Raw genomic sequence first — 72,089 nt, forward strand, 5'->3', positions numbered from 1 at the left:
TAACTTTTGACTGTGTTTTCTTCAACAGTTTTGTTGAGATATAACTTACATTGCATACAATTCACCTAATGAAAGTGAACAAGTCGGTATCTTTAGTATAGTCATAGGGCTGTGCAGCCTTCATTGCAATATAATTTTGTAATATTTTACTCTTCCCTCAAAGGACCCTCATACCCATTCCCCTGAAAGCTTTCAAGGCCTGTGCAACCACTAAATCTACTCTCTCTAAAGACATGTCTCTTCTGCAGATTTCACATAGATGAAATCATACAGTATGTGATCTGTCATGACAGGCTCCTTTCACTTAGCATGATGTTTTCAAAGTACACCCATGTTTTAGCATGTTATTTTTACTGCAGAATAGTATTTCTGTAGAAGGACACACCACACTTTATTCATTCATCAGTTGAGGGGCATTTGCATTGTTTCTACTTTTTGGCTATTATGAATAATGTTGCTATGAACACTGATGACCAAGTTTTTGTGTGGACACACGTTTTCATTTCTCTTGGGTGGATATCTAGCAGTGTAATTGCCAAGCCATATGGTAACTCTGCGTTTAACTTTATAAGAAACTGCCAGAATGTTTTGTATGGTGGGTGCTCTATTTTACATTCACACTAGCAATGTATGAATGTACCAGTCTCTTTGAATACTCATCAACACTTGTTATTGTCTGTCTTTTTTATTGTGGCCATCCTAGTGGGTGTGAAGTGGAATCTCACTATGGTTTTGAGTTGCATTTCCCTGACAGCTAATGATGTTGGGAATCTTTTCATAAGCTTATTGGCCATTTGTATAGCTTCTTTAGTGAAATGTCTACTTAAATACCTCATGCATTTTTAAATTGGGTTTTTTTTTTAATTGTTGGAAGGTTTCTTTATACATTCTGGATACAAGCCCCTTGTCAGAGACAGGCATACCACCTTATATTGTGCCTTACTTTATTGTGCTTCACAGGTGTTGTGCTTCTATACAAAATGAAGGCAAGACCATCCCGTCCACCAGCAGAAAGATTACAACCATCTGTATTTCAGTACTCAACTTCATTGCAGTGGTCTGGGTCTGAACCTGCACTATCTCTAAGGTATGCTTGCATATGACTTGGTAATATTTTCTCTCATTCCGTGATTTGTCATTTCAGTCTTTAATGGTATTGTTTGCAGCACAAAAGTTTTAAATTTTGATGAAGTTCCGTTTTTCTGTTTTTTCTTTTGTCACTGGTATTTTTGCTGTGTTTATTTTATGTTTTTGAGCTTTGAGTAGATGAAATAATACTCTTTATTTTTTTCAGTTCTTATGTTTAAATCTTTGATCAAGCTGGAGTTCCTTTTGGTATATGTATACATAGCCAAATTATTTCTTCCCAGAAAAAATATTTCTGGCAGAGCTTTAGTTATTATGATTTAGTTCAATTATAAAAGGCCCCCTTTTTACTACTGATTTGAGATAACATTTTTATACCTTCTATTCTTGATTGTATATTTTATGACTTTCTGTTTTGTTTCATTGCTGTGTCTGTTGATCACACACTGTTGGTAAGACTTTATGAGAGCAGGAGTTCTCACGCATTGTAGGTAGGTGTGTAAATCAATGTACCCTGTATAAGGGCAATTTGCTAACATCTACCACAATTAGAAGCACACTCTCTTTGGTCCAGCTACTCCCACTTCTGGGAATATTTCCTATAATAAAATTGCATATGAGCAAAATGACAAATGTACATTCACTGAAGCATTGAAGACAATGACAAAAGACTGGGAATGATCCAAATATATATTATTATTATTATTATTATATAAGTAAACTGTGGTATCACTAAAACTGAAATACCATATGACTATAATAAAGAATGAGGAACCTCTCTAAACTGATATGGAATGATCTTGAGGAATTGTTAAGTAAATAAAGCAGCATCTACAAAGTATGTACAATAAACTACACTTTGTTAAAAGGGAGGGGGTGTGGAGAGGATAAATATTCCCTGGCTGGTGTGGCTCAGTGAATTGAGCACTGGACTGCAACCCAAAGGGTTCATGGTTTGATGCCCAATCAGCACACATGCCTGGGTTGCAGGCTAGGTCCCCAGTTCGGGGCGTGTGAGAGGCAACCACACAGCGATGTTTCTCTCCCTTTATTTCTCCCTCCCTTCCCCTCTCTCTAAAAATAAATAAATAAAATCTATCAAAAAATTTTTGAAAGAAAAGTTATGTGGTGGTTATTTGGTGGGAATAAATTTATAAAACCTGTCCTGGAATTATCCAGCCATGTAATATGAAAACTAGAGACATTATTGAAGAAAATACATGAAACGTTGGACATAGAATAATGACGCCTCAGTCCCCTTCAAAGTAGGCACCTTGGGACCTCACACAGTTCTCCCAATTGCCATCAGCTGCCCTGTCCTATTTTCCTCATCAAATACCAGGGAGTACATGCTATCAACATGATTTATCTCTGGTTATATAACCTTGATCACTTGGTTTAACTTCCTGTTTTTTTGTGTGTCTTTTTTAATACAATGAAAAGTCACAATTTTGCTATTAGGCCACACATTGTGCTTCGACTCATTGTTTCTTCTGAGCTAATCAAAGGGTGTGAGGACACCCACCAGGCCACTGCACAAAATATGGAATGCTTCACAAATTTGCGTGTCATCCTTGCGCAGGGGCTGTGCTACTTTTCTCTGTATTGTTCCAATGTTAGTATATATGCTGCCCAAGCAAGCACTCCACAAGCTGATTTTAAAATTTATGTGGAAATACAAAGGGTCTAGAATAGCAGAAACAATTTTGAAAAGAACAAAGCTGAAGGATTTACATTACCTGACTTTAAGCTTTACTACAAAGCTATAGTAATCAAGACCGTGTGAAATTGTCATAAGGATAGACGAATCACTGCCATGGAAGGGAAAGTTTAGAAAAAGACCCACACTTACATGGCCAATCAATTTTAAACAAAGATATAAAAACAATTCAATGGGGAATTGTGTTTTCATCAAATGGTGTTAGAACAACTGGACAGCTGCTTAGAAAGCTGCCTAACATTGCCAAGTTTGTGAGTGGTAGGGACAGGATTCTAAGCTACACTTTCTGGCTAATATGTGTTATAAATTGTGAATATGAATTTATAATCACTACAAATAGGCCACAATATTTTTCTGAATCAAATTCAGTTTGAGGCCATACTTTTCAAAAACGTCAATGTCACAAGAGAAAAACAAAGACTGATAAAATGTGCCTTATTAAAGGAGATTAAGGACACAGGACACATAAATAAATGCATTGCATTATCCTGGACTGGATCCTGGATCACATAGACATACCAAAATTCCACAAAGGACATTATTATAATAATTGAAAAATGATATGGGCAGCATGTTAAATAATAGTTTTGTATAAATGTTAAATTCCCTGAATTTAAAAATCACAGTGGGGTTATGTAAGTCTTTTCTTACTCTTAGAAGATCCAGAATTATTTGGAGGTAAAGAGTCATGATGACTGCAACTTATTCTGAAATGATTTAACATTATTAACAACAATAATAAACATATGTCCAAGAAATCAAATGTGGAAAATTATTGACAATTGGTGACTCTAAATTAGAAGTATACAGGAGTTCATTGTATTATTCTTTCCACTTACCTGTTTGAAATTCTATTGTACAACAGAAATTTAAATATTAATTTAAAAACACTTTACTTTGATCCTAATTCCACTTACCACCATGATGACAAATTCAGTCTCAGTCATTTATGGGGGTGTTCTCCCCTCCCCCAGGGTTTTATATGGTACAAAACATTCAGGAAGGGCCCTCTAACTTTCAGCCCACATTGGTCACTAAAAGATCTACTGTATTGCAGAGCTGACAAGCCTCCATACCAGGGCTCAAGTATGTCTGCTGGCTGGGAGCCCTGGCACTGAGGGTCCAATCTCTCTGCACACACCATGTAGTCCTTCCCCTCCAAAGTCCTGTCACCTGCTCAGGTCCCTTTGAGGGAGCTTGTGGCATCACTACCACTGGAGGAATCCCACCTACTTTTCCCTTGGAAAGCCTGCTTTTGCTTTTGTGGTATTCTATATATATATCTTCCACTCCTCCTGCTGCTGAGAGGTTCTTCCAGGCTATCCTAAGAGGACTCAGTTTCCTAGAAGTGGAGGTAGAAAAAGAAATGCTGTGTAATTTTACTAATTCATTGCATGAGAGATAAAGATATGTCTAATATGCTTCAAAAAAAGTTTTTTTTTAAGTGTCTTAAAACAATGTTTTAGTACTTCTCACGATTCTGTGGGTGGACTTGAGCAATTCTGCTGAATTAGCTGTACTCACTCATGTGTTTGCATTCAGCTGACAAGTTGATTAAAGGGTGGGCTCAGCAGAGACAACATTTAAATAGCTGGCTCTTTAATCCCTGGCTTCTTTGGGGCATCATGATCTTGGGATAATGCCCTAAGATGGTGGAGATGGAAACTTCAAGGACTCTTGAGATCTAGACTTTGTAACTTGTGCAGCACTGCTCATGCTACAATCTACTGGTGAAAGTCACAAAGCAAGCCAAGAGTCAAGTTGAGGAAGAGACTCCATGTCTAGATGGTAGGGAATCTGCCCTTTTAACATAGCCTCTTCAGATGACTCATACACACCAGAGGTAAGTGTTACTTAACAAATATATGTTCAGAGCTGTTTCTCATTGCATTTGGTACAAATCTATTTCTATCACTTAAACTTATATACTGTATATGTAAGTGTTCTTGTTTATTTCAGAGGGTTTTTTGTGTATATCACCTTTCTATCCTTAGAGCTTATCACAATACTTGTGACCCAGTAAATGTTCAGTAAATATCTCTGAAACGAATGCAAATATTCGCATCTAGAGTTTGTGGAATATCCTAAGAATCATTTGGGCTTGCTGTCATAGTTTCATTCTAATTAGGTAGGAAAATGTGGAAAGTTATGATTTTTAGATACAGAGGGTTTCCTGAAACAGTAATATGCTTAGGTACTATAAGGAGATGGAACCACTGGAGCTCAGAATGGTGGCAGAGTTGTGAAATAGGAAGAATTTGAGGAGGGGCTTGAAAGGTGAGTAGGCATGGGAAGAAAGAGAGTATCTTAAATGGGTGGGCCTAGTATGACCACAGATGTGAGTTTACTCCCAGCAGGTTTAGGAGTCAGTGACTGGTGCACAAGGCTTATAAAAGGGAATGGTGTAAACTATTAGTCAAAGAAGTTTGGGGTGGATTGTGTAGAGCCTGGGAGAGTGATTTGATGAAAATACTTCACCACGATCAGTTTGTCACTTGTAACTGCAGTTAAAAATGATTAGCTCACAACACTGCACATGAACCAAACGTGGAATTCCAAAACGCTGGGGACCTCTAGCCCCCGACAGTTGAGGCAATCTCTACCTTAGAACACGTAGAAATGAAAATAGTGTAGATACGGCCTGATCACCAATGGGTTTATTTAAAGACCAATCTGCCCTCCAGGTTTATTGAGATATAACTGACATATAACAAAATCAGGTTCTTAGTAGCGGTAGAAACTTGGGATACTCCACACTCTATCCCTTATCACTGTCCCAAGCCTTCAGGGCGGCCACTACACCTTTTCTAACTACACTTTTTCTAACACCACCTTTTCCTTTATGTATTGATTACTACATGCCAAGAACTCTGCACAGACACTCTTAATCAGCCACATTTCTCTACAACGGTGATTTTCCACCTTTCATCTCATGACACCTATACTGATTACTACAATTCTGCAGCACACCAAATAAATAAATAAATAGTTTTTGCTGATCTGACAAAAATAATTTTGATTCGTTCACACCAGATGGCTATTGTTGTGTTGCCATTTAAAAAATATAGCAATCTAAGGGAAAAGAGGTCAGTGCCCCTAAGTAGTCAGCTCTTGTGTGTTCTAAAAATTATTGTGGCACACTGGTTGAAAATTAGTGCTCTGTAAGGTAAAAGTTTACATGCCCATTTTACTGGCGAGGAAACTGCCCCTTAGGCAGGATTCGCCAGGTCTCAGGCAAAGCAGCGACGTAAACCTCGGGCTGGAATACAGGCGCACAGGCGGTAGGAGAAACGAGCCTAGCGCGACTCACGAGGGGCCCACGGCGAAGGGAAGAGAAAGGGGAAAATGGAGACTCGGCCGCTTCTTTCTGGATTCTTCAGGTCTCCAGCCAGTGAAGGGGAAACCCCAACTTCGTGACACATGTCAACACGTCTCCACCGGGCGCCTTTCCAAAATCATGGTATCTAATTGGCGAGATTGAAGGGGATGGTCGATTCTCATTGGCTAGGTGGATCTCGAACCAGGCCTACGTCCTGAGGAAAAGGAGAGGAGTAGGCGGGACTTGAAACTGAATCCTTCGTCTCATTGGTTAAAAGAAAACGAACCAGGAACTATTCGGAAGCGTGATTGGCTGTTGCCAGGAGTCCTCCGACGGCCGTAGGGGTCGCGGTTACGGAAGCCAGGGAAGGCTGAGAGCAGGGTCTATCTCAAGGGATTAGCCACGAAAAGGTGGATAGTGGTGTGAAAGAGGCATCTCAGGCCTAATGGCGACTGTGGGAGCAAGCGGCAGCGATGGGAAGGGGCAAGGGGTGGAGACCCCCGTCACCTATTACCGTTTGGAGGAGGTAACGAAGCGCAACACGTCGAAGGAGACGTGGCTGGTGATCCACGGGCGAGTCTACGATGTCACCCGCTTCCTTAACGAGGTGGGGACCGGGAGGTGGGCAGCCCCTTGGAACTGCTGGGTGAGGGGTGGTGAGGCCCGGAAAGGCTGCGAGGGGTGTGTGTTAGGAGGGAAATGACGTCTGGGTGAGGGCGATTAAGCTCACGAAAGGGGACACAACTGAGAGGGAAGCCGGGGTGGGAGTCGGGGGTTATATATGCCTGCATTTTCAGCCAGCGCTAAATTCTGGTGCTTTAAATAATATCGTGTATTACTTATGTATTGAGCACTTACTGTGTGCTATGCTAAACACCAAGCTATTATGATCTCCTTTTACAGAAAAGGACAACTGAGGCTCAGAGAGACTGAGAACTCAAGATCACACACTTAACATCCCAGAGTCATTACAACCTAGTTTTGAGGGGCCCAACCCTCTGCTCTTTTCACCCTGTCTTCTGAAGTAATACTATTTTTTTCATTTTCTTGATACGAAGCTGAGATTCACCCCTACCCCATTATGCTGCGTTAATTTTTTTCTAATTTGAGTTCACCTTGAGGCCAGAGGGTCATAAGTTAACGTTTATTTGGCCGATGACTGAGGTTTTGTCATCCTTTAAATCTTCAAGGTGTTCTATTAGTGACCATGGTACAGCTGAGCAATTTTTTGTTTTCCATGTAAGGAAACAGGAGAGATGTTTAATTTGTTTAAACTAACTTTACTGAGGTGTAATTTGCATTCAATAGCGTCTGCTCATTGCCCGTTAGATGAATTTTGACACTGCATTCATACATGTGATCACAATCTCAATTAAGAGCATTTCCACCACTCTGAAAAGTTCCCACCTGCTCATTTGCAGTCATTCTTTCACCCCTAATCCTTGAGGCTTTGATATGTTTATATATGAACATTTATTATATATTATATATTGGTTTGTGCCATTTTATTTTGAGTAATATTGATAGGTTAATAACGTTGTGGTTATTTCCTTGGAAATATTTGTATAATGTAACCTTATTGTAACTGAGAAAAAAGTTCCTTTGTATTAGTTCTTTCTCTAAAGGAAATACTCATATACAAATACATAAAAAATAAAAAAAAATTTTTTTCTATTAATTTGGGGTCTGGGGAGAATTCTCTGCATCCTGATTCATAAATCTATGAAAAATTTTTAAAACATAAAATTTCCCCGAAACGCTGTTGTTTTTAATAAATCTTCCCAGTGGCCAAGAAGTTAATATCATGAAGTTTAGTCTCTTCTTGCATTTGTATGGTGTATGGCATTTTATGTTTTTAAAAGTACTTTTCTGTTATTTCACCCTCAATATAACTAGTTGAGAGTGCCTTGGATAGTAGTGATCCTTTTTTTTTTAGTAGGGTCACAAGAAACAGCATGTTAAAGCATAGTTCATAATAGGTAAGTAATAATATTTTTCATTGGTGGTTTTATCATCCCCAGATTTCTCAGGAACATTCAGTGCCTGTAGGGGAGATTAATTCAACCTTGAGTCATGGTTGCTAAGCTGGTTTACTCCATGCTGATGGAGCCAGAGACATCACAGGTGTGCCAAGGCTTCCCTTGAAACCTGAGCTGCAGATCTTTGTCTGCAGTTATCCATTTTACTTACCTGTTCTGTAGTTTCTGCCCTGTTTTCTTGTTCATTCCAAGCCTATTCATTCATTCACTCTCATTCACATATTTATTCAGTGCGTGCTACGTGCCAGGTACAGTTCTAGATGCTGAGGATACCATGATGGATAATTAAACACATGCCCTCATGGAGATTACAATCTATGGGAAGTGGACAATAATTAGAGTAAAAAAAAACGAAAATATATGCTATGTTAGGTAGTGGTAAGTGCTAAGAAGAAAAATAAAGCAGAGAAGAGGACTGTGGGTGTCTATGGGGTGAGGGTATGCAGATTATGCATTGAAATGTTAGGTATGCTGGCCAGAGATGGCTTTATAAAGAAGATGACTCGAGTAAAGGCCAGCAGAAGTTAAGGGAGCTAGCCATGTGGATATCTGCAGGAAGAGCATTTTTAGCAGAGGGAGCAAGTTCAAAGGCCCTGAGGTAGTAATATGTTCAGTATGCTTGAGGAACAGTGTGGAGGGTCATTGTGGCTGTATAGCAGTAGATGAGGACATCATGATCAGAGGATAGCAGATAGGATGGCAGATCAAGTTCTTAAAGAAACTGCAGGATTTAGAAAGGATTTTGACTTTTGTTCTGAGAAGGGAAACCACAGTGGAGCAAGGGAGTGACATGAGGTGACTTAATAGTTTAATAGCATCACTTTGACTGCACTGTTGAGAAGAAACTGAAGGAGGGCAAGGGCAGAATTGAGGAGCCCAGTGCAGTAAGGAGGCTGGGCAAGAGGTGGTGGGAAGTGTTGGATTTTGGATGGGTTGTGATGATGGAGCCTATAGGATTTCATGATGCACTGGATTTCAGGAGTGAGAGAAAAAAGAGTCAAGGATGACACCAAAGATTTTGGCCTGCAGGTCTGGAAGAATGGGGTTTCTGTTAGATGGGAAAGACTTAAGGAATTAGGTTAGTTTTATAGCCAACTTCTTTCACTTTTTAAGTATGATTTAGAAGGATTGGGTTTGTGATGGAGGGAAATTAGAACAGGTACCACTTTCTGGAACTCAGGTTAATTTTTTTTATTTTTGAATAAGTCACACAGTGTACAGTGAAAAGCCTTCCCTTCTTCCTAAAGTTGATGCTGTTGCTTGTATATCTCCAGAGTTTTGTTTTGCATGTATAAGGAAAAGTGAACATAGTCCCTCCCACTGTATTTTTACACAAAAGGTAGTATACTGTACACACTGTTCTGTTCCTTGCTTGTTTACTTAACTGTAAACAAGCAGAAATCTTTCTTTTTTTTTAAAGTATATTTTATTGATCATGCTGTTACAGTTGTCTCGATTTCTTTTCCCTTTGCTCCCTTCCCCCCAGTATCCCCTTTCCCTCCTGCAATTCCACCACCCGCCTTAGTTCATGTCCATGGGCTGTTCATATAAGTTCTCTGGCTTCACCCTTTCCTATATTATTCTTAACTTCCCCCTGACTATTTTGTACCTACCGATTATGCTTCTTAATCCCTGCACCATTTCCCCATTTCTCCCCCTTCCCCCTCCCAGCTGATAACCCTCAAAATGATCCCCATACCTATGCTTCTGTTCCTGTTCTGGTTGTTTGCTTAGTTTGTTTGTTTGTTTGTTTAGATTCAGTTGTTCATAGTTCTGAATTTGTTGCCTTTTTAATGCTCATGGTTTTGATCTTCTTTTTCTTAAGTAAGTCCCTTTAACATTTCATGTAATAATAGCTTGGTGGTGATGAACTCCTTTAGCTTCACCTTGTCTGGGAAGCACTTTATCTGCCCTTCCATTCTAAATGATAGCTTTGCTGGATAGAGTAATCTTGGTCCTTGCTTTTCATCACATTGAATACTTCTTGCCAGCTCCTTCTTGCCTGCAGTTTCTTTTGAGAAATCAGCTGATAGTCTTATAGGAACCCCTTTGTAGGTAACTCTGCTTTTCTCTTGCTACTTTTAAGATTCTCTATTTATCTTTAATCTTTGGCATTTTAATTATGATGTGTCTTGGTGTGGTCCTCTTTGGGTCTAGCTTTTTTGGGACTCCCTGTGCTTCCTGGACGTATATGTCTGTTTCCTTTGCAAAATTAGGCAAGTTTTCCTTCATTATTTTTTCACATAAGCTTTCAATTTCCTGCTCTTCCTTCCTCTTCTCCTTCTGGCACCCCTTTGATTCGGATGTTGGCATGTTTAAAGTTGTCCCAGAGGTTACTAAGCCTCTCCTCATTTTTTTCAATTCTTGTTTCTTCATTCTGTACTGGTTGACTGTATTTTTCTTCCTGTGTTCCAGATCATTGATTTGAAGCCCTGTTTCCTTCCCTTCACCATTGGTTCTAGGACCATTGGTTCATTGGATGTTTAAGGACTGTTCTAAACAAACAGAATCTACTGAGAGATTGGCAGTTTCTTCCTCTGCCCCAGCCCCCACTGGTTTGCACAGTCAGAAGCAATGAGGCTTTATTTTCCCTGGCGCTGGGACCGTGAACTGGGCAGTCTGGTCTGGGGCTTGGAGCGCTCCCCAGGTGTCCCTCCCTACTTCTTTTTAATGTGTGACTGTAATTTCTGCCGGCCAGCCACAGCCTCTGCTGCCACTGCCGTCACACCGGGTCCTCTCTGGCCCCGACTTCGCCCCTCCAACCTGTCTGGATGAGTATTTCTTCTTTGTTTCTTTGTTGGACCTCCATGCAGCTCGATTTTCTAGAACTTCTGGTTGTCTCTACTTTTGAGGTAGTTGTATTCCTTCTTAGTTGTGGAGGGAGACATAGCATGTCTGTTTAGGCCTCCATCTTGGCCAGAAGTCTAGGGATCTTTCCACATTCATACCTGGAACACTTATTTTTCTTCATAGAATTTTTTATATGGATCATCATTTATTTAAGCAGTGTCCTATTGATAAACATATAGGTTATTAGTAATATTTTATTACCTAGGTTTTTCCACCCCCAAATTAACTCTATTGAGAGCCAGTGTACATACAATAAAATGTACAGTTTTTTTTTTAATCCTCATCTGAGGATATGTTTATTGATTTTAGAGAGAGAGGAAAGGGGAGAGAGACAGAGAGAAAGAAACATCGATGTGAGAAACATCTACCGGTTGTCTTTCATATGTGACCCAACAGGGGATCAAACATGCAACCTAGGTATGAGCCCTGACCAGGAACTGAACCTGTGATCTTTTGGTGTACGGGACAATGCTCCAACTAAGCCACCTGGTCAGGGTTAAAATATACATATTTTTAATTTATTTTTAGAGAGAGGGGAAGGGAAGGAGAAAGAGGTAAAGAAACATTGATATATGAGAGATACATTGATTGGTTGCCTTACACACCCCCAGCTGGGGGCCTGCAACCTAGGCATGTGCCCTGAGTGGGAATCGAACTGGTGAACTTTTGGTTTGCAGGCCAGCACTCAATCCACTGAGCCACACCAGCCAGAGTTAATTAAAATGGACAGGTTTTATATGTAGAGTTTACTGAGTTTTGACTGTAAAGTCTCCCCTGTGTTATCATTATCCCAATTAATAGAACATTTCTACAACCTTTGCACTCATACTGCCATTGATTTGATTGCTTACACTAGAAAACTGTATACACTTTTTGTGTCTGTCATCTTTTGCTTAATAGATCTGTGAGAGTCATCTATGTTTTTTCTATGTATCAGCAATTTGTTCCTTTTTTTTGCTTTTTATTTCATTGTATGATATTCCAAAATTTATCTGTTCACCTGTTGATTAACATTTGGGCTATTTCCACTTTTTTGGCTATTATGAATGAAGCTTCCATGTAAAAATTTTTGTTTGGACATGTTTTCATTCCTCTTGGGTAAATATCTAGGAGTGAGATTGCTGGGTCATGTGTTTGTTTTTAACTTTGTAAGCAACTGCTTACATTCCCAAAATGTCTACATCATTTTACACTCCCACCAGCAATACATGAGTTTTCCAGTTTCTCCACATCATCATTGACACACGGTATTTGTCATTTTACTTTTAGCCATTCTAGTGATCCTAGTGGGTGTGTACTGTACTGGCATATAATTATGCTTTTAACTTGCATTTCACTGATGACTAATGATGTTAAGTATCTTCATGTGCTGATTGGCCATTTGTATGTCTTTTTGTAAGGTCTGTTCAGTCTTGCCCATTTTTTAATTGGGTTGTTTGTTTTCTTATTATTGACTTCAAAGTGTTCTTTGTATATTCTAGATGCAAGCCCTTTCAGAATATGTATTGCAAATATATTCTTCCAGTCTGTATTTTGCCTTTGCATTTTCTGAATAGTGTCTTTTGAAGAGAATTTTTGTGAATTGTATATATGAAATAGAATTCTAGCCCTGGCTGGGTAGCTCAGATAATTTGAGCATTGTCCCAATATGCCATGGTTGTGGGTTCGAGCTGTGGTCAGGACACATGTAGGAGGCAACCAGTGGATGTGTGGATAAGTGGAACAACAAATCAATTACTCCTCTCTCTCTCTCTCTCTCTCTCTCTCTCTCTCTCTCTCTCTCTCTCTCTCTCCTCTGTCGGAAAAAAAGAAAAAGGAAAAGAATTCTAAAGCCCGGGTGCTGGCTTTGGGGTTTATGTCTGGTTCAGTTTCCTACTTTACCACTTAATAGTTGTGTAACCTTGGGCAAATAAGCTCTATAAAGTCTCCACTCATCTATAAGATGGAGATAATAGTACCCGCTTCACATAGTTGTTGTTGGGACAGCTAATTTAATTAATGCATGTAAAGACTTACCATAGTACCTCGTATAAAGAGCTCAGTACCCCTGGCTGGGTAGCTCAGTTGGTTGAAGTGTTGTCCTGATGCACCAAGGTTGTAGGTTTGATCCCCGGTCAGAGCACATACAAAAAATCAACCAATGAATACATCAATAAGTGCAACAACAAATCAACAAATTGATGTTTTTCTATTTCCTTTCTCCTCTCTCTCTCAAATCAATAAATTTAAAAAACAAAAAAACAAAAGACCCATTTAAAAATAAAGAGATCAACAAATGTTAGTGGTTATTTTTCTTATTAATAAAATATATTTTCCTGCAGCATCTTTTGAATGCTTACTAAGTAGTAGATGCTGCAAAGGTTTAAAGTTGAATTAGCTGCCCTGGATTTGCAGGGAGGGTGAGATCTATGCACAAGTAATTGTCATGCAAGGTAGCGTGTGGACTTGTGTTCAGAAAGACTGAGAATGGAGCCTATTTTTGGTGCAACTCCAGAATAACCCTGAAAGTGTCAGAGTTTGACTAATAACAATTCTTACTGGATTTCACCAAGACTGATCCAAAGAAAGTACAGCTTTACCTATCTTGTGGAATTAACAAATCTATAGAAAGAGTGCTGTCTTTCCTGAGCAGTCCCAAGTGGTCAGTCCTAGGGAAGGCTAGGAATAAGATGTGGAAATTTAACCTCCAGTACTGTCGAGGTGAGAGGCCGTGATCAACAAATTGATTTTTACTTATTTGTTTATTTTGTATGTGGCGTGGGTGAGCACATGCCAGAGAGGGAGAGAGGCCAGGTGGGAGGGAAAGAGGGCAGAGCACTCCCTAGATTTCACTGGTTCAGGGGCCATGCTATGTTCTGGAATACATCTATTAATAAGACAGCTGTGGCCCCTGTTCTTATGGAGCTTACAGTCTAGTGGGGGAAGAAAGACATTAAATAAATAACTGTAATTGTGATAAATACCAGAAAGGTGTGTAAGGAATTATAAAAATCTATAGCAGTGGGACCTGATCTGGTGGGAATAAGGCTGTCAAGTTACCATACTTTTCACTCCATAAGGTGCACTCTTCCCCCCCAAAAGTTGGGAGGAGATGTCTGCATCTTATGGAGCAAATATTGCGTCACAGACCACGGTGTGTACTACCTGATCTGTCAGTGGTGGCGACAGCTGTTAGAAGAGGAAGCAGTGGGCCTGCACGAAACCGCTGGGAATGCTTAAATGGCCCACTTCACTGCTGAATCTCAGGGCGTTTGGTCAGTATGAAGATAGTGAAGAAAGTGACATCAGTGATCTTGAGCAACTGAGCTTCATAAATTCTGACGCTAGTGATGATGAGTTCTTGGGGTTCCCAGAAAACTAGAAGAGTCCTTGAACCTTAAAGTCTCTCCTCATTTGTTAATGACAGTGATGATGGTTCTTAATACCGCTGTTGACTGCTGTTCACTTTACATCATTGAAATATTACTCTGTTATATTTCATTAAATATTTTAGTACACCTTTGGTTCAGAATATTTTTTTTTCTTTTTCTCCTCAAAACGTAGGTGCTCTTATGGTCAGGTGCGTCATATAGTGCGAAAAATATGGTATGTTTGTCCTGCAGATCTGAACTTCAGACCCTGGGGAGTGGTGACTGCACAGGCGACACCCCTGCTTTACTAGGCTTTTGTAATCCACTTTTTCCTGTTCCCGACACCGGTTTATCATCTTTCTCTGCCCTGTCAGACTTTTTTAGGAAGTGGTTTTTGTCCTCTCCAAAATTTTTACCTCCAACTTACTTTGATGAGGTATTCTGCTAACTTGGCTAAAGGGGGTCTTCATCACCTGGCCTCATTTTGCAGCTTCTTCGGTCTCTATGTTTCTGGATTACATTTTTCAAGTCAGGTTGTCTTTAGCCTGTCTCTGTTGTTACATCTTTATTACATCAGTATGGCATTTCCACCCACAGAAAATGTGTGTAATTTTTTTCCTACAAGATTTTTATTCAGTACTGTTTGTCATTCTTCACCGTCTCCTCTTTGTCTGCCCATCTGCCCCAGAATTAGTAATCCGGAAGTATATTTTCTGTTAATAATTTGTTCTTTTTCTCTATATTAAAACATAAAATTTCTGTTCTCTTTTTAATAATATCTACTAAGTGAAAAGGAAAATACCAAAATGCTTCTCCTGCACCATGCCACATATTCTTTAGACAGTTGAACTAACCTAAGTCCTTCATAAGAGGATAGTACAAAATTTCCTTTTTGTCTGTGAAGTATTCGCTTGAGCCCTGTACAGGTAGTTCAGTTGGTTAGAGCATTGTCCCGATATGCTAAGGTTGCGAGTTTGATCCCCAGTCAGGACACATGCAAGAAACAACCAAATAGCGCATAAATAAGTGGAATAACAAACAAATCGATGCATATCTCTCTCCTTCTCCCTTTCCTTCTTTCTTTCTCTCTCTCCCTTTCCTCCTCTCCCCCTCTCTCACTCTCCTTTCTCTGTCTAAAAATGAAGAAATAAAAATTTAGGAGCTCTCCACTCAACGAACAAGCTCAGAGCAGGAGTTGTCAGTGCCCCACCCAGACTGCATAGGCAGTTTCCCAAGCTCATGGCCAGGCTGCTCATTGCCAGCACCTGGAAAATAAATAAGTAAAGTGTTCACTTGATTATTGCTTGACTGAGATAGAAATGAATTGGTCATGGTCATTATTTCATCTCTTAGAATTTGTGATCTTGGTTGCAGTATAGTTTATTTGGAACATTTTTTATTTGTAATATTGTGTAATTGCTTACATTATAAGAGCTGAGGCAAGGTCCATTAGTTTTAAAACACAAAGCCTGTCCATGTCAAAAGAATTTTTTTTGCAAATTCATAATGAATTATATTCATTAAAAGCAAAGCAGGTCATAGAGAAAAATGGGAAATATGTACAGCCTTATATTAGGCTTTTTTAAGAAAAAGGAGTAATTTATGATTGTCCAATAGATTTGAGTAGTGTAGGCAACCAATCTAGATTACTAAGGATAACCTCTAAATTCCTTTGGTCTTATTTGTTTTGTTTTGCTATAAGTCTGACAAAAGCAAATTTTTGGCTTATATTAATTATAGGTATATAAACCTAGCTTTATTCTTTTATTATTGTGGTAAAATACATGTAATGTGTAAAATTGTGATTTTAACTGTTTTAAAATGAACTATATATACAATTGAGTGACATTAATTACATTCACAATGTTGTATAACTGACACCACTTTCTAGTTCTGAAACTTTTTCATGATCCGAGACAGAGAACTGTACCTACTAAGCAATAAGTCCCTCTGCATTGCTCTCCCCAAGTCTCCTGGTAACCTCTAATTTACTTTGGGTCTTTATGAATTTGCCTATTCTAGGTACTTCATTTAAGTGAAATCATACAATATTTTTCCTTTTGTGTCTGCTTTTTTTACTCTGCATAATGTGTTTGTTTAAATTTTCTATGGTAATATATACATAATATAAATTTTACTGTTTTAACCATTTTAAGTGTACAGTTTTATGTCATTAAGTACAGTCAGCATCATTGTAAAACTGTCACCACCATCCATCTCTATATCCATTAAACAATAACTCCTCATTGCCCCTCAATTTATTCATATTCTACTTACAGACATTGGGCTGTTTCAAGTTTAGGGTCATAATGAATAATGCTGCTATGATCATTTGTGTGTGTGTGTGTGTGCGTATAGAAGTATATATATCTATACATATTTCTCGGGTATATACTTAGAAATTCCATTTGATTTTTTCCTTTTTTAATTTATTGAGGTAATTGTAGATTCACATGCATTTGTAAGAAATGATAGAGAGAGAGCCCTTGTACCTTTTATCCATTTTCCACTAATGGTAACTTTTTGCAAAATTAGTAAAATATCACAACCAGGATATTAGCATTGATATAATCCACAGATCTTTTCTTTTAAAATTATTTTTTATAATCTACAGATATTACTCTGATTTTCTAGTTTTACTTTTTACATTTGATTTTTTAAGAGAACAGGATAGTTCGGTTTGTAGAGTCTAGAGTCATTTGTTTTTTTATTACAGTTCTCAACATGCAAATTATGTCTACCTCTTTCTACAGAAATGGCACTTTGCCACTTCCCTGGAACATTTAATCCAGACAGAATTATTCTTGGGCAACCCTTAACTATGTATCTGCCAGCAATTACTCTCCCTTCTTATAGAGATACATAAACTCATATTCAGAATAACCGGGTCTTTAGTTCAATTGAGTGGCCATATATAGAATAGAACCACTGATTTTTTTTCAGTGCACTTAATATTTTCTGAACTCCAGATCAAGAGCCTCTCATTTTAACCCATTTTGGGGCATCCTGAAGGCACTTGAGAATCCAGCAGTGTCCCGAGACTGATTTCCCCTGGAAAATATTAAGAGATTTAGGTTTGCAGAGTCTGTCCTGACCCTGAGTAGTCAGTCACTCTGAAAAAAGTTTATTTGAATTAAGTTTTGACACATGTGTTCTTTATGTCACTCTGTAGGCTCAAAGTGAACAACAGAAGATTTGTTTTGCTTATCCATAGTTTCTAAATTTTCATTAATGAAAATTACTACTTTATAGAGGAAGTTATAAAAATACCAGCTACATAAATTTTACAGGGGGGTTGCATCCCAAGAAGACAAGAGTACTGTGGTGAGCACTCAGGCTGGATTGCACATGGTAATTAGTTATAATTGACAATGTTTCTTCCAAAGATTGAATTTTTGTTAAGTTTTTATGTATTATCATTAGCTTGAATTTTCCTCTTTCTCTGCCTTTTATTTCTGAGGTCACCAGAAAGAAATATTAGAAGATTTTTAAAAATAGCTCTTTCTCTGTATGTCACCCAGCACACAATCTATTTCCTCTAGTTTCAAACATGAAGGAGAACCCACCTCCGAGAAGAAGGATCCTTGCTGCATGCCCACCAGCACACAGCATTCTCCTGTTTATTCGGAGAGGCTGCAGCTCAACAAAAGTTAGAGGTTAAGGGCTACTCCAAGTTCTCAGCTGAGCTAATCCCTGCTCGGTCGTCAAAAAAAAAGTAGAGGTCTGTAATTCCTTTTTTGACTATGCTTTCAAATTGAGTATCTTTGACCATGAGCTCTTCTTTGTCATAAGTTAGTGTCCACTGGCGATCCATTAGCTCCAAAACGTCCCACTTTGTCTTAAAAGCTTTGTTGCTGCTGCAGGCACAGCCATGGCTGCTCCAGTCATTGTTCCTGCATCATTTCTGGTTGGTCACTGGCATTATTTTGGCCGAGAATTAGAGAGAGTAAATGCTCTGATGTCCAAATACATAGCAGAAGTACCAGGATGCAGTTGATGTGAGATTTGAGTCCTTGCTGTAGCATGGGCTTACAATAAGGTCAATGGAAATATGACTGGTTGTGACAAAGCCTGACAAGGTCATGTTGATCCATTCACCAATAAGAATCATAGGGAGGACACCTGTGAATTCTCTTTCATTATGTCAGGGAGCAAAGTGGGATCACTCAGGAGTAGATGCTACTACTTTCCCTTTATTTATTTACTTCTAAAAAATCTATCCTCTGGGCTGTTGAAGTAATATTTTCATGTCATGAGGGATTGGTTGGGAATATAATTTCCATTTTACCTGACTGTGCTTCGGATTAGGACTTAACTGTTGGATACCTGCTTCTGGGTGAGCTTCTTTGCTCTACAGCAGGATGCTCACAGTGGTGTGTTATTCCCACAAAGCTGATGGTCATGATGGCCAGGACCACCCAAAACCTGATGTTGGAGTAGAGCAGCAGCTCCCACCCGCTATCTGCGCTGAGAGCCAGCTAGGCCAGGGCCCAAGGCTTCTCCCTGGTGAGCTGGGCTTTTCCCCATCCCCCTTCCTCTCCGGTGCTCCTCAGGGCCTTCTCCTGCCCCTCAGCCTAGGCACTATCTAGGCCCAGGACACGCCTGGGCCCTGGGCCTACTGCACTGCCTTCAGCTGGGTTGCCATTTCATTTTAAACAGGAGTGAAGTTTACAGAATTCTAAGAAGAAATCAAGGATTCCTTGAAATCTTTTTTTTGCATGTTCTGAACAATCTGTATTAAGACCACATTTTGGAGCTACTAAATGTAGGGTTTTTTTTTTTTTTTTACCACTTTGACCACTTTGAAAAAAAGTAGGTTATAAAACAGTATATACTGTATGAATTCACTTTTGTAAGAACCTTTATTTATCACTGCCTAGCACGTAAAATAGTAAGTACCAATAAAATTTATGAAAATAATGCTTGAAGTGATTGAATGGATAATAGGGAAATAATGGATTTTATACACTAAAAATGTTATTTGTACTTATTTCTGTTGTATTTATTTGTTTATAAGTGGTGAGAGATTGATGAAAATAAAATATTTTGTCATAGAAAGCTATGTAGGAAGTCATAAACTTAACCATTCTCTGAAACATTTCAAGCTACTAAAAAGTTTTGTTCTCCTTTTACTCTGAAAAGCAACATAATAGTTCAATATAAAGAAAAAAATACCTTTTGTAGTTGAGGTATGTAGAGCAAATTGGGAGACAATTCCAAAACGAACGGTTTAACACAGCTGAGAGGTGTCAGGTGTGACAGCAGGTGAGGGGCACTGTCTTCCTCTTGCTTTAGAACAGCAGGCTTAAATCCTGGCATGGGAGACCCACCCGCTGGCTGGAGGCCTTTAAGGAGACAAGGTAGAAGTAATTCGTATCCTCAGGAGCTCATAAGCCAGTGACTATGATTGGGAGGTGACACTTATATTTATGCTTCAGTTGAGTTCATTTTTAAGACAGGGATGATCGTATTTGTCCTACTTAAAAGGTTGCTATAAAAGGAACTACTTAAGAGCATTACTTGATAGTTCAAAAATACAAATTTAGACATGTCAAATAATGTAAATTCTACATTTGCTAGTTGTAAGTGTTTATTGAGTAGTTTACTTTAGGTCAGGGAGTGTGCCAAATGTAACCTTTAAAAAATTATGATTTTTTGTGTAGGTAATACTTGATAGAACATTTTCAAAAAATGTAGTTTAAAGTCTTTCTCACACTCGGTATCTCAGCTACCACGTTCTCATCAGTGTGTCCAGAGAAATTTTATGCATATACATACATATATGTAACTACTTTTTAAGATCACAGATAACAGCATATTATACAAACTGCACCTCTCTTGTCGAATACAAAGTATTTCATATTCTTATTTAATACAATAGTAGTTAAGATAGTTACTTGTTATCTCCATTTTACAAATAAGAAAACACAGATATCTCTATTTTTTTATTTGCCCATGGTGATGATATAGCTTTAAAGTTATAGATACAATCTACTTACTAGGAATAGAGGTAGTTATTTTGGTACTATGTATGTATGTATGTATGTATGTATTTAACTTCTTGAAACCTTTTCAAACTTATAGAAAAGTTGCAAGAATAGAATAAAGGCTTTCATGCATCCTGTGCCCAGAATCCCCATTCAGGTTTCTGTAGCTCTCTCAGTAATGTTGGCAAAAGAAACTGACACGGGAGCACATGTTCCGAGCTGTTTTGTCTTTCCCGCTGCTTCAGTCTGGAATAGTTCTCTAGTCTTTCCTTAGCTTTCATGACCTTGATATTTTTGGAGATCACAGCTTGGTCGTTTTGTAGACTATCTCGATTTGCGATTGTTCTAGGTTTCACCACAGTTACACTCATATAGTGCATTTTTAGGCAAAGTGTAACAGAAGTTATGTTGTGTTCGTCCCGTTGCATCCTATCAGGTGGCGTGCAGTGTCCATTGGTTCCATTACTCCTGCGTTGAAGGGAGAGAAGAGGCAAGGGAGGGTGAGGGGAAAGTAACTTTTATTGGTTTGCTTTCAGAGAGTCCTCTGTTCACTAAGTATCTTTCCCTTGTAGCATCCTGGTGGTGAAGAGGTTCTGCTGGAACAAGCTGGTGCAGATGCCAGTGAAAGCTTTGAAGATGTAGGCCACTCCTCTGATGCCAGAGAAATGCTAAAGCAGTACTATATTGGTGATGTGCATCCGGTAAGAGCCACCTGAGCTAGGAGTGCTTATGGAGAGGAGAGCTTCCCAGACAGCCACAGAGCAACAGAAATTAATTCAACACAGCTGTCAGGATAAATTTTCTCCAACCATATCTAGCCTTCCTGTGCTAATAAGATATGACTTCTTGTTTATAAAGCATCACATGTAGTATCTCTGAAAAGCTAAGGAGATTGATTTTGGTTTTTATTTTGTTTGATTGATTTTTATAATGCAGTTCATAACATCTCTACTTAATTCCTTTCTAAAGGTGCTAACTATGGACTTTTTAAACCACAGCATCCTAACAAGAGACCTTGATATGATGGGAGCTGGGTGTGGGGTGGCAGGCACTACCCTTCTGCAGACCCTGCTGTCTCTCAGGGAGTTCACGTCTGTCAGAATGTAGTCTCATGTTCCAAGGTTAGAAACAAGCGCATAGTGAGCATTCATTTGGATATGTTTTAAAATATTTGTTTTCCTCTTTCAACAGAATGACCTTAAACCTGAAAGTGGTAGCAAGGTAAGAAGTCATCTGTTTCTCTTGTATGTTTCAAGGGTTTATATTTCTATTTACTCAAATAGAATTGCTTTTTTAAAAATTACCTTAACAAGAAAAGTGTTGAAGTGGGGGGATGGATGGGAAGGGGAAAGAGCAATGGGGGAAATACGGGTTATCTGTAATAGAACTACAATTTAAAAAAAAGAAATAAAGAAAAGTGTTTACTTTTCTCCCAAGCAGAAATCCTATTTTTCAGGAATTTGGATTCAGTACCATCTCAGAAAAAAAGAATAGCTGAGTCTTGAACAGTAGGAAAGATTTGTTCATATTTCTATTTACTTTTTTTAAAAATTAAAACTCTTGCACTCTATGGTTTTGAAAGAAATTAGTTTATGGGTTCAGTTGTAGAAAAGTATTTATTATTCTTACATTAAATCGTACAGGTGATAATAATTGCTTTTGTATTGGGAAAAAATTGGAAAGTTGATTTTTTTTTCTCTTACAAGTCTTAGAAGGAGTTGTAGACTGAAGTAATTGAATAGAAGCGGCCTTTCTGTCCTTATTTCCCAAATTTAATCCTTTTATCTTGTAGGCTCAAATGGGCCTACACCCTTCCCATTTACTTAGTGATACAGCAAAAACAAAAGATTAAATATTTGCCAACCTTAATGTGCACTGCATAATGTACCAGGAAGAAAACATGAAAGACTTTTATTTCCCGCAGGCTGGGTGGTTCATCTCCCTTCTGCCCTCACAGTTCCACTTGACCTCTGTCCGCCAGATGGCTATTATACTACCCTCTGATTGAAAGGGACAGCAGTGTAGTTTCTGTCTCGAACATGGAACATCGTGGAAGTGATGATGCTCCTTCCCTTTTTCCTCCTTCTAGCTGCTTGCTTCCCTTCCTCACTGAGCTGGAATTATTGAACACCTCTAACACAGTAATTACACTTGGCCTAGACACAAGAATTCTTTCAACTCGAGATTGCTTGACATTGTCTTCTATCTGTTGCCCTGCAATCCAGAGTGTATGAATTAACTCTTCGGTCTTGCTACACTCTGCTACTCTGAACTGTTGAATTGTTTATGAAGGGGGATCAAATGATTCTTTAAATGCTTCGTGAGCACTGTTGGTTGATTTTGTTCGCCCTTCCTAACACATGTACTATCCATTCTTGAATTCTCACCTGTGTAATTAAGAGAAAATTTGAACTAAGCCTTGTGTTGTTTTTTGAACATGTTCAGGAAACATTGCTCTCAAGAGGTCAACATTTGATTCAAGGGATATTTCCATTTGTGTAAAAGATACACCTTGTATCTGGGAGCCATAATCCATTTCTGCACAGGAGCTATGCGAGCACGCTTTATATTAAAACTAGATGTTTAGTCTACAAATCGCGTTTTGTTGCTGTTTTTCTTCCTTGCTAGTACAGTATGTGGTTAAGACCATTCCAGGAATGGAGAATGGTGTTCTTCAAATTCTGCTCCTTGTGCCACCTACATTGGAATCCCTTGGCACACTTTTGGACATGTATATTTTCTTGGCTTCCATTACTACTGGTTCATAATCTCTGGAGGTAGGACTTGGGAATTTGCATTTAAAGTCATCCAGCTAGCCAAGCATCAGCCTTTTTGCCGAGTGATATGTCGGTCTTTCATTTGAAAGCTTGGGAAGCTTTAATTCTCTTCTGTGAAAAGCACAGTCTGCCTTCTATAGACCAAAAAATTAATTAGAGATGTCTTAAATTAAAACTGTTGAGCTTTGGATTTTTTGTAATAAATACAGAATAAGAAACCTTTTCGGCTCACTTAATTCTATAATAATTTAGAAGTATCTGAATGCAGTTTGGTTCCTGCATGGATTCAGCAGTGAGTAAAGACAGTGTTTTTAAGTATCCATTTTCCTCATGAGTGTTGTACCCAAAGGACAGTCTCCATTCAGGAGAGAGTCTGGCAGGTGAGCATTTCCAGTCACACTGCTGTCCTTCAGACAGATCAGGCAAGCAAAGCCTTTTGGAAAATTTTCAAGACCACCTACATAGGTTGTCATAGAGCTATAGTTTAACCTGATTTCAGGTCCAGGAAGAAATTCTTAGTCTCTCAGGTTTATTTCTTACAGAGACTTTTAAGTAGGCACTTCTGTGTCTAGGATGTAGGTGTCTCTGAAATTTTTCTGTCCTAGTTTGAATATTCACCATGAAGAATGGATGTAATGTTAATTTTATCAATACTTTCTTTTGGTTAAGGGTTTCTTAACCTCTGTCAATAAGTGATTTTTTAAAAAGTCTACATTATAGGACAGTTTTCATTTTCCGTCTCCTTCTCCCTCCTTAATTTCTCCCCCTCTCCTCTCCTGCCTCCACAGCTCCGTCTCTTCTCAGCCTGAAACGCCTCCCCTTCCCCCAACAACAACCAACACCCAAATGTGGCTGTTTCAGAGTAGAAATCAGGAACCTTTCCCCAGTTTTTTTGAAACTACCTTTCATACTGGTTTTTCTATGATACAGGTAAATAATTAATGGTCACTATTGTTTTCTGCTGAGATTGATAATGCCTGAGGTTCAGGGCCCTGAGATACTATAATACTAGAACTGAAAAGCTTAGGAAACAGATCTGGCAATAGATGTTTTTCTTACCTGCTTCAGTCAAAGACAACTAGTTAACCTTTTTGTCTCTATGAATCTCTTCCTTTCTGGAGCCATCAACCTTCTATTCATATTTGACAACATTTTTCTGATCTGCTTTTGGTTATGGAAGCTCACCTTCTTGAGTGACTTCGTGTTTCCTGTGCCACTTTGCCTGCCTGCCTAGGCTACTCAAGTAACCTAGACACCTTTATGGCCCATGAAATCTCCCCTTTGAGTATGCGTTTACTTCTTGATTAACTGTTTTATCACTACCATAAATTTAGGAGATAAGGTACATACAAATGCTATCCCGACCAAACAAGTGGACACCATTTCATCATTCATTCAACAGATATTGCCTAGGTGACAGTTCAGTTACTAAGTAGTGAAATCTCATTATAATGAATAGCCCCCCAAATTGACCATGTCTTATTTATGTTTTTGAATGGGTAGTATATGATGTACATGGTTTAAAAAAAAAAGCTAAGATGAAGTGCAATATAGAAATGACTCCCTCCAATCCCCAACTCAGGCTCCAAATTCCCCTTACTCAGAGGCAGCCAGCTACCATTTTCTTGTTTACTTTTCCAAAGAGATCCTGTGCATACATACAGATAGATAGATAGATAGATAGATAGGTGGATAGATAGTTCGATTTATAGATAGGCAGAGCAACTGTCCCTTCCTTAAAAAAAACAACTCATAATACTGTTCTGCACCTTGCTTCTTTTTACTTAAAAATTTTATATTAGTGATTGTTCCTTATCAGTTCATAAAGAGCTTCCTCATTAGATATTTAGTATTAGACAGACAAAAGTTTTAATGAGATGACATCGCTATAATGGGATTTGATGTTTTGTTTTTTTTTTAACAAATAAGATTGTTTCCACAGAAACTTAAATAATTTTTAAGTTCATTTTTAACTTAAGTTTAACTTTTGAAATCTATTAAATTTTACATAATATTAGAAGTAATTCGTACATTGCATTTAAAGACAGATTTGTTATTTTTTTCTCTCAGATGCTACTTTTGTTCTAACACAGTTTTTTGTTACACGTATGCAATGTATAATCTGCACATAACATTCAGTTTACCATCTCTCATGGGAGAGAAACTAAAATGAATACATTGTTTTTGTAGTTAGTTGGTCACATTATATTAAATATTTCCTTTTAAGAATTATTTAGTAGTCCTATCATACTTACAACCCAATTTATTAAAGTTTGGAATGGGGAGGTAGATGCCCTTGATGTAAGTAGTGATTGCCATTTACCAAAGAATTTTGTCAGGTTACTTTGTTCCCTCTTTTTTTCTAACATTTGTATTTTGTTACAATCTTCTGAAATAAAGCATAGAATGTAATGGCAAAAATCACTCTTGAAAGAAAGACAAAATAGCCTTTGCTAAGGGTTCTCAATGATCAATGTCTACGTATGACTTTCTGTTGAGAAATGACATATAGTTTTGCAAAACAAGGTGTTCAGAGGACAAGGCAGCATCCATTTTTAAATCAGCCATCCAATGTTGTAACAAATTTTTTATTTCTTAGGTCCCAGGAGGAAAACATTCTGAGTGTTTTAATTTTTTTGTTCAGTGGTCTTATATATTGTATCCCAATGGGTTCTTGAGAGAGTTGTGTAGAAATTTGTTTTAGAGGATGTTTTCATCCTTGAATTTTGCCCTTATCTATATAGGTAGGTATGTTTTCCATGGCTGGACTGACTAGGCATATATGCTTTGTAAGACTAATTGTTAAGAAGTATTCTCATCCAGAAAGAAATTTTAGTACATTAGCGCCGTCATGAGAAGGCTGTCCTCAAGATCTAGACCACATGACTATGTCATCATTGGAACTATAAAATGTTGAGATCATGTACTTTCACTGCTTAAACTTTTTAGGTCATAGATGAACCTAATACTAAAATTCATATAGTGATAGCTCATGCTCAAGTTTATTTTATTATGGGGGAAAAAATCCTCTCCAGTAATATTTGAAGCCAAAAGCTCCCAAGTTGTTTTTCATAAGTACTGGCCACATAGGTACTAACATGTTCTAAATAAAAAGCTATAAAAACTACCAGACCACCCATATACTCATTAAATTTGCTGAAGATGTCCTGTGGCTTAAAATCCACTTCTAATTTTAAATACTTAGAATCCTCTTGAACTAGCAAACACTCAGTTGAGGAATTAAACCATAAGTTCCTTATATACTTTATAATATACTTCTATTTAAACCATTGAAAGTCTAAATATAAACTATTTTGGCTGAAGGTACACTTATAATGCTCCTTCTGTATATTTTAATGAATTGCAATCATAATTCTGGCATATTATTTCCTGTGTTTATGTCCTGGTAACTAAGTATACCATATTTTAAGTGTGTATGTTCTTCTCCCATGTTTTCTCATAAATAGGGTTCAATAGTGAAACCGCCCCTACTGACCCCAAGTCCTCTCTCATGTATTTGTCAGTTATGACATTTCTTTATTATTCTTTTAACAGTATCAAAGAGGGTCATAACTTAAAGGCACAGTGCCTCTGGGAAGAGTATCTAGAAGAATACCTTTATATACCTGGTATAAGATAGAAATATCTACATGTAGTAGAGCTCCTTCAGTCTTCCTAGACTTGGGGGAATGGGGTTTCCTTCTCTTCTAACCATTAGAAAGCTGCTGTTTTAGATTTTGCTAAAATGCCCTTGTGTCAGGAAATTGTGTTAATTGATTATGATTTTAGAATTCAAGTTCATCTGGTTTGAGCCTTTCATTTTACAAGTGAGGAAACTGATTTAGCATTGAACTTGAAGATCCTAGACATAATTTTAATTATGAGCAATTTTATAAAAAGGTTACTCAGATATGAAACATTTCCTTTTAATTCTGCAAAGTTCAGGTTTGGTATTTATGTGTGTATTAATATATTTACTTAATTATTTTATGAGGGAATTAAAGCCTTAATGAACTTTGAACTTTAGGAACCAATATATTTAAACAGTTAATTTCTGTTAATTTTGAACTAAAATCAGAGTAGACTTAAAGCAGTTTGGTTGTTTAGAAGTGTATTCCAAACTCTTTGGAGAATAAAGAAACACACATATTAATTATCTGGTAAGGCTTTTGTTAGAACTCTGTATTTGATCTGCTCTCTGGTAACTAAAAATCATGTAGTATTGCAATTACTACTTTTCATGCCAGAGATCGAGAGCAGTCACTGTTCTCTTGACCAAAAATCTTGCATGTAAATTTAAATGTGGGCAAGAGCATAACCAGCCAGATATGCCTGAACAACCAAAGGGATAAGTTAGTCAGTCATAAACTTAGGAATTTCACTTAAACATCCGTTAGATTCAGCTTAGAGCTTTGAAATGGAAATGAGAATTGGAAAACTGTGTAGAGAGAATGGAAAGGTGGGGTTGAAGGAAGGTTTTGTGTTAACAGAACCTTTTTTTTAATTTTGTAAATTTAAAAACAACTTACTCAGCTTCTTTCCAGACTTGGCTGATGTACTTGGCTATTAAGAACAGTGTCTTAATAACACTTTCATTATAGTTGATTAAAAGTAGAGTCACTATAGTTTGGCATTTACTTGGTTGTCAGTATCCTGAAGAGAAGATGTGTTTCTTTCTCTTTCTTCCAGTGTTAGGGAAGTTGGTCTTTTTGACCCCAGGGAGGGATTGATCTTAAAATGGGTTGAAGTATTTAGTTAAAAAACATATATATTTTAATTTTTTATTGCTTAGTAGAAACTTACATTTCAGCATTTTATGGTCTGGTTCTCTCTCTGATCTCTCTCTTCTTCCTCTTTCTCTTCATTTGTTCATAACATTTTGTAAGGCTCACTAGTTAGCATACATCCAGGGCTTTTGGTTATAAAAAAAGGCTAAATAAAAGCTTTGAAATCTAGAAATCCATTTACATGATCTGTATATACTGCAGATTAAACATCATAATACATATTTTATTCTATAATGCTGTCATACAAACCTTTCAAATCATACCATTTAAAAATACTAACTCTACATTTTTGTTTTATAAATCATTGGTATATATGTGGATGAAGCATAAAAGACCATGGACATTGCCTTGGTGGAATGCAATTATTTCTTGGCTACTAAGTGGAATATTTAAAAAGGAAACATTATAAATTGATGGACACCCATCATCCCTACGACCATCTTCCAGATCTGTAAAACATTTGTTTTATTTCTCAAAGATTGACCTGTGACATGTTTTAATTAGCCCGATTTGTGCTATTCTAGTAAATATATCTCAGATGGCAGTAATCATCAAGGTCTCAATGAAGTGTAGTATGTAATATGTGTTATCTAAATTTTTTATTAGAAATTTTACTTGCCTGTAGGCTAATTTCTTTCAGGTTTGGGGCATGTGTTCATTTGCATGCCAGTGTTTCGGATATATGAAATTAAAACTCATTTCATGTTCTGCTCTCAATATCTAGGCCGGTATGTAGGGTTTTTGAAAATTCAGGGAGATTACTGAAAATGGTGGTTAACAGAGTTAATGGTCTGTGTTCACACCCTGGAGAATTTCTGCATATTGGCAGAGATGGTATTTTGGGCAGCAGTAACCTATATTAGTGGGTTATTGCCCTCTGGCAGTAAGTTAGCAGATATTTTGGATTATACATTTAATTAATGGAATCAATAACTTCATTTGCTATTTAGTTCAATTGAATTTGAAATATTTAGCAACAGCTTTGTTAAGATACAATTCAGTTCCCATCCAATTTACCTATTTATGCCAAAATTTTGTTTTTAAGGTTATTTTTGTATTTTCTTTCCCTTAATTCCATTCTTCCCCCTATCATTGTGAAATAAGCCCTGAGGTCTCCAATCATAATTATAATGATTTCAGAGCATAATCCAGTTCATTTCAGTTAATCTATATATTATAACTCAAGACATTATTTTTTAAATATGTTTTCAGAAAATGTGATCTTAGCTACTGCCAGTGGCAAGCCTGCTGAACCAGGCATATCATTGTGACTACAAATTGGTCCATTTCAATACAGTTTATATCAGTAGCATTTTTTTTTTTAACATCTAGAAGATGTTCAGGTCCTTTATTTGTGTTTTCATCAATGTTTCTTCACTAGGGAATACCACTATATTATCAGAAACAGAATTCTTGGTGCTCCCATCGCATATAGATTTGTATAACTCAAATTGCATGAAAGAGGAAGTTGTTACTAGCTACAGAGTTTATATAGATATTCAAGAGCATTTATATACTCTGTGTTAATCTTTATTCTTTTTGTTTGTCATTTTTGAATATGCGTCTTCTTCAGGACCCTTCGAAAAATAACACATGCAAAAGGTTAGTATTCCCTTAATGCACTTCATTATGCTCAACATAACGTCTGGCAAGAGCGTCTCCCATAAATCTACACATATGACATAGCATAAGAGTACAGTTTGACAGTGAATTCTTTTTCTTTTTTTAAGATTTTATTTATTTACTTTTAGAAAAAGGGTAAGGGAGGGAGAAGGAGATGGAGAGAAACAGCAATGTGCAAGAGATACATCGATCAGTCACCTCTCGCACGCCCCGAAATGGGAACCTGGCCCACAGCCCAGGCATGTGCCCTGACGGGAGTCAAACCAGCAAGCCTTCAGTTCACAGGCCGGCACTCAAACCATCGAGCCACACCAGCCAAAGCAACAGTGAATTCTTTTTTGGCCACAATGATTGCAAATTCAGAAGTTCCTTAGCATTAGCAATATTAATTTTTACAGTTTTAATTTCAAAAGTTCATGCCTTGAGTAATTTTTAAGTCAAATTGGAATCACTCAGTCGTCGTCGTCGGCAGCCGTCCGTCTCGAGAGACGATGGTGTAGCTTCTTAAGAGTCTATCTGCACCGCCGAGAATGGTTGTGCAGTCCGACTCGGGAGTGACACGGTATCTGTCTCCTCCCGTGTTGAATCGACATCTTGCGATGAAGCTACAGAGCCTGGGCAGGGTGATATGGAGGGTCTGCTGTTGCCCATGCAGCAGACCTCCCCTCTCTTCGCAGCTGAAGGATCCAAGGGAAAGACGGAGTCAATACAGCTTGGCTTCAGGTGCGCCGCAGGAGTTGCCGGTGTTGACTACAACGTCAAACCGCCTTAGGGACTCCGGCTCCGGATTTTCTGTCGGGGTTTACTCCCTTAGCCTTTCCCCTGGAGAGGTATGCCGCAAGGCAGCGGAGGTTTTTTGGAGTCAGAGTTTTCCTTCTCTGATGTGCCCTGACTGGAAGATCGAACCAGCGACACTTAGCTCGCAGGCCGACGCTCAATCCACTGAGCCAAACCAGCCAGGGTGAATCACTCAGTAAGAGTCTGGTATGCATGGACAGACAAGTAATACTATTGAGCTGAGCCCAGTTTCTGTAGCTCAGCTCAGCTCTGTAACTTTCACTTAGAGCTTAATGTCATTTAGCCCTGGCTGGTGTGTCACAGTGGATTGGGTGCCATCCTGTGAACTGAAGGTCCGCTGGTTTGATTCCTGGTCAGGGCACATGCCCGGGTTGCGGCCCTGGTCCCCAGTTGGGGGTGCGCGAGAGGCAACCACACATTGATGTTTATCTCTCTTTTCCTCCCTCCCTTCCCTTCTCTAAAAACAAATAAGTAAAATCTTAAAAAAAAATCCTTAATGTCATTTAATCCTCACAATCATTCTATAAAGTAGGTACTGCTATTACATTTTACAGAAGAAGAAATTATGTATTACAGTCATATTCAGGAATTTGGGTTTTCTCAAAGGGTTACTTATAAAATACCTTTTGCAGTATTATCAATAATACAGCTCTGAAATGTATAAATGTACCATTCATTAAGTGCTTCTACTTGAAATGACTGTAGAATCGTTGGCTTGTAAAAAAAACCTATATAGAGATTATGTAGAGCTGTCTGCTTTGGCTTTCTGAGGTCCCATTTAAAGCATTTCAGAGAGAGAGAGAGGTGAGGGACAGGGTATTAGAGAAGTGTGAACTTGAAGGAAACAATAAATACAGCTTTCTTAATATTAAGGACTTATGCTTAATAAAGAATTTGAAAATATATGCCATAAACTTGCAATAGACTTTTGGCTACAGAGAAAACTGATTAAGAATTATGCAGGATACATAAAGAATTCCTGCAAATCTATTCAAAATAACTTAGTAGAATATGAGAAAATTACTTAAGCACCTTACAGAAGAGGAAACACAAATATAAGCATATTTTTAAAAGGTTTCATTTCATTTGTCATCACAGAGAGGTGAAAATTAAAATCGTTGGGTATATTTCACACTAACCAGATTGGCAAAAATTCTTAATTTTAGAAATCAGAGGAGTTGTTTAGGAAGTAGATCACCAAGATTCTTAGGCCCTCTTAGGGGAACATAAATAGGCACAATCACTTTGGAAAACTGTTTGGCATTATATATTAAATTTGACAATATGAATAACTTTTGACCCAGCAATGCCATTTCTAGGGATGTACTCAAGGGAAATATGTGCACAAGTACACCAGGAAACACGTACAGGAATATTCATCGCAACATTGTTCAGATCTTAAATATAGAAAATAACTCAAATAACTATTCATTAATAAAGTGAATGAATTCCTTCTGTGATAGTCATATAGTGGAATGCTACAAAGTGATAAAAATAACTGAGTCACAACTACATGCAGTTACCTGAATGAATCTCCAAGAAGAGAATTCTGTCTTATGGCCAGGAAGTTAAGTGTTATACCCGAATCTCCTCAGATTCTGGTCTCAGTGGCTGTTAAGTATTGTATTAGCGAGGATTATATGAGGATCGGTGGTCAAGCATCCTCGGCCTTCTTTATTGTTTTCTCAAGGATCCTGCTTTTGAACTCTTTTGTCTCTTGTGGTTCCTCTCCAAGATATCTGAATTCATGACTCTTCTGGAGAGATTACTTCATAATTCCCATGTGTCATATTGTCATTGTACTTGCCAACTTGTTTAAAAAAATAAATAAATAAAGCTACCTGGCCGATACTCTACACTTCTCCGGAGCAGCTTTTGCCATAAATGTGCAACGTGCTAGGCATGTTTAGGCAAAGAGAATCATTTTATTGTTGAACCTGGTTTTATTGGCTTCAAAACCTTTTAACACCAGAACTGTATATGTCTTTAGGTAGAGGGGTAGCCAGGTCATTTGGACCATGGAATTACACCTCCAAACTAGCAGTGCTAATAAGCTTTGTTAGAGGAGAATTATTTTAAGGCAAATGATGACAGTTCTGAAACTCCTAAGGGAAGCCTCTTACGGGACTCGTTAAGCCCACTGCCATTTACCTCGCTGTATCAGAACTGTCAGCGTTGTGTGTGTGTGTGTCCGTACTTCTTAATGTCCAAACTTAACTAGAGATTAAGAGAATGGTTTGGAATCGACGGCTTGACTAACTTTGCTTTGTGATTTTAGATGCTAAGCTTGTATTTCCCATATAGAAAAAATCGAGAATAATAGTAGAACCTATTTCATAGGGTTGTTGTGAGGATTAAATTTAAAAAATACTTTTGAGGCAGTTATTGCCAATAATTGTATTAGAAGTTAATGCTTCTAAATTTATAGTTATGTATATAAAATGATGGCTTTTTTCTGTTTAAAAATGTTAATTGTAGAATATGTGAAAAAGCACAAAGAAAAATCTAAACTATTCATAGTCCAATAACCAAGAAAGAACCACTATATGACTGTAAAAAACACTGTCACTGTATATATACTTTTGTTGGTAACATACTATAAATTGTTGTTAATATTTTTAAAATTATCATTTCACATTGTCACTCCAATCCAAATATTTGTTCTTTTCTAACTACTGTGTGTAAAAGCAGCTAAAATTCTCAAAGTAAATAAAAACTCTTTGCTCATAAAAGTATTAAAATGTGAATGTTGGAAGATAGTGACTGTTTGGTATAACATGTTCATGACTTTATTGCTTTTCCCCCCAACTTCTAGTTGCTGGACATACTGGATTATCCCCATCGTAGGTGCCATTCTCGTAGGTTTCCTGTACCGTTACTACTACACTTCGGAAAGCAAATCCTCCTGAGGAGGCCTTGTTGAAGTCTGGAAAGCATAGCCACTTGAGAGTGAAAACTAGAGGACTTGTTTGGAGGCTGCGGTGTTGCCCTGTTCCCAAATCCTGCCAGTCGTGTGCTTGCCCCTTCGAGCCCAGACGGTTAGCCTCACGTCCGCCTCAGGCCTGGGAGCAGAGTCCTCCTCTCTCAGGGCCTTACTCCCAAAGTACCCACTCACAGTTTTGTGCCCTTGACAATGTTTCCTATCTTCGCTGGTTTCCTCAATCACCTTCATGTTACAAATTTTCTGTTACTGCCTGCAGTCCGTATGTCCTAGTGACATTGCCATTTGGTAAAAAGGTTTGCTTTCCAGTACTTTGAATGCACATGAGACATTCTTCACACAGCAGCACACTCTGGTTTTGAAGACCCCCCCCCCCACTTTTCTTTTAAGTAAATATCATTATTTTTAAATTCTCACTTAAATTTGTCGTAAGGGGTTTAATTCATGAAGTTGTACACCTGCAACTTAAAACACAACTAACTGCCAGATGATCTTGTTCCTTGTTTATATTTGTTAAAACTAGAAAGAGCCGTGTGATTGTCTTCACTCTCCTGAGCTAGTGCAGCAGGTGGCCCTTGCCACCCCTAGTCCACTGTGTCCCTGTCGTATCTTGGAACCAAGAGACACAGGGAAAGGGAGCCATGAATTGGAATGATAAGGCGAGTTCAAAGCAGTCTTTCTTTTGTAAAATATCTAGAAATACTGCTATAGGGCAGGAGCTTGGCAAAAGCACCGAAGACTTTGTCCTTTCCTTTGGTTTGGCACGAGGTTCTAACCATCTTTTTTCCTTATTTTTCTTTGCCTTCAACCATCTTTCTTGGTAAAATATAAATTGTAATTATGTCTGTAGAGCTTTACCAGGGATTTTTGCTGCTCTTTTGTTTATCGGTTAGCAAATTTTTTATTCCCTGTTTTTATGAAAGTGAGAGACTCCCAGTAGATCCAAGGTACAGTTTTTGATCTTCTGTTTGTCCAGTGAGCACTTGAAATGGGGGGATGGTGACAAGAGAATGTTTCCCATTTCATCTGCGTGTTACCTCTGCGGCTCTGATTTGTGTTTGTGCTGTTTTTTCCTTGAGAATAAAAACCTGGTAGTTTGTTTCTGTTTTTTTTTTCCCTTGGAGGACTGTTTCATTGAAGAGTAAGTTACTACTTAGAATTATGTTACTGTTCCTTCTTGGTTCAGGAATTTCTTTGGCACGTTCGCCCTTACTCTTTTCTCTGTGGAAGCACCTGAGCAGACAGTCCACTGACTGTTCTCGGCCAGCCACTGTTCGTGGTAGTTTTTCTCCCCGTCCTCTGAAGGTTACTGGGCTGTCTCTGAGCCGCTGTCATGTGCAGCAGGGAGCAGCGTGGTTCCAGAAGGGCCATGGGCACTGTTAGTATCTCCTCCTGCTTCCTGCTTGCCAGGGGCTTGACAGGACAGGAAACTGCCCGGCGCTCCAGCGTCTGCCCGTGCAAACTGTTTAAGAAAAAGTTCAACCCAGGTCTTGTATCCTGTGATTTAGCAGTTAGTGAATTCAGAATTCATCAAAATAATATTACCCACTTTTGCACACTTGGATATGATACTATGGAGCGATTTGGGGGGATTTCTGGTTGACTTTTTATATATCAGGGATATGGTATAGTCACATTTTTATCATTAGAAAATGTTTTGTATGATAAGATGGCACGGTACGGCAGTTTGTTGAAAAAAATAATCTTTGGTTGTTAGGCAGCAAAAGCGGTGTGACTGCTGATGCTCTTTTACTTGAAGGCAAGGAGGGGATGCCTTGAGTAAGAATTTGTATGTCATTGCTGTACTGTAAGTTGCATGATTACATGAGATAGTGTTAGGGTAGAAGTAAAGAACAAAGGAGCATTGAGGAGCTGGGAAGGGAACGTTGAAGCTAAAACTAAGCCGGAAGATAACTTGGATCAATTGAAAGTGTTTTGGCAGCCTCCAAAATTGAATGAAAAACATCTGGCTTATAAGGAACATTACAGAATGGTAGTCTTAAGTAAAACTAGTGTTTTTGATATTTTTAGGGTAAACACCAATGCAAAAGGTATGTTTTTCTATTTCATATTGGTTGTCTTTTCCTGTTTATATCTGGACTCGTTTTTACTCAGAGCCAGAGGAAAAGATTTTGCAGACTTTGTCTCTACCATCCATGAAATTCATCCAATACCCAGGGCTTCTTTTGATCTGCTAATGTGATGTCACTTTATATTAGGAAAACCACTTCTGGGTCCACTTGCTATTATTCTGCTGCCTACATAAACAGCCAGGTGAAAGGTAGAGCTTGTGTGAGAACTTGCAGAGGTTTTTTTTAAACAATAAAGTAATACAGTGTGTTAGCCAAATCCGTCAAAAAAGAACTTCTGTTTTAAGAAGTAGACTTGAATTCTCGAAACAGTCTCAATATTGGTAGGTCGTGAAAACCCCTCTGGAGCAAGTGGGGCCTGGCTGGCCATGTCCCCTGGAACAGGTCTCCTGGATGTTTGGTTGTTTATTCCCAGGGACGATTAGCTGCTGCTGCGGATACTACTGTACACGTAATGGCTGGGGATCACAAAGGGGGTGAGGAAACATTGGTCCCACCAAACCAGGGATGTGCCAGTCTCCAGAATTTCCTAGCTCCCTGTCTCCTAAGAATTGGTTTGGTTTCCGAATAACTTCTACATTTGTAAAGACAAGAAATACTGTGTTTAGTTCTTATGTGACTGCTTCCGCAGAAACAAGAACCCATGAGAGCCTATAATTGGAGTCTGTAAAGTTCTCTGAGCAGTCGTCATAAATGCATATGTTGTGAAATAAGAGTATTGTTGAGCTTATACTCATTTAGTTCCGATGTGGAGCAATGAAAAATGTTTTTTGCAGGCCAGGTATGTCATTACCCATGGTATCTCATGCTTGAAATCTCAAGTGATAGCTATCTGGTTAAACTCCATTTTAGGAGATTGAAATGCAGAATGTTAATGTTTATTACGTCCTTCCCCAGGAGAAATGGATTCAGACTTGTCTCAAGAAATCGATTCTTTTTAAACCACCTTAATTCAGTTGCCAAATATCACAGAAATAATGGGGAGTTTGGTCTCATTGGGTGTTGCGCTCTGAAAGAGCCGGGTTTGGAGTTCGTGGGGTGATCTCAGAGGGAAGTTCCAGGAAGCAGAGCTGAATTGAAGTTGCCTGTCCTATGTCCAGCCTCTTACGAGTTTTAGGAGCTGCTCTTTGCCTGCACCTATATTCTACATTGGCTGTTTTGACAAAACATTGTTATAATTATTTGACTTTCTTTTTACTTTACCCTCAACTGTGAACAAGTAATATTAACATTCCTTTTGTGTATTCAATAATGGAGTTTGTTTACCTATTTTATTTCAACATATTTTGAACAAAGATCTTTGTCTCTTTCTGCTGGAATGTGCACACAGTGAATGTTTGTTAGAACCACACACAATAAAGATACTGTTTTCCTTTTCTTGCCCTGACTACAGTTATTTAAAAAAACAAACAAATACACACACACAAAACTCTTTTAAAAAAGTAGAAGTGTTGGCTTTGTAATTTTCAGGTGTTCTAGAAGAAAAGAATTTGAGGAGGATGCAAGTCACCTGTATCTGCGCTAATGCAGCGTTTACTGTCACGTGGCGGGGAGCGCTGCCATTCAGGATGCTTGCTGTGGCTCTTGCCTTGAAATGAGTTGCGCCTTTGATAATCATGAGAGGCAAAAGCCAAGACTTTTGCTGTATTGATGGATGTGAAGTGGCCACTGGGTAGACACATTGGGAGTTCTGTTTTTACTGAAACCATCTGCTAAAGAGAAGCCAATACAAGGTAATAATATTTTGTTATCTGCAATGCCAGTCTTCAAATGATTGTTTTTCTTGGAAATAGCTAAACTGTTGGGGAAAATTAAGCACTCAGATTGAAGTTCTAGTGATTGTGTTAATAAAACAAGGGAAATAAACCATTTTTCTCATATTTAAAACTTACTGATAGCCTTCTAACATTACTGATGAGATGTGGTTCATGAGGGCCTCGTTATTTCACTATCACATGAATTGAAGATTACTAACAGGAAAGGATAGTCCATTCTTATTAGCATTCGAATGTAATGTATGATCTTTAGCCATGATAATTCATATTGCTACATTCTTCTGATCCTGAGTATTTGATGGGTGCTTGACAAATCCCGGCTGATTCCTGAAAACCCGAGGTAGAAGAGTGTGACTCCAATTATGTAAATTTAAAGGTAAAAAATACGGCAGTCTACTAACTAGTATTGCTAACCTAATTTTAATTAGCTAAATGGAAATCTATACTATATATTTCAAGGCCCACTCAGCTTAATTACATATATTAAGTTTAAAAACTTAATTCTTTTATGAAGCATTGTGGAGAGACTAGAGTTGCTTTAAGATGAAACATGAGGATGCAGTTGTAATAGTATTTTTATGACACCTACTATGTGTCATGCAGTGTCTGATAGTTTACAAACACTTCTGCTCCTTCTACTATAGGATCCTTACATGGTGGATGGGGGAGACAGGTAATCCAAAGTTTACCTGACTTGCCTGAGGCCACACAACTAACAGGAGAGCTACAGTTTAAACCCAAGTCTTGCCCTAAAACTCAATTTCTGCTGTTGGTAGTTCCATATAAATAAACTAAGGCTGCGCTGTGTCCAAATAAATAATACACCTAGATCTAATGATTCCCATATTGATGTTCCTGTGTATGGTTAATAAAATGGAACCAATAAGGTAATTTATTTTCTAGAGGTCTTAGTTGTTGAAGAGAATCTCATTGATTCAGTAGAAACAATTTATGTAAAATAACCCTTACATCCCTTGCTAAAGTTCCCTGGAGCCAGTGCATGAGAATTTAGGTTTGAACTATGTTACTAGAAACGACTTTTGTTGAAAGGTTGCCTATGTGGGATGAGTTGAGAGCTATTGAAGAAACTAAAGTAGCACAGGTGAGAAATCCTTGCCCAGCTTCACTCATCCCATCACCCAATCTGGGATCCTGGATTAAGATTTAACCTGAACCCAATACATATATATTTTTTTAATGAGAAGTAACTGTTAATTGGTTGGCTTTGACCTTGGGCTCTTCTGGACCAATCTCTGAATCATGTGAAAATCTGAGAAATGGAAATCTATTCTGAACATGTGGCATGAGATTTGGAAACTTGTGATTTCCAGCTTTTGAACTTGTTATACTGTATCATGAAAAGATGATTCAAGTTCATTGGAGAAAGCACAACATAATGCAAATACAAATGCCGTTTGTTACAGTGTGACAAATGGCATTTTTTGATCCATCAGTGCCAGTCTCAAAGCAGTTCCCTATTGTTTCCTCCTGATCCTAATCTCTGCAACTGAACAATGTTAACTAGAACCACTTGGACTTGGAAAGTGGGGGAAAGCCAGGTGCTTGGATTTCCTTTTTCCTTAAAAAAGCTTACTTTGCGGATCTTTTTTCTAGTTTCCTCATCTAAGTTTTTCAGAACTGGGTGTAGCCTTACCTTACAAAACATTAGGATGACGTCCACAAATAAAAACAAATCTCCCAAATCTGCCCACTCTGATTTCATTACCCAAGAAATCTAATCAGGAGCAAATAGAGATAGAAGTTGGGAGAAGCTACACCATAAGCAGCAAAGGAAATTGAGCTTCCCAAGACTCCTAATCTGACCTTTTGCTCTGCATGTTTTTTAATTTTGGGTTTTTTTTTCCTTAGCTCACCTCCTAACCCCTGCCTTGCCCCCTTTGTTTTATGTTTTACCTGAACTACTTTGCCTTATGTTTTAATAAATGACAAAGGAGCACCTCAGCCACGCCTCTCTGTTGTTAAGCATTATGGTACAGAAATGTACCTGATAGCCTCCTAGAGAACATTTGGAAGAAACAAAGCTGATTGGTTTATAATTTGGTCCATTTATGTAAACTAGTGCAGTTCTGTTTGAACATCTCTACTGACCTTCATTTAAGGCTAAATTCTACGTCTGGACCTTTCATGTATGAATCAGTAAATTCACTTTTTGTGTAAACTATTTCAAGCTGGGTGTCTTGTGACACATATTTTGACTACTATGGCCTCTACAATTTATCTGACCTTAAATCACCTGCCTTGGTAATGTCTTTAAAAGGGTTCTGCCTCTTCCAGGATACCTAAGCAGGAACTCATTTTTATTGTGCCAAGTCTAGGTGTCTTCGGAAAGAAGAAGTATTCCTCACCTGAAAAAAAGATGTATACACACTCAGATTAATTGTTGTTACAAAATAAGAATACAAGATACAGAACCCTTTTAAAGGCTTAAATCCCAGGCAGTTGCTGTAGTCACAAACTTTGTATTTTATTTGTCTTCATTAATGGATTATATGTCATCTGAAGGAAAGATCTTCTGTATCCTTCAGGATGTCATCATGCTGGACCATCGGGAGGTCTAAGTGATTCAGGACGGTTTATCAGGCTGTGTCTGAACCATAGCCAGATTTATTGAGTAATTATCTAGGACTCCCAAGTAGAATTTTGAGGTGAATCCCAGTGTTACATCACTGACAACCAAAAACTCCCTTCACTATGAGGACACACCACAGATCCCCAAACTCATGAGTGAAAGCACCATTTCCCTCTGAGGGCAGAGATTATATAGCAGCCTGGGAAGCTTGAGTTGAACTCGCCTTCCATATTCACCCCATCTCCTGCCCCTCCCCTGCTCTCACAGAAACTGGAGGGTTAGTCCTGGGGAAAGCTGTCCTTGAGAGGATCTTGATACAAGATTACCAGGCAAAACTGAGGGCAGTGGAGGGTATGGAGCTGAGAGTGGGGATTAAGCGGAAATTCATACTAATTGAGGACACCCATTGCCACCCCAGAATCCCAACAGCCAAAATTATAACCCCAGGCGGGGAATGGGAAGATTCCTCTAGAGAAACTCACCAGTCCAAGACAAAGATCCTTTCGACAGCTTCCACGTGGCCACCCTGCAGTGAAATCCTTCAACAAGCCTTACAGGTGCAAAGCATCCAAAATCGCTTTTAGCGAACTAGGACTGGCGACCATTTTCTGAAAAATCTTATGAAAGATAGTGACCAAAACAAACAGGAAAAACGTCCGCGAAAGAGATTGCATAGAAGAAAAAACAAACACAAAAACCCTGATAACTTCTGAGAGATGATATGGTATCCATGAATACAAACAGGATAGTATTTAAAAAGGAACGCTCAGAATAAAAATTACAGAAATTACAAATTTGAGGCTACCAATGAATGCTAAATGAGTGGATGAAAGCTTAAGAAGAAACAGGATATTTATATAGCCTCAAAATATCTCCCCTAAAGCAATTGCTAATTACAAAGAGAAAAGCAGTAATTTTATAATGAAGAAAGCTGGCCAAGTGGTTAGGTTTAACATCACTAGTAATAACACATCAATATCGTGTACCATTGATGCATTGAGACGGACCATCACTTCTATTGTATTCCCACACTATTCAAGAATTGCTTAGTTTTCAGTTTCTTCCAAGATTTGACTCTATACCACCCATGGGATTTTATAGGTTGGAGTAGTTACAGGGAAGTGGAAAATGTGCCCTCTGCTGGTATGGCAGAAAAGAGCATTCCTTTTAAAATGTACAACCTTGAGTTTACCTTGATAGAGCAAATTAACAGAGGCTTCTTCTTAACATTTAATGTGCTTATTAGAAGATCCTTGACTGGCTTGGGTCTTGGCGTTGTGAAATATCCAACTTCTTTCAAAAAGGTCTAACATATACAAAGAAACAGTGGGGTAGCATTGGGTTATAAATAAAAGATAGATTCTCAGATGACATGAATAGTAAAACATATACACCTCACATGTTATTCTTGAGAAAGAACTGGAATTCAAACAAGAACACAGTTCAGATATCCAGAGGATATTGGATGGCTGTTGGATATCAAAAATGCAACTAAAATGATTGATGACCACAGGCTATTATATTTTCACTTTAGTTAAATACAATATATTTTTTGAAACTTGAGGAGTTTGGACTTACAGAGATCAAATGGGTTTTTGATGTACTTTCTCATATTAGAACCATATTAGATGTAATATTTGTACTGATATTTGCCTCATAAATATAATAACAATTAAAATTGGAGACAGTTGTGAGAAAAAAATTTCCTCAGAGATGTTAGCTTTGTGATACTTGTCTGAGGGATATGCTGAATTTTTTTACTCTTCAATTGGAATTGCTTTTGTCATCTCATTGATGCTGAGAATAGTGTTAGTTATGTATTTATCCATATTGGATAATTATTTAAAGACCTTTATTCTTATTGCTTTAAAAAATAATTTATTTGTTTATTTTATTTTTAGAGAGAGGGGAAAGGAGAAAGAGAGGGAGAGAAACATCTCTGTGTGGTTGCCTCTCACGCGCCCCCAATTGGGGACCTGACGTGCAACCTAGTCATGTGCCCTGACTGGGAATCGAACCAGTGACACTTGGCTCGCAAGCCGACGCTCAATTCACTGAGCCACAGCAGCCAGGGCCTTATTCTTCTTGCTTTTTTAACAAAATATAAAGTTAGTGGTACACATACATATATATGTAAAATTTATATACACGTATGATGTAATACCTTATCTTTAAAAATCTATTTGTCCTATTATCTACAGACATATACATTGTACCATTTAACACAAAAATACCACTATTGTGTCTGTCATTATTAGCATTGTTTTTCACTGATGAGTGTACCTTGCCTACCCAGATATTCTTTGATGCTAGATTCCTCCAACAGGTTTATAATATGTGACTAGCACATTGATAAGAAAGATGTAAACATACTACATTCCCAACTACCTTAAGCAAATGAATATTAATACATATGTATATATATGGCTCTCATTCATATATCTTTAAAATTTGGGATTTTAGTGTGGAGAATATTTAAACATCTATGGGGACTGAACAGCTCTTGGGGATTATCAAGGTACCTGAAGGAGCTAGAGTCCATTGAGGAGCCATGACGCACACACTATGTAGCATTTCAATGGCTTGCCCCAGTGCGCTGCTTGCCACCATGTGATTTGTAAAAGGGTAGGATTTGTTCTGAGTGTATACAGAAACGTTATGTCCCGTGCTTAACATAACTGGCAACAGACGCTATCCCAATAACTAAAAAAATACCTTTATGATTCAGTGCCCAAACAGGCAATTGGAAGAGGAAGGATCATTGACGTTCAGAGGAGAGGGAGGGCTAGGGCTGCTGTGTTTATTTTGTCACGGTCAATTTGTTCTTTTCTCACAGAGAGTTACTTACCTCTAACCTTGACTCTCCCACAGTATGTTCAGCCACAGATCTCCACTCTGTACAACCCTCGTTACCATTTAGCAATGTCTAGCATTTTTATAAATGAGTTGAGCTAGACATTTTTTTTTATGGGGTTCTCTGTAGGGAGCATGGAGTGGACTTGTCAACACCCAACCCACCCATAGATGGTAAGTCTAAGACAATTGGGGTGATCCTATTCCCCACGACTGGTTGCACAAGTGACCCGGTTCTCAAAAGTGGGATGCGACTTCGTGGAAGACGTTTCCTCTGAAGAGAGAGGCACAGAAAGAGAGAGGCCACCCTGCTCCCAGCCTCACAGGGAAGCAGCACCAAGATGGCCGAGTGGAGAGGTGAAAGACAGGGGACTTTGTTGACTCAAGTTGCTGGTTCAGTGAACCCTGAAGCACTCTGTACAGCAGGACTTCCATTTTTGTGGAGGTCATAAATTTTCTTATTGTTTAAGCCGTCTGAATTGGGGTGTCTATTACTTGCAGCTGGAAGCATCCTCACTGATAAGCTATTCTTAAGAGAAATGACTCATGGGAAAACAATCCTCCCAGCTTCTGATTAACTCTGGCCTCCAGAGATAATTATCTGAGCCATCAGATACATAAAAAATAGGGAGATCATAAGATTAAAATTGTAATGGTTACAATAAGGGAGAGGGTGGGGGTAGTGGCTGGGAGGGGGCCTGAGAGGGGCTTCTGGAATGCTAGTAATTTCTTGATCTGGGTGGTGGTTAGGTGGGTTGTTTCCTTTGGGAGAAATTCATTGAGCTGTATACTTATGATTTGTGTACTTTTCTGTATGCAAGTCATACTTAAGTAACAAAAGTTTACTTAAAAATATGATATTGTAACCAGGCTTCCAAACAAGCTGTTTATATCTTGACTGGAAGGATATGAATGGCATATAGTAATCATTTTATTAGGCAGCCAAATGAAGCTGTAAGGATATGCTTTCTTTTAGAAAGTTACAGAAGCTCCATGTAAAGACCTCCTGTCACTAGTGTATGGCCAACTGTTTCTAATCTCAGCCAAAATGTATTCCCATACGGTTTGCCCTGGAGGGCCTCAACGCCTTGCACAATGAATGTTAAAAATCAGAACAAAAACTAACAGATCGGAGTCTGTCCACGTAGGGCTTTGTCAAGCAACATTTTGAGAGGTGCGTTTTACTTATGTGAGGGTCCACTCCAAGGGAACGGCTGGGTTTGGAGAATGTAACCCATGAACTTCATGCAGGCAGGTTACTGAGACTTCCAGTTCATGGAGGAGTTGTAACATGTTTCATCAATTGTTGTGGAAGAATAATATGGGCTTTGGGGACTAAAATATCAGGAGAAGGACTTGGCTCCTCTAGAGGAAAACCCACTAAGGAAAGTTACCATCGGTTGGAGAGTGCAATTGGACATGTGGCAACAAGACCTTGGAAATATCACTCTTCATAAGGGAGAGAATTTGAAGAGCAATCACATCATGAAACTAAATGGGTAATATGGTTACTTGGCGGTCAGACCCAAGGAATTAGAATTCCTTAGAGATGTAGAGCCCTGTGCTGTGTCCACAGAACTGGGAGCTCCTAAGAAGAATGTGGAGACATATTTATGTTCCACCTACCTCTTCGAGGTGCCTTCACATTAATTATATCCTCCTTACAACCTAGTGCAGTCGGGAAGTCAGATATGATCATGAGAGGCAGTGACTAAGAGAACAGGTTTTAGGGTCAGACCTGGGTTTGAGTACTGGCTGTCTTACTGGTAGAGCAGTGTTGTGTCATTTACTTAGCCTGTGTCGGGACATTTCACAACATGTGGAGACATTTTTGATTGCCCTGACTGGAGAAGTGCCATTAGCACCCTGTGGGTAGAGGCCAGGGATGCTGCTAAACATCCTGTAATGCACAGGATAACACCACCACCCCCACCACCACCCCCCCACACACAAAGAATCATTTAGCCCAAAATGTCAATGGTGCCACTGTTGAGAATCCCTGGGCACTGTCTGATTCTCAGTCTCTTCATCTGTGAAATGAAGATATCGACATTACCTCATCAGGTTATTAAAAAAATAGATTAAATAACAGTTGGTATTGGGTTGTCTGTCCCACTCTCTGTTCTAGGAGCTGCCCTCTTAGGACTGTACATGTCTCCAGAATTAGATTTCTCGGCGCTGACTGCCAGCCACCCCTAGTTCCCATTTAGTGTCGTGTTGTTTGTCCCTAGCAGGCATCTTGCATGCTGTGATCTGTCCCTTTGCCGCAGTGGAGTGGATCAGGGGTGGACACGGGATCCTAACTAAAGCAGGAAGAATTCTTTCCCCAGGGAGCTTTCTAATTTTTGTTCAGAAATTCCAGGCTCAGTCTGGCTGGTGTCTTGAATGGAGAAGATACAAACCTGAGAGTTGTAGGTGGATGCGGACGCCAAGACAATCAACCAGCTTATAGCAAATGAGAAGAACGCGGCAGTTAGGGAAGGAAAAGCAAGGAGACAGAGTTCCCAGAGTCTGTTCCCCAGCTGCACCCTTAGGTTCTGTCGGCCATTTCGGCGTCCTTGTAATGCATTTTGCTGAAGCTGCCTTCAGGTATGTGTTTCTCGTGCCAAAGGGACACACAATAACTACTCACATGTAAAAGCGTTTAGCATACTGCCTTGGAGTAGTAAACCCAGAATAAGTGACAGTTATTATTATCACCCTCATATTAGAGATAAAAAAGTTGAGACAGAGAGATTAAATAATTTGTCTTCTGTCACATCACTCTTTAGTGCTAAACCTGATCTGGAATCCAGGCCTCCTGACACCTAGACCTGAGTTTCGTTCTGTTTATACTTTGAATTGGAAATGAAACTTTTGGAGTAGTGCATGAGTAGGTAAGTACCTATGTACAGTTAAAAATAATTCAAAGTGAATTTTGATGTGTCCATCAGCCAGGACAAGAACTAGAAAATTGGCTTCAGCTCAGAAGATCTGCCTCTGACCTTCCCCAACACATCTCCCTCTTCTGATGGAGGTAACTAATGTCCTGTTTTTTGTTGAAATCATTTTTTAATAGTTTACCCACTTGCATATGCATCCCTAAACCACATGCTTCAGTTATACTTGTTTTGGAACTTTATATAAATGAAATTGTACTATTCGGGTTAATTTGTGACTTGTTTCTTTCAATACTGTATTTGTGAGGTTAATCCATGGTATTATGTATAGCTGTAGTTTATTTAACAATTTATCCCAGCTACTGTTAATGGGCATTAGGTCATTTTGGATTTTTGGCCAGCAGTTTAGTATAAGCATCCTTGTTTGTACTTCCTGGTGCATATGTGCAAGAATGTCTCCTGAGTATATACTTAGGAGTGTACCAGAGGTGTCTGAGGACCTCCTTTGCCCCACGTCCATGCAGATGGCTGAGGCTGTAGGTAAAGAAAGTACTGTGCTCCTGGCCAGGTAGCTCAGTTGATTGCAATATCATTCTGATACACCAAGGCTGTGGGTTCGATCCCCAGTCGGGGCACATACATGAAGCAACCAATGAATGCATAAATGGGTGGAAGAACAATTCAGCGTTTCTCTCTCTTTTTCTCTCTCTTTCAACAACCAATTTTTAAAAATCTTAAAAAAATAAATAGTGTGCAGTATTGTGGGACACATAGTGATTTAAAACACAGTATCCTTCTTCAAGTAGTTAAACAGAGTTACCATGTGACCAGCACTTGTACTACTGGATATCTAACCAAGAGAAATGAAGACTTACGTTCACACGAAAACTTGAGCATGCATATAACCAAAAGGTGGAAACAGCCCCAATGTCTGTCAGCTGATGAATGGATAAACAAAATGTGGTACATCCAACTAATGAGATATTATTTAGTATAAAAAGGAATGAAACACTGATACCTTCAACAACATTGAAGGTATCAATGCTAAGTGGAAGAAGCCAGACACAAAAAGCCACATCTTACGTAATTCTGCTTATATGAAATGTCCATAATAGGCAAATTCATAGAGACAGAAAGTAGATTAGTGGTTGTCAGAGGCTGGGAGTGACTAACGGGTACAGCGTTCCCTTTAAAAGTAAATGTATTGGGGTGACATTGGTTAATAACATTATATAAGTGTCAGGGGTACAACTTGTAATACAACGTCTGTATACTCTACTGAGTGCTCACCACCCAAAGCCTAGCTTCCTTCCGTCACAATATACCTGACCCCTTTTACTCTTCTTTCCCCAACTCTCCTTACCCTCTGGTAGCCATCACACTGTTCCCTGTGTTTATGATCGTTTGCTTACTTTGTTTTGTTGCTTTTTGTTTTATATTCCATATGAATAAAATTATGTGATTCTTGTTCTTTTCCATGTGATTTACTTCACTTAGCATGATACTTTCAAGGTCCATCCATGTTGTCACAAAAGGCAGTATTATTTCATCATTTTTATGGCTGAGTAATATTCCATTGTCTGTCTGAACTGCATCTTCTTTATCCAGTCATCCAGCAAAGGACCTTGAGGTGGTTTCCATGTCTTGACTATTGTGAATAATGCTGCAATGAATATAAGGGTACATATACCTTTATGAATAAGTTTTCACATTTTTCAGGTAGATATCCAGAAGAGGGATTGCTGGATTATATGGAGCTCTAGTATTAATATTTTGAGGAACTTCCATACTGTTTTCCACAGAGGCTGTGCCAATGTCCATTCTCACCAGCAGTGAAGGAGGGTTCCCCTTTCTTCACACCCTCTCCGACACCTGTTATTACTTGTTTTATTGATGACGGCCATTCTAACAGGTGTGAGGTGGTTGGTATCTCATTGTGGTTTTGATTTCAATTTCCCTTAAACCTAGTCAAGTTGAGCATATTTTCATATATCTGTTGGCCGTCTGTATGTCTCCTTGGGAGAAGCGTCTACTCAGATCCTCTGCCCATTTTTTAACTGGATTATTTGGGAGGTGTTATGTTGTTGAGTTCTGTGAGTTCTTTATGTATTTTGGATACCAGAGCCTTGGTGGAGGTATCATTTGCAAATATCTTCTCACATTCAGTTGGTTGCCTTTTTTTTTCTTTTTCTTTTTGCTGTGAAGAAGCTATTTAGCTTGATGTAGTACTGTTCGTTTATTTTTGCTTTTACTTTTCTTGCCTTTGCGGTCAAATTCACAAAAAATCCCTTCTGAGACCAAGGTCCATAAGTTTGGTACCTATATTTTTTTCTATGTGTTTTATTGTTTCAGGTCTTATAGTTAAGTCTTTAATACATTTTGAGTTGATTCTTTTGTGTGGTGTCAGATTGCAGTCTAGCTTAATTTTTTAACATGTGGCTTTCCAATTTTCCCAGCACTATTTATTGAAGAGGCTTTTCTTTCTCCATTGTGTGTTTTGTCTCCTTTGTTTAAAATTAGTTGCCTATCACCCTCACTGGTGTGGCTTGGTGGGTTGGGTATTGGCCCACAAGGCAAAAGGTTACTGGTTCGATTCCTGGCCAGGGCACATGCCCGGATTGTGGGCCAGGTTCCCGGTTGGGGGCACGCAAGAGGCAACGGATTGGTGTTTCTCTCGCACATCGATGTTTCTCTCCCTCTCTTTCTCCCTCCCTCCTCTCTCTCTTAAAAAAAATACAAATGAAAATAAATAAAATTAGTTGCCCGTATATGTGTGGGTTTATTTCTGGACTCTCAATTCTGTTCCATTGGTCTGTGTGCCTGTTTTTCTGCCAAATACCATACTCTTTTGATTATTGTAGCTTTGTAGTATAATTTGAAGTCAGAGAGTATAATACCTTCAGCTTGGTTCTTTTTTTCTCAGGATTGCTTTATATATTTGGGGTCTTTTGTGGTTCCATACAAATTTGAGGCTTTTGTATTCTATTTCTGTGAAAAATGCCATTGGGATTTTGATGGAGATTACATTAAATCTGTAACAATGTTAATTATTTGCAGTTTGTTTTTTTTTAATACAACAACCTTAATGAGTGGTTATTTTTTAAAAGTTAAATTTATTGGAGTAACATTGGTTAATAACATTATATAAGTTTCAGGTGTACAGTTTTACAATACGTCATCTGTATATTGCATTCTGTACTCACCACCTAAAGCCTAGTCTCTTTCTCTTACCACATATTTGACCCCCTTTACTCTCTTCATCCCCCCCCACTTCCCTTCTACAGGTGTTGAAAATGTTCTGGAATTACATAGTGATGGTCTCATAAGTTTGTGAACATACTAAAAACCACTGAATGTAATACATTAGAGGGGTGAATTTTATGGTATGCTAATTACATACATCTTCATAAAGATGTAAGTAAAAACACAGTATCCTTATCATTCATTAATTTATTCAAAACACAGTTATTAAGCACCTAAGACATGCCAGCCACGCCAGCCATTTCTTAACACATTGTTGGGGAAACAGTGGTCAGTGAGTTAGACAGCTTCAGAACCACTGTCAGGTAACAAGCAGCACACTCAGCAGAGGTTATTGAGGAGAGTTGAATGAAAGGGCTGATCGCAGAAGCGCAGGCAGGGTGAAGAGCTCCCTGGGGAGGGGATGATGAGGCACTTCAGGAAGGGCAACAGAAAGCAAGTCATCACCCACAGGCCTCAGCGCGCAAGGGGAGAAGGTAGTTACCAGAACCCAGCAAGAGCCGTAGGAGAAGGCTGGTGCACTGGAGCGCAGCAGGAAGGGAGTCCCTACCCCACTGTCCACTCTCCCATCTCCTACTTGGGGGTTTGGGAGCTTGGGCAACACAGACTCCACGTGTCAGCCTCCTCAGGCCTAAAGGAGAGGGGAGATGCAAATGGAGAATAGCTCTCCTCATGGACTTTACATGGAGAGACACAGAAAAATAAAATAATTTCAGCGTGTGAGAAACAGGCTGAGATGGAAGAGGGCATCTTGGTGTGAGGGTGCCTGGGATGATCCTTCCAAAGAGGAGGTACGGTTCAGCCGGGTCCCGAGGGCTGAAGCCGCTAGGTGCTACAGGTGCTGTTTATTAAGAAGGAGAAGCTTGGAGGAGAATCAACTCTGAGGGAGGAAATCAAAACTCCCCTCTGGGCTATAGCAAAGACAGAATAAAATAACAAGCGAAGGCTGAGTGAGGATCCACGGGGCTCATGGAGAGGCGATGGCTGTGTGCTGCCACCCAGGGCCTGCCTCTCGGAAGCCAGGACGTGTGCGGACTGGGCCCTCCCTGGAGGTTAGACCAAGTGCTGGCACAGCACGCTGGCTCCGTGCCTGCCCGCCTGCTCACGCGTCTTCGTCCAGCATTTAATGGGACTTCTGCCACATCCCAGGTCCTCCCCTTACAAAGGCAAGAAGGGCTAGGGGAAGGGAGTGTCCTTTCTGAGCAGCAGATGTGACACATAGCCTTAAATAGGCAGGAGCTGGGGTGGCCACAAGGAGAGACATGGCCTTGCCAACCATGAAGAGTCCAAAATCTACTTAGAAAAGCACCCAGGCCCATGACTAATGCTGTGATGCCCCGGAAACCCCAGAGGGAGAAGCAGGCCCAACAGCCTGGCTGGTTGACAAGCCAAGGAAGCAGGAGAGGGCACTGAGTCTGCGCCCACCACACCCCTCCGCGCCCGGTGGGCCTGTGGCAGCAGCCAGAGCGCGCCTCTGGGCGCTTTAAGCCCGCACAGCTTGGCGCACCTGAGTATTTTCTTCCATCGAGGTCTCTCCCCTCTGGCTCCCTGCCCAGCCAGTTGCCCACAGGCTGGAAAACAAAGGCTCTCTGCCTTCCCTGGAGACCTGGGCTTAAGGGATGGGCTCTGGGCAGGCTGGGCGGATGCTCTGTTGATTTTTTTTTCCTAGTGCAGAGAATGTGACAGCCAATTCCTGTTGGAAATGGCTTTTGTTTTCTTTGGAGCACAAAGCACTTTTCCTTTCTCGTGATTGTTTCAGTTCAGGTCATGTTTAGGATGGAGATGATTCGCTAACCTAATTGCATGCCTTCCAGCTCTGAAGTTCCTAACCTTTCGGGGCACGAATCCTATTGCAACCCTGATAAAAACTAAAGAACCTCTCCCTAAACACACACACAGACAGACAGACACAGAGACCACATTTAACATTTAATATCAATCCTAGCAGGTTAAGATCCCCTGGGTTAAGGAGGGTGAGTCCTTCCTATCCCTCCATCCTCTTTCTTCCTCCTCCTGCTTTCTTTTCAGTCTGAAGCTCAAAATTCCCTTTCTTAAGCACTTCTCAGGGGCCAGCATTTCTTGCCTGGCTCCTGCCTGAATTAATCCCATGTGTCCAGCCTCCTGAGAAGCAGCGGCCCTAGCTAGACTCAGGCCACCTCTGGTTTGAAGGCTCCCGGCCAGTGGGGCTCCAGTTTTTCGGGCAGCAGGATATTCCAGTGGGATTTGTAAAAGCTTTGTCTCCTCTGCGGCTTGTTACTATGAAGGGGCTGCACAGCGAGAGTCACGGCGGATCCTAGAAGAGGTGGCACGGCTTTGGATGAGACTAGGGAGACAGGCGTGGTCTGGTTTTGTTAAATTCCAGAAGCAGGTCACTCTGCCAAAAAGGCCAAAAATAAAAGGACTGTCTAGACACTTACATATTAGAAGCTCTAAAATGAAGAGAAACCATCCTGAAGACCATTGATTTAGGCTTAAATGGTGAGACGAATGTTCGTTTATTTAACAAACATGTATTGCGTGCCTGCCACGGACTGGGCTGTGTTCTAGGTGTTCTGGGCCCATGGCAAATAAGACAGACAAAGTAGCAGAGAATTTCGGGAGAGACCAGCACAAGGATGAAAATGAAATTGGGTGAAGTGATAAAGGTAATGGGTGGGGACATGAACAGAGAAGATGTCTCTGAGAAGACGGCATTGGAGCTGACACCTGAACATTGAAAAGGAAGCATCCATTTGAGGGAGGAGAGCACCAGGTGGAGGGAACAGCTGCAAAGGCCATGAGGCTGGAACAAATAGGCCTGTTTAAGGAAAAGAGAAACACGTGTGGCTGGCGCAGAGTCAGGGAGGGGGAGGCAGGAGATAGGTCCCTTGGGCATTGCAGGAGAGCACGGAGGACGTCGATAGAGCAGGGGTCTGATGGGATTTGATTTGCATGGTTAGAACCGGCCTCCGTGGAGAGAGGGGTCTTCTGGGAGAGCAGGAGCGGAAGTGGGTGCTGGTGCCAGGCCGAGTAGTGGTCCAGGTGAGTAGGTGATGATGGCTGGGACCTGTTGGTGGCAGTACAGATGGAGAGACCAGGACCATTTGGTGAATAATATGTTATAATGCCCCGCAGTTAAGACCGCATGGAAGCTTTCATTTACTACATTTTGGAAGGGCCAAAGGTACGGTGTTCCTGCCAGCCCAGGTTTCCTGTTTGTGCCCTTCCAGGAAAAAAACAGTAACAAAGGTACAAATCTTCCTAAAAGAAAGTTGCTTGGCTGTTCTTGTCTCCACAGGATGTTAATCTCCTTGGCAGGCAGAAGGAGGGAGAAGGGCTGATATGTAATAAGTGCCAACTGCATACCTTGATCTCATCTAATCCCACAATAACCCTGCAAGGCTCAGGTTAATATTCTTAGCTTTTTTTCTTTTCTTTTCTTTCTTTCTTTCTTCCTTTTTTTTTTTTTTGAGACGAGGAGGAAACTCAAGTTCAGAGAGGTTAGGTAAATCACCCAAGATTACATAGCTAGCAAGTGACAGAGCTGAGATCCAAATTCAATTCTGGTCGCAATTCTTTCCACACTGTCCCTGGCTGGCGAGACCAGGTGAGCATATTGAGGTGGCCTTAAAGACCCCAGGTTCCCAGCATTTTAGCTCCCCCTTGGATGAAAACTAGTCTCCCTTGGGGATCCACGGACTTTTCCAAACCATGGGGGTATGCCGAGGGTAGTGATGTTCAAGAATAATGATTTAAGACGTTCCTTAATGGTCAGAAGATTTAATGATCCCAGAGAATCTAATGGAGGAAGGAGTTTGGGTCTTGAGTTAAACAGGCTCATTAGAAAAATCAGTTAGGGTGAAACCAGTTAGGGCTAACTAGAGGTAGAATCCATGCCAGCTGTTTGCACTTTTTTGAGCTGAGAAGCTGATGGCGGCTACCAGCGTGTGATGGAGGTGCACTAAGACCCTCACGACAAAGAAATTCTGCGCTGTAAATTCTGCCCCAGCTGCTCTGTGGTGAGTTGCTTCGTAGGAGGTCTCTGCCGTTTCCAGCAAGCCCCCTGACCTGTCCCTGCAGCAGCTTCAGGACTGTGGGTGTCACGCAGGACTCCTCCAGGTCTCATGGCCTTTCAGATGACCCAGGAGGGAGTGGGGCCCTGCAGGTTGCACCTGTCCTGACTGCCCGGAACTGTCTCGGCAACATTCCCAGCGACTGCACGTAGGAAAAGCCAGCCCATCACGCCCCGGGTTACACCCAGGGTTGCAGGGAGGAACCCAACATTGTGTTTCTCTTTGGCTCTGTGGCGATCCAGTGGGTGTGCACACCTGCTACTGGGCCTCGTCTTCTCTTCTCTCTCATGTCATTGTCGCTGTGCTTGAATAAATTAACTGAGGTCTGTGTCCTCCAGGATTCAACATTTCAGATGGAATTATAAGCCCTTGTAGAGGAAACGGAGGCATTGAGAACAAAACAGTTTGGAATCAGATAGATCTAGTTTCCAGAGGAGAGAGTGAAACCTGGGTTTCCTCATCTGTAGAATGAGGAGATGCAGCCTCGTGTAGAAGGCAGCTGGCTGTAGGATTCAGCGAGATGGTGCATGCATTGTAGCTGCCCAGCAGAGAGCCCGGCGCATAGCAACCCTCAGAGTGAGGACAGTACATGCCACTCCTGCAACTATGATCCCTCCCGTGCCTTGCGTGGTGCTTGGTGTTTCAGTGAAGACTCACATTTTTTTGAGTATGACCCACCCAATAATGTGCATGCGTGTGTACCTTTAAATATAACTGAAATGTGAGTTTTATGTAATAATAGCCTTAGTATGTGTGATAAACTCTCTTCTTAAAAGAAAAAAATGCAAGAACTTTTGGGAGTGATGAACAGGGTTTATTTTAATTAGGGTGGTAGTAGCCTGGGGGGGGGGTCTTTGTCAAGAAATCAATGAACTCTACATTAAAACGGGTGCATTTATCTCATGGAGGTATTATCAAAGGCCACTGGGAGAGACAGGAGAAAGAGGTCCTGGAGCTTTAGGAGTCCTAGCTCTCATCAGCCAGAAGGGATGATGATGTCACTGAGCGGATGAAATGCCTAAACATGTTAAAGCAGGCCGTAGAACATAGGTTCTTATGATCCTGTTTATATAAGATATTACAAGTGATTGTCCATAACAAATCCAAGTCTGGAAGGGTGCTCACTAACCTGCTAATAATAACCTTCAAGGAAAGATATCTCACTGTCTACTGTTAGATTTTTTAACAATTGTATGCTATTTGTGTAATTTTAAAAGATCTATTTAAAATTTATTTTAAATCCATTTTGAAATAGATGATACATTCACATGGAAAATCTCCCTCCTGTTCTTGTCCTCATCAGCAGGGACACCCATTCCACATGCTACAGGTAAGTAATGTCCCGAATTTCTTACGTATTCTTCCAGAATTTCTTTATGCATATGTAAGTAGATCTGTATAGAGATTCTTGATATGACTTTTTTGAGCTCTATCTCTAGGAAGGAAATTAGAATTCAAACTCAATGAGTAGACATAAGGGCTCTGAAGATTTCCCATAAACACACCTGTAGGTGGCTAGTAGGCATGAGGTCCAGCCCTCCAAATGGGCCAAGGCTTTTAAACATCATGTCTGTAAACCAATAATTGATACATGCTCATTATGAAGGGGCCAAGAAATGCAATGAAGAAGAAAATGCCCCAAACCTCTCCAGCCCAAAATAACAATAATTAACATTAATTGAACATTATTCTAGACAGTGATGACCAACAGCACTTTCTGTGATAATGGTGGGAATGTGAGTTCTGTGCTGTTACAGTAACCACTGTCTACACATGCCTACTGAGTACATGAAACACGGTGAGTGCAATGGAGACCCTGAATTGTCTCTTTTATTTTAATTAATTTTAACTTAAATATGCACAGCCATGTGTGTCTGTTACCTGCTGTAATGGACAAGGCTGCTCTGGCCTCCTTCCGGTGCATATCACAAGTGCAAGGATGTAGAGAAAGGCTGGGATGCAGGCCATTTGGGCATTGCCTGCCAAAGCCTCATACGTGTGATTACTAATTAGCCTGAAAATCCTACTTCTAGGAATTATCCTGAAGAAATAGTGATGAATTTGCTCAGAATCTAGCTCTGAGAGTGTCTATTAACATGAAAAACTGGAATGTTGGAGGAAAATATTTACTAACATGGGAATATGTTCACAACTGTCTCTAAGCGAAAGCTGGGTTACAAAGCAGGATGAATTCATTAAAACATAAAAATAAATAGCCTAAAGTGATATATTTCAAATGGCTGAGTACATGGCAGGCACCCCACAAATATTTGTTAAATGAATGAGTGAATGTTAATAACAGCACTGGGTGATGAAATTATGAGTGATTTTATATTCTCTTCTCTCTTGTTTATATTTTCTAACTTTCTATGGTGAACACATATATCTTTGTAATAAGAAAAAAACATTTACTGAAAACAGAAGTATAATTGCTAGGTCATAGCATTTCAGAGGTGGGAGGAACTCTGGAGACAAAGGCACACACGCTAGTTAATGTCAGAAACCCAGATTTCCCCACTACATACAAACATCTTCCAGAGCCAAGGAGAAAAGATTGCTGGGTTGTCCCTGACCAGGACAAAAGTCTCTCAGTGCGGCAAGTCAGGAGTGGATTTAGAGAGGCGAAAAAAAAAAAAACAAAAACCAGAGGGTATTAATGCTCCTCAACAAGATAAAAAACATTGTGAAAAATCTCACTAACAAGCTACGGGCATCGTAACCTTTGCTCTAGCTGGGTCTGTCGCCCCCATATTGCCCTCAGTTGCAACTCCGGCAGGGAACTCCCTGTCCAGCCAGCAGATGGGAGAGAAGTCTCTGTCCTTGCAGGGGGAAGTCTCCTGGTTGTCCCCATGTTTTGGCTCTTCTTCAAAGGCTGTTCTTTTCCAAAATTCTTAACTGTATCCCTAAGTCGCTACCTTAGCTGGCCTTTCTTTTTATTCAGCAGTTGTTGTTGGTGTTCATGTTCAACACAGGAACTTTATTATATGAAACGAATGTCACCACCTCATGGCTCTTAGTTCATTTGATCACATTTTCTTTTAGTACTGACACTGCACTAGTGGATACAAAAATGTACCGAAAGGTATTTTCCCAAAAGAAATGAGAACATACACCCACAAAAAGACTAGACTTAATACACAAATGTTCACAGCAGCTTAGCCACAGTTGTCTCAACTGGTAACAGCCCAAATGCCCATTTACAGGAGGACTGATAAGCAAGTTGTGGCATGTACATTCAATGGGATACCACTCCAAAGGTCAGGATGAAATACCGATATGCACAACAGCACAGGTGAACCTCAAATACAATATACTCAATGAAAGAAGCCAGGAAAAAACAAAAAAAGGAGTATAGAGTATGCAATTCCATTTATATGAAGTTTTAGAATAGGCAAAATTAACCTAAGGTGGAAAAAAGATCAGAGAAGTCATTGTCTCTGGTAGGTGGGTGGCAGGTACTGAATGAACAGGGACAGAGGGCACTGGGGGATGGACATGCTCTAAATTGTGAAGGGCTGTGTGTTACACAGCTGTATCCACTTGTTGAAATTGTGTAGCCTAAGATTTGCATGCTTTAATATGTGCCACTTTTGCCTAAAGAAAGAGGGGCTATAGAAAGTAGGAATGACATAGAGGAGAAGTGGGGTAGAGGTATGGATGAAACAAGAATAGCATAATGTTCATAACTGGTGTAACTTGGAGGTGGGTACGTTATTCTCTTTACTTTGGATATGTTTGAAATATTCCACAATTAAAAGTTTTTTAAAAGCCCTGGCTGGTGTGGCTCAGTTGTTGGAGCATCATTCTGTAACCAAAGGGTTGCCAGTTCGATGCCCGGTCAGGGCACATACCCAGGTTGAGGGTTCAATCCCTGGTTCGGGTCGGTATGGAAGGCAGCCAATCGATCAATTCTTCTCTCTCGCATCAATGTTTCTGTCTCTTCCTTCCTCTCTCCCTTTCTCTCGCTAAAAAAGCAAAGGAAAAATGTCCTTGGGTGTGGATTAAAAAAAAAAGTTAAAAAAAAAAATCAAAAATTCTTTTCTGTCCATATTGTAGCCAGGGTCCTAGCCAATAATTTCAGGAACATCTAATAAAGGGACTATTTATAAAGGTGTATTTAGTATGGAGAAACCACAAATGTGGTACACAACGACTTCCTTCCAAAGAGAACAATATGGAAAAGGTGAGCCAGGGGTGGGAGTGGGGGTGGAGAAAGAGTAACTCAATAGTGGGGAAATTGATACTGCCTCAGCCAGGTGATAAAGGTCAACACCCACAGTCATAAATCATGTGGATATTATAGTATGTATTCTTGATATGATGTGATGAAAATAGCACTTGAACGATGTGATCTTTCTCCTCACAACCCATAACCTCAGCCTCATCATGAGAAAAACGTTAGACGAATTTCAATAGAGGACGTCCCACAGAGTGCCCGACCAGTACTCCTCAAAACCGTCAAGGTTGTACATCAAAGAACACAACTAACAGAGTGAGAAGGCAACCTACAGAAAGGGAGACAATATTTGCAAATCATATATCTGATAAGAGGTTATACTGAATATATAAAGAATTCTTATGACTCAACAACAACACCAAAAACCTGATTAAAATATAGACAAAAAACTTGAATTGAGATTTCTCCAAAGAAAATACGCAAATAGCCAAGAAGCACATGGAAAGGTAACATTACTAATCATCGGGGAAATGCAAGTCAAAACCACAATAAGATATAACTGCACACCTATTAGGATGGTTACTATTAAATAAATTGCAAATGTTGACAAGGACGTGGAGAAATTGGAACCCTGGTGCACTGTTGCGGGTAGTGTAAAATGGTACCGCTGCTACAGAAAACAGTACAGCAGTTCCTGAATCACCAGATGATCCAGCAATTCCATTTCTGGGCATATATCCAAAAGAATGCAAAGCAGGGACGCTAAGAGATATTTGTACAATTATGTTCACAATAGCTAAAAGGTGGAAGGAATGAAGTGTGTCCATGGATGAATGGGTAAACCAGACCTGGAATATATATATACTACACGTGGCTGAAACTAGAGGCCATTGCGCTAATTGACAAAAGCCAGTCACAGAAGGACAAATACTGTATGATTTCATTTATATGAGATAGCTGAAGTAGTCAAATTCATAGAAACTGAAAGTAGAGTGGTGGTTACCAGGGCCTGGGGAGAAGGGAAAAAGGAGCTGTTTAACGAGTGTAGAGTTTCAGTTTTGTAAGCTGAAAATGTTCTGGAGATTTGTTGCTCAGTAATATGAGTGTACACTTAAAAAATGATTAAGATGGTAAATTTTGTTATGCATATTTTACCACAGTTTTAAAGAACTGTTGAGGGGGGAGGTAGGGGGAGCAGGGGAGAGCAAAGGGGAAAAAATGGGACAACTCTAATAGAAAAACCATAAAAAATAAATGTAAAAAAACTCAAAATTATCAAAAAGAAGGAAAGTGAGAAACTGTCACAGTCAGGGAGCCTGAGGAGACATGATGACTACATGTCATGTGCTACCCTGGATGGGACCCTGGAACACAAGGAAGACATTAGGTAAACTAAGGAAATCTGAACAAACTATGGACTGTAGTTAATAGCGACACACCGACACTGGTTCGTTAATTGTAACAAATGCACCACACTAGTATAAGATGTCAGTGATGGGAACTGGGCACGGGGCACATGGAAAGTCTCTGCATCTTCCTTGCTGTCATTGTACCTGTTGACACCACCTTCCATTTTGCCCACCCCCACCCCCCGCTTCTGGCAACCACCAATCTATTCTCTGTATCTATGAATTTGGTTTTTGTTTGTTTCCTTTTTTAGACTTCATTTATGAGTGAGATCATACCTTATTCGTCTTTCTGTATTCATGAAGAAATAGAAAATCTGGAGACTGATTACGAGTAAGGAGATTGAATCAGTAATCAAAAACCTCCCAACAAACAAAAGCCAGAACCAGATGGCTTCACTGGTGAATTCTTCCAAACATTCAAAGAAGAATTAATACTAAGCCTTCTCAAACTCTTCCAAAAAATAGGAGAGGCGGGGACACTTCCAAACTCATTTTATGAGTCCAACATTACCTTGATACCAAAACCAGACAAGGACACCACAAGAAAAGAAAATTACAGGTCAATATCCTTGATGAACATTGGCATTAGCAAACAAAATATTAGCAAAATGAATTTAATAATACATTAAAAGGATCATACATTTGATCAAATGGGGTTTACTCCAGGGATGCAAGGATGGTTCAATGTATGCAAATCAATCAATATGATGCACCATGTTAACAAAATGAAGGATAAGTCATATGATTATCTCAATATACAGAATTATCTTCTGGAGGGCAAGCCCACTGTAGTACAGGCTTCCCTACTATGTTCGTGTTCTAGGAACCCATCTGTATCAGTGTACCAGCTGGCATTGTTGTGAGAGGCTGTGTTTGACTTCAGTGAATTGTTTTGAAGACTCTTTCAATGTGTTTGTCCATTTCATGAGGAGGGATTTACGAGAACACCTGCTCACACCACGCTGAATGTTCAGCAGTTTTTGACCAAAAACTGCCCCTCCTTCCCTTTTTACCCAATCTCACCCTTAATGACTTTTTTTTGTTTCCCCAAATGAAAGAAGTCCTCAAAGGGAAATGTTTTGCTGATGTGGAAGAGGTGAAACAAAAAATGGCAGAAGCACTAAAAGGCATAAAAATCGACAAGTTCAAAAAGTGTTTTGAGCAGTGGCAAAAACACCTTGATAGGTGTATTGCATCAAATGGAGAGTACTTTGATGGTAACTGAAGTCTAAACATGTAAGAATATATACATAATTTTTAATAAATAAATTCTGGTATTTTTGGGGTCCCCCATCATATGCAGTAAAAGCACTTGACAAAATTTGATATCCATCTATGATTAAAAACTCTCAAAGTGGGTATAGGAGAAACATACCTCAACACAGTGAAGGCCACATATGACAAGTCCACAGCTAACATCCTGCTCAATGGTGAAAAGCTTTTAGCTTTTCCTCTAAGATCAGGAATAAGATAAGGATAGTCACTCTTTCCATTTTTATTCAACACAGTGTTGGATGTCTTAGCCAGAGCAATTAGGAAACTCTCTGTATTAACTTCATAATTTTTCTGTAAATCTAAAACCATTCTATGAAATAAAGTATATTTAAAAAGTAATAACCTAGGCCCTACCCTCAAGGAATGTAGTGGCTGGGCGCATGAACTCTGAGCTGATCAACTGGGTTCAAACGCTGGTTCCACCATGAACTGGTAGTGGACCCTTGATGAATGACATAGCGTCTCGGTGGGACAGTTCCTCCTCAATGAAGTGGTGGGTAGTACTAGGACCTATCTCATGGGGGTGCTGTGAAGACCAAGTTAGATATACCATACAGAGTGCTCAGCACCACCAGGGCTGGTGCTCTTCCTCTAAGAGAGATCAAGGCAGAAAATGCAGGGGTTGAGAGCATGCACTTCAGAGCCAGGCCTTCTGGATTCAAATCCTGGTTCCTCCTGTGTCTATTTATAAAGTTTGGGCCACTTGGCCTGAGCCTCAGTTTCCTTATCTGTAAAATGGGATGATTAACGCCCAGTCAGAAGGGTGGTTGGGAGGACTGAATGAGCACAGTGCGTGACGAGGGTAAGCACTTGATCCGTCAGTGGGAGCTGAGGGAGGGAAGTAGATGTTTAGTGGGAGGCCAATGGAGGAGCAAATAAAATCACCTGGGTGGCTGAGAAGGCTTCCCCAAGGAGGCTGCAGAAAGGGGTCTGCTCCGCTTCTGGGCTGAGGCTGCTGAGGGGCCCGCTTCTCAGTCCCCCAAGGTCCTGTGTGACCTGCTGCTCCACCCTGCAAAGACCCCTCAGGTCTCAAGCTTTGGAAGAAAGCCTCGGTCTGCTGTTCCGCCACTGCTCTCGGTCTGAACTCTGATTAGGCCCTTATCTCAGTGGCGTTGCCCTGCCTGGCTGGCTGTCACATTCAGCTCCATTCCAGGACTTTCATCCTGCCCCAGTGTCCCTAGTGTGAGGTTCTGGGATGTGGGGCCGCAGTTCCCACAGTCCTGAGCGCTGTGTCCGGAACACAGCAGCTTCTTAGTCCATGGCTGCTGAACAGAATAAAATGATTGAGAAGCTAACTTCTGGGCCTTGATGCAGTTGGATACCCGGGAACTGGGAAACACTGGCACACTTTCCCCTTCAAAAATACCTCCTCCCTCTGGATTCCCTCTAGCTCCAAATTCTACTATTAGAGCTTCATTGCTTTGGCTTAAGCCAAATCAGGACCTTGTATCTAATAAAAATTCAGCATTCTGAATCAGAGTCCTTACAGGAAACAGAAGGACATTCAAAAGGGCTTAACTGAAAAATAAAATAAGGCAGTTAGTGACAGGACTATCTACCGTGAAGATGGCAGGACAGGAGGAAGCAGCAGGGATGGTGAGGAGCCCTGGGACTTGGGCAGCAGGCAGCTGGTAGCAGTGCCTCAGGTTGGAAGGGCCAAAGGGGCCTGGTGAGAGCGGAGCTGTGGAGGAGCCTCCCTGAAGGGGACGGGAACTGTAAAGATGCAGGCACTGCCGATGGAGTGATACTGCAGGGGGATGGAATATCTCCATGTTCCCTCCTCTTGCCCTCATATCTGCTGGCAGGGCCCCCATTGGCCAAACCCAGCAGGAAACCAGAGGGTGAAGGGGCCTTGTGTTGCAGCCCTTAGGGGTCAGCCTCCCAGGGTCACGGAGAGAAAACATCTGGACTGGGGGCAGAGGAGCAAACTGGGACTAAGCCTTCAGAGGTGACATGAAGTCTCCTCAGTCATGTACAATTCAGTGTAAATAAAGGCATCAGATCCTTTAAGAAGAAGGAGAGGAATAGGAGACTGGGGATCAGGGTCCTGAAGAGTTAGAAAGAAAGGAGCGTCACTAGCTGGGGAAATGCTCACCCCCACTCCACTACCACCCTCCCCGCCAGTAACGACAAACCTGGCCCTGCTTCCATTGGTGGATCTGGACTGTCCATATGGGCGGCGGTCTGGGTGATGGGAAACACCCATTTGTAGCAAACGCTAGGACTTTGCTTAGATTTGAGTAGCGAGGGGTGCTGCCGATGAGGGTTATGGGGCATTAAGTCTCCGGAGTGAGGCTTTGTCATTGCAGGACTTCCTGGAGCCTCAAAGATGCTGAAGTGTGCTGTGGTCCTGAGTTTTGGGAGATGTGACCTGTGATGTGGGAGATGTCCCTGACCACAGGAGTGCCCTTACCCACCTCCGTTGGGACTGGCAGGCCACACTTTGTAGGAATTGCATGGATTTAGTAGATTGTGCTCAAGCCTGGGTTTGGGAAGGAGGAGGAAGCAGGATCTGTGGCTCAGGTCGGGGCAGAGGAAGAGAGTCCTCTCTTGGGGCTCGGAAGGGTGGGGAATCAAAGAGGGCCTTGCCACTCAAAGTGGGACGAGGAGCACCACCAGCAGGCCTGTTGGAGAGGAAGCATCGTAGGTTGCACCCCACACCTGCTGAGTAAGGATTTGCATTTCACTAAGCTCCCTCGGTGATTCTGATGCATCGCATAGTCTGAGAAGCCAGGCTCTAATCCACCTGCTCAGGACAGCCTGCCTGCTCATTTCCCCTCGGTACACCTGCACCCCCAACCCCCACCCAACGTCAGATCTTTTTTGTTGTTGTTCAGAACATTCAACAAACACTTGAGTCCATGGCTAACACGGGATACAGAAATTAATAGCAGAAAGAGAAGCAAATAGGAAACTTCAACCCAGTGTGGGAAATGCTAAAACAAGGATGCTGTGTTGGGGGTGGATGTGGGCAGACTGAAGTGTCCCCCCAATCTGTGTGTGGGGGTGGGAGGTGGCCAGAGAACGCTTCCTGGAGCTATGTCCCTCCACCTGCCAGATCTCTGCTCCTGAGGTCAGCGCCACTCAGCCTAAAACCCTCCTTCTCTGATCATTCTACCATTTGTGTGCTCGGGTTTCACTGTATTCACTAACATGTGCTCCTCTCGTCCCCACCCCCAACACCGAGTAGGCCCTGAATTCTAAATATGGGAGGATGAATGAGTAAATGAATTAGCGAATGAATAATACGGCTCAGGTTACAAGTACACTAGGTAACGGTGAGACTCACTCCTTCCTATCATCTATCACCCTGCTTTGCAGACTGGCTTACTCATCTCTTCCTGTCTCTATATGATTTTTGAAATGAGTTTATTTCCTCATACGTGGATTTTTTTAGAAGCAGCACAGAGAGCAAACTAGGAGACCTCACATAAGGATGTGGTTAAAAGCACAGACTTGAGCCAGACACTGAGTGTTACTTACTAGGCCATGGGCATGTTACTTTACCTCTCTGTGCCTCAACTTCCACATCTACAAAATGTGTATAACAATAGTATCATGCTCATAGGGTTACTGGGGTGCGGCTTACAGGTGCCTAGGATCATCCCTGGCACTCAATAATTGCAATGAAAATGTTTGATATATATATATATATATATATATATATATATATATTTTTTTTTTTTTTTTTTTTTTTTTTTAATCCTAATCAAGAACATTTTTCATTGCTTTTAGAGAGAGAGGGAGGGAGAGAAAGAAACATTGATGCGAGAGAGAAGCATTGATCAATTGGTTGTTCCCATAACTGCCCTAATCAGGAATTGAACCCACAAGCTTTTGTTTGCCGGAGGATGCTCCAACCAACTGAGCCACACTGGCCAGGGCCCGTTTGCTATTCTTGAGAACTTTATGTGCTGGGCTTGTGATTCATTTGCCTGGTCTCAGATAATCACAGAGAACATTCTCTGTGATTGGTAACAGCGGGAGGCTGATCTTAACCACACACACATCAGAGAGTCCTTGGAACAGGAGGAGAAAGGTCTTTGTCCTCAGCAGGACACCACCAGAGCAGTGGGCTTGCCTTGGGCCATCGCAGTCTGGCAACCACTCTCATGGACACTAGAGAGACCTCCTCCTCCTGCTGTTCTCACCCAGGGGTCTGTGATTGATTCTCTTGTTAGGGATCTCCCTGAACTCCTCCTCTTTGAAGCCCCTGGGGCTGGTGGCCTTTCCACTTCCTCTCACTGCTAATTGGAAATCAGTGGGTTGGCTCTGGCAGGCAGATGGCAATACCCAGGCTTGGCTGGCATTGGGACTGTTTTGCAGCATTCATATTGAGTGAGTTCTGAAGGCCGGAGGGCCAATGTGTTCAACTCGGGCATCCTCAGGGCCTTGCTTTTGAGTCAGTGGAGCTCCCAGCTTCCTCCTACCCACCCAGTGGGGTAGGAGTCAGCACACACCTGGATGCCTGAGGCTGAGCAGTGTCATGGGGGTGGGCCAGCTCAAGGCATTTGGCTAATTCTGTGGCTGAGATGATCTTAGAAACTTGGAAGATTTTGCACTGTGGCTTTCTGGCCAGGCTGCCTCTGATCTGGAGGGAGCAGGACAGGGTCCTGTCTTCTGGCCCGGGGCTCAACTCAGCAGAAGGATGCACTCAATCTTGGGGAGCAAGAGGGAAAGTGGTGCCGCTGCCATCTGGGACCACAGGGAGGAACCATTGAAATGGCTGCTGCACCAGAGGGCAGGGTTGGGACTAGGTGAGACCTCTACTCTGCCAGGAGATGGTGTCAACTCAGGCAGTTGTCACCTCCAGCACTTCAGACAGTGTCAGCTTGGTCATGTGGGTAATCAACACCCATCTGACCTTGCTTCCTTTTATTTGCCAAGTCATATCCCATGAAGGAGCAATAACCTCACAGTCTGCTCTGTGAAGACCCCCAGGCCCTGACCAGTGTGGCTCAGTTGGTTGGCAAAGCAAAAGGTCGCCAGTTTGATTCCCAGTCAGGGTACATGCCTGGGTTGCACATGCCTGGGTCATGGGTTTAGTCCCTGGTTCAGGGTGTGTAGGAGAGGCAACCCATTGATGTTTCTCTCTCTCTCCTTCTCCCTCTCTTACCCTTTCTCTGAAAATAAATATTTTAAATAAAGATCCTCAGGAATTTCCTTTTCTTTTGAAAATAACTTTTACTTTGAAATAATTTCAAATTTACAGAAAAGCAGCAAACATAGTATTAAAAATTCCAGTGTACCCTTCACCCAGATTTTGAGGCGTTTGTTCTCTCTCTCTCTTTACACACACACACACACACACACACACACACACACACACGTACAGGGTGGGCAAAAGTAGGTTTACAGTTGTGAATATAGAAATGCAGTTTATTCTTATATTATTACTTATTGTATTATTTATTTGTATTACAATTATAAACCCACTTTTGCCCGCCCTGTGTATGTATATGTGTATATATGCATATGTCTGTGTGCGTGTGTGTGTGTGAGCGCATATGTATCTGAATGGCTTGAAAGTAAGTTGTAGGCATACTTACCCCTTAATGCTTCACTGTGTATTTTCTAAGAGCAAATATATTTGACTGCATAACCACAAGATAATTATAAAATTCAGAAAAGTTAACATCAGTCCAATACATCAATCTAATTACAGTTTAGATTTCGGTTTCACCAAGTTTCAGCAATGTATTTTATAGCTATTTTCCCTCCCCTCTGGCTCTAATCCAGGATAAGCATTACATGTTGTTGTCAAGTGTTTTTAGTCCTCTTTAATCTAGAATTATTTCTCAATCTTTGTCTTTCATGTCCTTGGGAGTTTTCTAAATGAAAATAAATCTGAAAGCATTCTCATGGCTGTGACTTTTCTAAATGCTAACTCAGAAATAAATCCTTTTCAGCTCCTTGCCTTTGAAGCCTCAAGACAGGTGGGTTTGACAATAAACTATTTTGGTCACGCCTGGGTATTTTTGGCTTACCCGTCTGCACTAGTCTCAAGTGATCCTGGGATTAGCTCGTGGGTCCGCAGTAGATGCTTAATAAGTACTTGCTGATTTGCCAGAAGAGAAAGTGGATTAATGACTGGATTAAATAACCCAAGGAACATTCCAGGAAGGTTTTGCTGATGTAAATAGAGAGACAAAAGGTTGGCTGCTTTAGAGGTGAATACGAGGAACTTTTTTTTCCCAAGGACAGGAGGCAGGCTTGAACTTCTTTAACTTCTTTCTCTTACATAGTTCACTAAGGTTCTCCTTTTCTCAAATTCCCTAGCAGGAGAGTCAGGGAAGCGCCACTGCAGGTTGTTAAATCCACTAAACAAGGGAGGGGGTCCCAGGGCTGTCAGGATCCTTCACTTTGACCTCCTGCCTGGGGTCTGTAATCTTGGATCACCTCCATAGGAACAATGGGGACTAGAACTTTGGAATCAACCTACTCATGGTCGCCAGCTCCAAGATGGTCGGCAGTCTCCCCTCCCCTGGGTGCTCCCTGTTAGTCTCCTCATGCATGAATCAGGCCTGGCCTAGGTGATCAATAGAATATGATGGAAGTGACAGTGTCCGACTTCTGAGGCTACATCAGTAAAGATAATGCAGCTTCCACCTTGGCCTTTTGGCTGGCCGTTTTAAGAAAAAGCCAACTACTTTGAGGACACTCAGTCATTCCTGTGGGAAGCCCAGGTGGAGAACAGTGGCCCTCAGCCAAGAGCCAGCACTAATTTGCCAGCTATCAGTGAGGCTTCTTAGAAATGGGTCTTCTAGCTCCAGCCAGGCCTTCAGATGACTGTCACGTTGACCAGCATCTGACTTCAACCTCCTGAGAGACCTGGAGGCAGAACTTCCCGTTCATGATGCTCCTAGATTCCTAACCCACTTAAACTGTGAGAGATAATAAATGATTATTTTAAGCCATGAAGCTTTGGGGTACTTTTCTGTGCAAGAATAGATCATTGATACATTATTCCACTGAAAAGTATAAAGAAGCACATGACCCAGCAATTCCACTTCTAGATATATACTCAAGGAAATTGAGAACATATGACTAAACAACTTGTACACTGTGTTCATTGTCGTCACAGTAGTCACAAAGTGGAAACAACCCAAATGTCCACCAACTGATGAAGGGATTAATGAAATGTGGTCTATCCATACAATGGAATATTATTCAGCCTTAGAAAGGAATGAAGTTCTGATACCTGCTGCAATATGGCTGAACCTTGAAAATATTAGGCTAAGTGAAAGAAGACAGACTCAAAAGGACACATAATGTATTATTCATTTATATGAAGTATCTATAATAGGCAAATAGAAAGTGGATTAGTAGTTGCCTAGGGCTGCAGGGTAAGGGAGAATGAGAGGTGGCTGCCAGTGGGTATAGGGTTTCTTTTTGAATGTATAGGATGAAAATGTTCTAAAATGGATTGTGGTGATGGTTGCATAAAACTGTGAGTATACTAAGCGCCATTGAATTGCACACTTTATTTTTTTTTTAATTTTATTTATTTTTAGAGAGGGGGGAAAGGAGGGAGCAAGAGAGGGAGAGAAACATCAACATGTGGTTGCCTCTCACTCACTCTCAGCTGGGGACCTGACCCTCAACCCAGGCATGTGTCCTGACTGGGAATTGAGGTGGCAACCCTTTGGTTTGCAGGCCAGCACTCTGCCTGATGGAGCTTTAGCCCAGGTGTTAAGCCAGTTTTTAATCAACCCAGATGACTGATGTTTTAACCCAGAATGTCTACTCTGAACTCTTTGAAATTACAGATTAGAAGTGGTCACTACCTCCCATTTGGCATATGCATACCAATATGCTGGGCTCCACAAAGTTCTGAAATTATTATTTTTTAAAAACAAAATCTGGCTCTATTAATTCTTGTTTTCCTTTTCAAAATGTTCTTTAGAAATAATAATTGTTTTTTTAAGATTTTATTTATTTTTAGAGAGAGGGAAAGAGAGGAAGAAGGAGAGGGAGAGAAACATCAATGTGTGAGAGACACACATAGATTGGTTGCCTCTCACGTGCCCCCAACTGGGGACCTCGCTCACAACCCAAGCATGTACCCTAACTGGGAATCGAACCAGCGACCCCTTAGTTCACAGGCCGGCACTGCATCCACTGAGTCACATCAGCCAGGGAAGAAATAATTGCTTATTTTTCAAAATTAGCTTTTATAACTTTAGAGATCAAAGATAATCAAGATGGCTTGTGATTATTTAGCATAAATAAAAGAGGAAACAATTAAGGTGTGGTTTTTTAATGACATAGTTTTTTAAGGTAAGTTGTAGCCCCATTTTACAGATGAGGAAATTGAGGCCCTAGGACATTTAATGACTTGTTAAAACTGATATGGGCAATGCATATCATGCCTGGGAAAATCAATCTATAGAGTTCTCACTGTCATTCCATGTTGCCTCTACTGATATGCAATGGGATTGAACAAAAGGGATTAAATCTATTATGAATGACACCCATGCTGACTATACCACAAAGTATCAGATTCTGAGACTTAATTATGCCATCCAGTTGAAGCCTTTGACCACATGACAAATACATTAATGTGCATTATTACAAATATACTAAAATACACTCAAATAGGTATATTTCTTAGCCTCAGCTGGGATCAGGAGGTGGCAAGTGATATAAGTCATACAAGTACAGAGTCAGATTCTGCCTTCTTTAAAATTTCAGATTTTGTTCATTATTGATTTTGTTTTCCCAGAAAAATACTGCAGTATTTGTCTTGATTGCCAAGTTATTGGGCAGCCCCTTAAGCTTTGCACTTGAGATCAGCGCCTCTCAACCTAGCCCTGGCCCTGCGGGTCAGCAGCAATTTTTCCCAGGGAAAGCTAAAAGGAAGCTCCTATACCACCCACCCAGACATCTGGCCCTAGAGAGTTGAGCAACACGTGTAATCAGGAGAGGTTCTTCCCTGGGATCATTCATGTTGAGAGGAAGCTTTTTCCCACTCTGGTCTGAAACGTTTACTTGATCATGAGGCAGATCGAGCTGGTGAGCCAGTCTCCCAGGTTGTGGCAGGGAGTCAGCTTATCCCACAGAGCAGCCTCTTCCCATTCCCCAGGTGAGAAATAAGATTTCTGAAAGTCCTGATGGATGCCCATAAGACTGAAAGTATACATAATAATACTTGTCAGATTGAATTACTCTTCTCTTTTGTGTAACCAGAATGTCCCCAAATGCTCCATGTTTCCCAGGTGACTTTTTCTCTAACATCTAAATGAGAGGCACGTGCATCATGGCATTGACCTTGGGATGCTCCACAGGTGGGGAGGACGGTCTGCAAGGTCTGTCCTCTTCTGCCCTCACTTTCTGTCGCAGGGATTTCCTGTCCCCACTGCTTTCCCGCTGCTACTGCTGTGGTCTTCTCTGAGCAATGCTTTTTGCCCCATGCACACACTTCTCTCCCCATGCTCCTCCCCAAGACATCTGTAACAAGGCTTTGTGTGAACCAGACTTTCCTGAAGGTTTGTGGGAAATGGGGAAGGGCACTACAGCATATTAGGACAAGAAACAACTCAAAATTAAATAAAGACATTTTTGGAAAAACAAACTTAAGAGAATTCATCACCAGCAGGCCTGCACTATGAGAAATGCGAAAGCGAAGTTTTGTTAGAGCAAAAGGAAGTGATACTAGAGAGAAAGGTGGATCTTTATGAGGAATGAGGAGCACTAGAAATAATAAGTATAAGAAAAAAGTTTTCCTCTTATTTCTTTAAAATGCTTATGAATGTTTAAAGTAAAATTATTTACATTGTACTGTGAAGTTTATAACTCACAGAGATATAACACAATACTATTTTACATGAAGTATAAATCCTAAGTAGACTGTGAAGTATTAAGGATATGTATTATAATTTCTACAGTAACCACTTTTTAAAAAATGCAAAGAAGTGTTACAGGCTCTGGCTGGCTACTCAGCTGGTTAGAGCTTCATCCTGATACACCAAGGTTGTGGCTGATCCCCAGGCAAAACACATAAAAGAATCAACCAATGAGTGTGTAAAGAAGTGGAACAAAAAGTGATGTTTCTCTCTCTTCCCTCCTCTCTCTCTAATATCAATAAACATTTTTTTTAATGCAAGGACGCATAACAAAAATCTGATAGATATATAAAAGTAGATTTCTAAAAGTGTTCTATTAACCCCGCCCCCCAAAAAGGCAAAAAAAAAAAAAAAAAAAATAGGGAACAGAAAAATAGTACAATGGTAGCCATATAAATAATTACATTAAAAGTTATTGGTCTAACCAAAAATGTTTTAAATTTCTTGTGAGAAGTAAAGGAAATACAAAGTTAATCCTGCAAATAAAACGTCTGTTGAATTAATATTTTCTCTAATTACCTTGTGAAAAATACTTGTCAGGTTTCAGGTTGGAAAATTATAATTCTGAGATTTGGGGGTAAACAAGGGATTTGTCTGCATTTATCCATTTATTAATTTGCTCGACAAACATTCTCTATAATATGTTATTTAATTTAAATTGTTTAATTAATGGTAATTTAGTAATTTGTGGCTTAGGGATTAGCTGATCTGTTTATGCTTTCACTCATCAATAAATTAATTTATTTCATAAAGTTAATAGTCTAGCACACTTCAATTAAAAGGCAGAAATTGTCAGAATAAATAAAACAACATGAACCAACTATACTTAGTCTATAAGAGACACCCGAGAGTCTGACAGAGAATATATGGAAAAAGATATATCATACAATCAGCAAGCATAAGAAAGTTGAACTGGTTAAATGTAAGATCAAATGAAGACTTCCAGAAGGAGACTATTATCAGAGATAAAATGGCAAAGTTCATAATAATAAATATTACCAGGAAGGTATAATTGTACACAACAATGTTTCAAAATACATGAAGGAAAAACTGACGGAATGAGAGAATTCAAGGAAGAAATATACAAATCTACTATCATGGTTCGGCATTTTAGCATGCCTCTCTCCACAATTATAAATCAAGGAGACAAAAAAATAAATCAGTAAAGACATAGAAGATTTAACCAACAGTATCACCCACCTCAATCTAATTGATATTTACAGAAAAATGCACCAAAAAGAATGCACATTATTTTCAAGTGCAAGTGCCCCTGATATATTCACAAAGGTAGCTCATATGTTGAGCTGTAAAAAGACTCAATACATTTAAAAGGACTAAAATCATAAGAAAATATTATCTGATTGCCATGGAATTAAATTATAAATCAGTAACAATATCATGCAGAAAACCCCAAGTACTTGAAAATTAAGCTGTGGAGTTCTAAATAATAGTCTAAGAAATTACAGAAAATACTAAGAAATCTTTGGAACTGAATGATTATAAAAATGAAACATACCAAACTTCGTGAGATAAAACAAAACAGTTCTTAGAATTTATTTATACTTTTAAAACCTACTATTAGAGGAAAAAAGGCTGAGGTTTCACTTTCAAAAGCTAGAAAAAGAAGAACAAAATAAACCTAAAGTAAATGATAAGAAAGAAGTAATAAAGAAAAGGACAGAAATTATAAAATAGAAAGCAGATAAACAATAAATATTAAAAACCCAAAAATTTAGGTCCTAACTTGTGTGGCTTAGTTGGTTGGGCATCGTCCCAAAAGTGAAAATTTGCTGGTTTGATTCCCCGTCAGGGCACATGCCTGGGTTGTGGTTTCAGCCCCATTTGGGGGAGTGTTGAGAGGCAACTGATTGATGTTTCTCTCTCATATCAATGTTTCTCTCCCTTTCTTTCTCCCTCCTTTACCCTCTCTCTAAAAATAAATAAAAATAAAATATTTTTAAAAAGCCAAAAAGTTGGTTACTTGAGAAGATCAACAAAATGATTAATCCCTAGCCAGGCCAACCACCTTCCCCCAACAAAATAAAATAAGAGAGAAGACAAACCACCAATATCAGGATTGAAGGAAGGGATATCCCTACAGATACTAGTGACATTAAAAGGCTGATAAGAGAATGTCATAAATAGCCTCATGCCAGTAAATTAGACAATGTAGATAAAATGGACAAATTCCTTGAAAATTGCATCTTACCCAAATTGAAATATGATAAAACAGAAATTCTGAATGTACCTTTAGCTAATAAATAAATTGAATTATCAAAAAACTTCCTACAAAGGAAACTCCAGGCCCAGATGATTTACTGGTGAATTCTATCAAATATTTAAGAAAAAATATTACCAATGTTACAAAAACTCTTTTAGAAAATAGAGAAGAAAGGAGTACTTTCCAATTTGTTATTTGAGGCCAGGGTAACCCTGATACCAAAGCTTGAAAAGGCATTAGAAACCAAAGAAGAAAAAGAGAGAGAAGAGGAGGAAGGGAGGGAGGAAGGAAAGCAGGAAGGAACGAGGAAAATCACAAACCAATGTCCCTCATGAACATAGATATAAAATCTTTAACAAAGTATTAGCAAATAAAATCTGGCAAT

The 72,089-nt window shown here is 40.0% G+C and overlaps 1 protein-coding gene, 1 non-coding gene and 1 pseudogene across 4 annotated transcripts; 1 reads left to right on the top strand and 2 right to left on the bottom strand.

Moving 5' to 3' along the window:
- Positions 1 to 2,623: 2,623 nt before the first annotated feature.
- LOC149994137 (U6 spliceosomal RNA) lies at positions 2,624 to 2,730 on the bottom strand. Its single transcript, XR_016507979.1, has one exon. It is a non-coding gene; the product is annotated as a U6 spliceosomal RNA (small nuclear RNA).
- A 3,711-nt stretch (positions 2,731 to 6,441) lies between these two features.
- On the top strand, positions 6,442 to 37,220 carry CYB5B (cytochrome b5 type B). Of its 3 annotated transcripts, none has more exons than XM_090259955.1 (5): positions 6,442 to 6,732; positions 20,924 to 21,052; positions 21,543 to 21,572; positions 29,489 to 29,517; positions 36,838 to 37,220. In XM_090259955.1, the coding sequence occupies exons 1-5, from the start codon at positions 6,571 to 6,573 to the stop codon at positions 36,890 to 36,892; spliced, it is 405 nt and encodes a 134-aa protein (XP_090116081.1). In that variant the 5' UTR covers positions 6,442 to 6,570; the 3' UTR covers positions 36,893 to 37,220. The 3 variants fall into 3 exon arrangements, with proteins under 3 accessions (XP_090116081.1, XP_090116079.1, XP_090116080.1); XM_090259953.1 differs by lacking the exon at positions 36,838 to 37,220 and adding an exon at positions 33,152 to 33,649; XM_090259954.1 differs by lacking the exons at positions 29,489 to 29,517; positions 36,838 to 37,220 and adding an exon at positions 22,276 to 22,940.
- LOC149994139 (ER membrane protein complex subunit 3 pseudogene) lies at positions 18,029 to 20,731 on the bottom strand (annotated as a pseudogene).
- Positions 37,221 to 72,089: the final 34,869 nt, after the last annotated feature.

The sequence above is a fragment of the Furipterus horrens genome, unplaced genomic scaffold, assembly GCF_987537825.1.
Source record: "Furipterus horrens unplaced genomic scaffold, mFurHor1.1.pri manual_scaffold_13, whole genome shotgun sequence".
Classification (NCBI taxonomy): Eukaryota; Metazoa; Chordata; class Mammalia; order Chiroptera; family Furipteridae; genus Furipterus; species Furipterus horrens.

Bases quoted from the DNA above. Each gene is read 5' to 3' on its own strand.
- CYB5B (XM_090259953.1), top strand. From the start codon at position 6,571: ATGGCGACTGTGGGAGCAAGCGGCAGCGATGGGAAGGGGCAAGGGGTG. The intron at 21,053-21,542 runs GTAAGAGCCACC...CTCTTTCAACAG, and splicing joins ATATTGGTGATGTGCATCCG to AATGACCTTAAACCTGAAAG. The intron at 29,518-33,151 runs GTTAGTATTCCC...CCCAACTTCTAG, and splicing joins AAAAATAACACATGCAAAAG to TTGCTGGACATACTGGATTA.